The sequence below is a fragment of the Triturus cristatus genome, chromosome 8 (assembly GCF_964204655.1).
Source record: "Triturus cristatus chromosome 8, aTriCri1.1, whole genome shotgun sequence".
In the NCBI taxonomy this organism is placed as follows: domain Eukaryota; kingdom Metazoa; phylum Chordata; class Amphibia; order Caudata; family Salamandridae; genus Triturus; species Triturus cristatus.
In genome coordinates this window covers 1155771252-1155843340 of record NC_140591.1, presented here as the reverse complement: position 1 = coordinate 1155843340, position 72089 = coordinate 1155771252, and positions in this window count along the sequence as shown.

The following is a 72089-nucleotide window of genomic DNA, read 5'->3' as shown; positions in this document are numbered from 1 at the left end:
CTCTCGTCAGCAGGGAGCAGGTCAGTGTAAAGGGGTGCCGTGTGGACTGCCAAAATGTAATTAAAACAGGTCAAGTACCTCTCATGGCGCGCAGGTGCAGATCCAAGGCTCGTCAGCCCGTTGGCTCAAGGGAGCAGTAATAAATTATGCAAAAGTTGGTCGCACACTGCTCGTCACACCAGCAAGTTGCCCCAAAGGACTGTGGTAAATGTAGTGGCGACGGCGGGTACGCCTATGCCACGATGTATAAAGAACAGTATGTGTTGCGTTAGCCATCCCTGGACACGTGTTTCGAGGTAGTTGCCTCTCGTCAGCAGGGAGCAGGTCAGTGTAAAGGGGTGCCGTGTGGACTGCCAAAATGTAATTAAAACATTTTGTTTGAAAAGGCTCCCTTGAGCCACTGAGCTGACGAGCTCTTGGCGATGCACCTGTGCGCCAGAGAGAGGTACTGAGACCTGAGAGACTATGGCAGCCTTTCCAGCAACCCCAGAAGGAATTTTCGTTTATCTCTACTGAAGACGGATACTATCCAGAAACACATGTGTCTAGAGATTCACAGCACTAACCTGCACCAACTTTGGTGAACCACTACAGCTAAAATTCAAGTAAGAAATCACTGTGAACTGCATTTACCACAATGCTAAGGGGCGAACTGTGCTGGGAGGTGAGGCAGTGTGCTCCCATCCCCCATTTGTTTGAAAAGGCTCCCTTGAGCCACTGAGCTGACGAGCTCTTGGCGATGCACCTGTGCGCCAGAGAGAGGTACTGAGACCTGAGAGACTATGGCAGCCTTTCCAGCAACCCCAGAAGGAATTTTCGTTTATCTCTACTGAAGACGGATACTATCCAGAAACACATGTGTCTAGAGATTCACAGCACTAACCTGCACCAACTTTGGTGAACCACTACAGCTAAAATTCAAGTAAGAAATCACTGTGAACTGCATTTACCACAATGCTAAGGGGCGAACTGTGCTGGGAGGTGAGGCAGTGTGCTCCCATCCCCCATTTGTTTGAAAAGGCTCCCTTGAGCCACTGAGCTGACGAGCTCTTGGCGATGCACCTGTGCGCCAGAGAGAGGTACTGAGACCTGAGAGACTATGGCAGCCTTTCCAGCAACCCCAGAAGGAATTTTCGTTTATCTCTACTGAAGACGGATACTATCCAGAAACACATGTGTCTAGAGATTCACAGCACTAACCTGCACCAACTTTGGTGAACCACTACAGCTAAAATTCAAGTAAGAAATCACTGTGAACTGCATTTACCACAATGCTAAGGGGCGAACTGTGCTGGGAGGTGAGGCAGTGTGCTCCCATCCCCCATTTGTTTGAAAAGGCTCCCTTGAGCCACTGAGCTGACGAGCTCTTGGCGATGCACCTGTGCGCCAGAGAGAGGTACTGAGACCTGAGAGACTATGGCAGCCTTTCCAGCAACCCCAGAAGGAATTTTCGTTTATCTCTACTGAAGACGGATACTATCCAGAAACACATGTGTCTAGAGATTCACAGCACTAACCTGCACCAACTTTGGTGAACCACTACAGCTAAAATTCAAGTAAGAAATCACTGTGAACTGCATTTACCACAATGCTAAGGGGCGAACTGTGCTGGGAGGTGAGGCAGTGTGCTCCCATCCCCCATTTGTTTGAAAAGGCTCCCTTGAGCCACTGAGCTGACGAGCTCTTGGCGATGCACCTGTGCGCCAGAGAGAGGTACTGAGACCTGAGAGACTATGGCAGCCTTTCCAGCAACCCCAGAAGGAATTTTCGTTTATCTCTACTGAAGACGGATACTATCCAGAAACACATGTGTCTAGAGATTCACAGCACTAACCTGCACCAACTTTGGTGAACCACTACAGCTAAAATTCAAGTAAGAAATCACTGTGAACTGCATTTACCACAATGCTAAGGGGCGAACTGTGCTGGGAGGTGAGGCAGTGTGCTCCCATCCCCCATTTGTTTGAAAAGGCTCCCTTGAGCCACTGAGCTGACGAGCTCTTGGCGATGCACCTGTGCGCCAGAGAGAGGTACTGAGACCTGAGAGACTATGGCAGCCTTTCCAGCAACCCCAGAAGGAATTTTCGTTTATCTCTACTGAAGACGGATACTATCCAGAAACACATGTGTCTAGAGATTCACAGCACTAACCTGCACCAACTTTGGTGAACCACTACAGCTAAAATTCAAGTAAGAAATCACTGTGAACTGCATTTACCACAATGCTAAGGGGCGAACTGTGCTGGGAGGTGAGGCAGTGTGCTCCCATCCCCCATTTGTTTGAAAAGGCTCCCTTGAGCCACTGAGCTGACGAGCTCTTGGCGATGCACCTGTGCGCCAGAGAGAGGTACTGAGACCTGAGAGACTATGGCAGCCTTTCCAGCAACCCCAGAAGGAATTTTCGTTTATCTCTACTGAAGACGGATACTATCCAGAAACACATGTGTCTAGAGATTCACAGCACTAACCTGCACCAACTTTGGTGAACCACTACAGCTAAAATTCAAGTAAGAAATCACTGTGAACTGCATTTACCACAATGCTAAGGGGCGAACTGTGCTGGGAGGTGAGGCAGTGTGCTCCCATCCCCCATTTGTTTGAAAAGGCTCCCTTGAGCCACTGAGCTGACGAGCTCTTGGCGATGCACCTGTGCGCCAGAGAGAGGTACTGAGACCTGAGAGACTATGGCAGCCTTTCCAGCAACCCCAGAAGGAATTTTCGTTTATCTCTACTGAAGACGGATACTATCCAGAAACACATGTGTCTAGAGATTCACAGCACTAACCTGCACCAACTTTGGTGAACCACTACAGCTAAAATTCAAGTAAGAAATCACTGTGAACTGCATTTACCACAATGCTAAGGGGCGAACTGTGCTGGGAGGTGAGGCAGTGTGCTCCCATCCCCCATTTGTTTGAAAAGGCTCCCTTGAGCCACTGAGCTGACGAGCTCTTGGCGATGCACCTGTGCGCCAGAGAGAGGTACTGAGACCTGAGAGACTATGGCAGCCTTTCCAGCAACCCCAGAAGGAATTTTCGTTTATCTCTACTGAAGACGGATACTATCCAGAAACACATGTGTCTAGAGATTCACAGCACTAACCTGCACCAACTTTGGTGAACCACTACAGCTAAAATTCAAGTAAGAAATCACTGTGAACTGCATTTACCACAATGCTAAGGGGCGAACTGTGCTGGGAGGTGAGGCAGTGTGCTCCCATCCCCCATTTGTTTGAAAAGGCTCCCTTGAGCCACTGAGCTGACGAGCTCTTGGCGATGCACCTGTGCGCCAGAGAGAGGTACTGAGACCTGAGAGACTATGGCAGCCTTTCCAGCAACCCCAGAAGGAATTTTCGTTTATCTCTACTGAAGACGGATACTATCCAGAAACACATGTGTCTAGAGATTCACAGCACTAACCTGCACCAACTTTGGTGAACCACTACAGCTAAAATTCAAGTAAGAAATCACTGTGAACTGCATTTACCACAATGCTAAGGGGCGAACTGTGCTGGGAGGTGAGGCAGTGTGCTCCCATCCCCCATTTGTTTGAAAAGGCTCCCTTGAGCCACTGAGCTGACGAGCTCTTGGCGATGCACCTGTGCGCCAGAGAGAGGTACTGAGACCTGAGAGACTATGGCAGCCTTTCCAGCAACCCCAGAAGGAATTTTCGTTTATCTCTACTGAAGACGGATACTATCCAGAAACACATGTGTCTAGAGATTCACAGCACTAACCTGCACCAACTTTGGTGAACCACTACAGCTAAAATTCAAGTAAGAAATCACTGTGAACTGCATTTACCACAATGCTAAGGGGCGAACTGTGCTGGGAGGTGAGGCAGTGTGCTCCCATCCCCCATTTGTTTGAAAAGGCTCCCTTGAGCCACTGAGCTGACGAGCTCTTGGCGATGCACCTGTGCGCCAGAGAGAGGTACTGAGACCTGAGAGACTATGGCAGCCTTTCCAGCAACCCCAGAAGGAATTTTCGTTTATCTCTACTGAAGACGGATACTATCCAGAAACACATGTGTCTAGAGATTCACAGCACTAACCTGCACCAACTTTGGTGAACCACTACAGCTAAAATTCAAGTAAGAAATCACTGTGAACTGCATTTACCACAATGCTAAGGGGCGAACTGTGCTGGGAGGTGAGGCAGTGTGCTCCCATCCCCCATTTGTTTGAAAAGGCTCCCTTGAGCCACTGAGCTGACGAGCTCTTGGCGATGCACCTGTGCGCCAGAGAGAGGTACTGAGACCTGAGAGACTATGGCAGCCTTTCCAGCAACCCCAGAAGGAATTTTCGTTTATCTCTACTGAAGACGGATACTATCCAGAAACACATGTGTCTAGAGATTCACAGCACTAACCTGCACCAACTTTGGTGAACCACTACAGCTAAAATTCAAGTAAGAAATCACTGTGAACTGCATTTACCACAATGCTAAGGGGCGAACTGTGCTGGGAGGTGAGGCAGTGTGCTCCCATCCCCCATTTGTTTGAAAAGGCTCCCTTGAGCCACTGAGCTGACGAGCTCTTGGCGATGCACCTGTGCGCCAGAGAGAGGTACTGAGACCTGAGAGACTATGGCAGCCTTTCCAGCAACCCCAGAAGGAATTTTCGTTTATCTCTACTGAAGACGGATACTATCCAGAAACACATGTGTCTAGAGATTCACAGCACTAACCTGCACCAACTTTGGTGAACCACTACAGCTAAAATTCAAGTAAGAAATCACTGTGAACTGCATTTACCACAATGCTAAGGGGCGAACTGTGCTGGGAGGTGAGGCAGTGTGCTCCCATCCCCCATTTGTTTGAAAAGGCTCCCTTGAGCCACTGAGCTGACGAGCTCTTGGCGATGCACCTGTGCGCCAGAGAGAGGTACTGAGACCTGAGAGACTATGGCAGCCTTTCCAGCAACCCCAGAAGGAATTTTCGTTTATCTCTACTGAAGACGGATACTATCCAGAAACACATGTGTCTAGAGATTCACAGCACTAACCTGCACCAACTTTGGTGAACCACTACAGCTAAAATTCAAGTAAGAAATCACTGTGAACTGCATTTACCACAATGCTAAGGGGCGAACTGTGCTGGGAGGTGAGGCAGTGTGCTCCCATCCCCCATTTGTTTGAAAAGGCTCCCTTGAGCCACTGAGCTGACGAGCTCTTGGCGATGCACCTGTGCGCCAGAGAGAGGTACTGAGACCTGAGAGACTATGGCAGCCTTTCCAGCAACCCCAGAAGGAATTTTCGTTTATCTCTACTGAAGACGGATACTATCCAGAAACACATGTGTCTAGAGATTCACAGCACTAACCTGCACCAACTTTGGTGAACCACTACAGCTAAAATTCAAGTAAGAAATCACTGTGAACTGCATTTACCACAATGCTAAGGGGCGAACTGTGCTGGGAGGTGAGGCAGTGTGCTCCCATCCCCCATTTGTTTGAAAAGGCTCCCTTGAGCCACTGAGCTGACGAGCTCTTGGCGATGCACCTGTGCGCCAGAGAGAGGTACTGAGACCTGAGAGACTATGGCAGCCTTTCCAGCAACCCCAGAAGGAATTTTCGTTTATCTCTACTGAAGACGGATACTATCCAGAAACACATGTGTCTAGAGATTCACAGCACTAACCTGCACCAACTTTGGTGAACCACTACAGCTAAAATTCAAGTAAGAAATCACTGTGAACTGCATTTACCACAATGCTAAGGGGCGAACTGTGCTGGGAGGTGAGGCAGTGTGCTCCCATCCCCCATTTGTTTGAAAAGGCTCCCTTGAGCCACTGAGCTGACGAGCTCTTGGCGATGCACCTGTGCGCCAGAGAGAGGTACTGAGACCTGAGAGACTATGGCAGCCTTTCCAGCAACCCCAGAAGGAATTTTCGTTTATCTCTACTGAAGACGGATACTATCCAGAAACACATGTGTCTAGAGATTCACAGCACTAACCTGCACCAACTTTGGTGAACCACTACAGCTAAAATTCAAGTAAGAAATCACTGTGAACTGCATTTACCACAATGCTAAGGGGCGAACTGTGCTGGGAGGTGAGGCAGTGTGCTCCCATCCCCCATTTGTTTGAAAAGGCTCCCTTGAGCCACTGAGCTGACGAGCTCTTGGCGATGCACCTGTGCGCCAGAGAGAGGTACTGAGACCTGAGAGACTATGGCAGCCTTTCCAGCAACCCCAGAAGGAATTTTCGTTTATCTCTACTGAAGACGGATACTATCCAGAAACACATGTGTCTAGAGATTCACAGCACTAACCTGCACCAACTTTGGTGAACCACTACAGCTAAAATTCAAGTAAGAAATCACTGTGAACTGCATTTACCACAATGCTAAGGGGCGAACTGTGCTGGGAGGTGAGGCAGTGTGCTCCCATCCCCCATTTGTTTGAAAAGGCTCCCTTGAGCCACTGAGCTGACGAGCTCTTGGCGATGCACCTGTGCGCCAGAGAGAGGTACTGAGACCTGAGAGACTATGGCAGCCTTTCCAGCAACCCCAGAAGGAATTTTCGTTTATCTCTACTGAAGACGGATACTATCCAGAAACACATGTGTCTAGAGATTCACAGCACTAACCTGCACCAACTTTGGTGAACCACTACAGCTAAAATTCAAGTAAGAAATCACTGTGAACTGCATTTACCACAATGCTAAGGGGCGAACTGTGCTGGGAGGTGAGGCAGTGTGCTCCCATCCCCCATTTGTTTGAAAAGGCTCCCTTGAGCCACTGAGCTGACGAGCTCTTGGCGATGCACCTGTGCGCCAGAGAGAGGTACTGAGACCTGAGAGACTATGGCAGCCTTTCCAGCAACCCCAGAAGGAATTTTCGTTTATCTCTACTGAAGACGGATACTATCCAGAAACACATGTGTCTAGAGATTCACAGCACTAACCTGCACCAACTTTGGTGAACCACTACAGCTAAAATTCAAGTAAGAAATCACTGTGAACTGCATTTACCACAATGCTAAGGGGCGAACTGTGCTGGGAGGTGAGGCAGTGTGCTCCCATCCCCCATTTGTTTGAAAAGGCTCCCTTGAGCCACTGAGCTGACGAGCTCTTGGCGATGCACCTGTGCGCCAGAGAGAGGTACTGAGACCTGAGAGACTATGGCAGCCTTTCCAGCAACCCCAGAAGGAATTTTCGTTTATCTCTACTGAAGACGGATACTATCCAGAAACACATGTGTCTAGAGATTCACAGCACTAACCTGCACCAACTTTGGTGAACCACTACAGCTAAAATTCAAGTAAGAAATCACTGTGAACTGCATTTACCACAATGCTAAGGGGCGAACTGTGCTGGGAGGTGAGGCAGTGTGCTCCCATCCCCCATTTGTTTGAAAAGGCTCCCTTGAGCCACTGAGCTGACGAGCTCTTGGCGATGCACCTGTGCGCCAGAGAGAGGTACTGAGACCTGAGAGACTATGGCAGCCTTTCCAGCAACCCCAGAAGGAATTTTCGTTTATCTCTACTGAAGACGGATACTATCCAGAAACACATGTGTCTAGAGATTCACAGCACTAACCTGCACCAACTTTGGTGAACCACTACAGCTAAAATTCAAGTAAGAAATCACTGTGAACTGCATTTACCACAATGCTAAGGGGCGAACTGTGCTGGGAGGTGAGGCAGTGTGCTCCCATCCCCCATTTGTTTGAAAAGGCTCCCTTGAGCCACTGAGCTGACGAGCTCTTGGCGATGCACCTGTGCGCCAGAGAGAGGTACTGAGACCTGAGAGACTATGGCAGCCTTTCCAGCAACCCCAGAAGGAATTTTCGTTTATCTCTACTGAAGACGGATACTATCCAGAAACACATGTGTCTAGAGATTCACAGCACTAACCTGCACCAACTTTGGTGAACCACTACAGCTAAAATTCAAGTAAGAAATCACTGTGAACTGCATTTACCACAATGCTAAGGGGCGAACTGTGCTGGGAGGTGAGGCAGTGTGCTCCCATCCCCCATTTGTTTGAAAAGGCTCCCTTGAGCCACTGAGCTGACGAGCTCTTGGCGATGCACCTGTGCGCCAGAGAGAGGTACTGAGACCTGAGAGACTATGGCAGCCTTTCCAGCAACCCCAGAAGGAATTTTCGTTTATCTCTACTGAAGACGGATACTATCCAGAAACACATGTGTCTAGAGATTCACAGCACTAACCTGCACCAACTTTGGTGAACCACTACAGCTAAAATTCAAGTAAGAAATCACTGTGAACTGCATTTACCACAATGCTAAGGGGCGAACTGTGCTGGGAGGTGAGGCAGTGTGCTCCCATCCCCCATTTGTTTGAAAAGGCTCCCTTGAGCCACTGAGCTGACGAGCTCTTGGCGATGCACCTGTGCGCCAGAGAGAGGTACTGAGACCTGAGAGACTATGGCAGCCTTTCCAGCAACCCCAGAAGGAATTTTCGTTTATCTCTACTGAAGACGGATACTATCCAGAAACACATGTGTCTAGAGATTCACAGCACTAACCTGCACCAACTTTGGTGAACCACTACAGCTAAAATTCAAGTAAGAAATCACTGTGAACTGCATTTACCACAATGCTAAGGGGCGAACTGTGCTGGGAGGTGAGGCAGTGTGCTCCCATCCCCCATTTGTTTGAAAAGGCTCCCTTGAGCCACTGAGCTGACGAGCTCTTGGCGATGCACCTGTGCGCCAGAGAGAGGTACTGAGACCTGAGAGACTATGGCAGCCTTTCCAGCAACCCCAGAAGGAATTTTCGTTTATCTCTACTGAAGACGGATACTATCCAGAAACACATGTGTCTAGAGATTCACAGCACTAACCTGCACCAACTTTGGTGAACCACTACAGCTAAAATTCAAGTAAGAAATCACTGTGAACTGCATTTACCACAATGCTAAGGGGCGAACTGTGCTGGGAGGTGAGGCAGTGTGCTCCCATCCCCCATTTGTTTGAAAAGGCTCCCTTGAGCCACTGAGCTGACGAGCTCTTGGCGATGCACCTGTGCGCCAGAGAGAGGTACTGAGACCTGAGAGACTATGGCAGCCTTTCCAGCAACCCCAGAAGGAATTTTCGTTTATCTCTACTGAAGACGGATACTATCCAGAAACACATGTGTCTAGAGATTCACAGCACTAACCTGCACCAACTTTGGTGAACCACTACAGCTAAAATTCAAGTAAGAAATCACTGTGAACTGCATTTACCACAATGCTAAGGGGCGAACTGTGCTGGGAGGTGAGGCAGTGTGCTCCCATCCCCCATTTGTTTGAAAAGGCTCCCTTGAGCCACTGAGCTGACGAGCTCTTGGCGATGCACCTGTGCGCCAGAGAGAGGTACTGAGACCTGAGAGACTATGGCAGCCTTTCCAGCAACCCCAGAAGGAATTTTCGTTTATCTCTACTGAAGACGGATACTATCCAGAAACACATGTGTCTAGAGATTCACAGCACTAACCTGCACCAACTTTGGTGAACCACTACAGCTAAAATTCAAGTAAGAAATCACTGTGAACTGCATTTACCACAATGCTAAGGGGCGAACTGTGCTGGGAGGTGAGGCAGTGTGCTCCCATCCCCCATTTGTTTGAAAAGGCTCCCTTGAGCCACTGAGCTGACGAGCTCTTGGCGATGCACCTGTGCGCCAGAGAGAGGTACTGAGACCTGAGAGACTATGGCAGCCTTTCCAGCAACCCCAGAAGGAATTTTCGTTTATCTCTACTGAAGACGGATACTATCCAGAAACACATGTGTCTAGAGATTCACAGCACTAACCTGCACCAACTTTGGTGAACCACTACAGCTAAAATTCAAGTAAGAAATCACTGTGAACTGCATTTACCACAATGCTAAGGGGCGAACTGTGCTGGGAGGTGAGGCAGTGTGCTCCCATCCCCCATTTGTTTGAAAAGGCTCCCTTGAGCCACTGAGCTGACGAGCTCTTGGCGATGCACCTGTGCGCCAGAGAGAGGTACTGAGACCTGAGAGACTATGGCAGCCTTTCCAGCAACCCCAGAAGGAATTTTCGTTTATCTCTACTGAAGACGGATACTATCCAGAAACACATGTGTCTAGAGATTCACAGCACTAACCTGCACCAACTTTGGTGAACCACTACAGCTAAAATTCAAGTAAGAAATCACTGTGAACTGCATTTACCACAATGCTAAGGGGCGAACTGTGCTGGGAGGTGAGGCAGTGTGCTCCCATCCCCCATTTGTTCTAAAATAAGCAGTTTACATCAATTTACATTGCAAAAAAAATCTGGAAAAAATGTATGTTATGTTATGTTATTAAAATATTTCTAAAGCGCACTATCACCGATTGGTTGCTTGGCGCTTAAAAACACTCTGTTTATACCGATGTAGTTTTGAAATCTCTCTGTTACCGGATATTATGTGACCTCCAAAAAAACTGATTTGAGTGGTTCATAATATTTCCCATTGTACCTATTGAAGGACCGCAATCATTTCAATCATTCTTGTTTGAGCATCTTTGCAAACAAAACTCTGTGCTTACCTTCTATCATTAGGAAGCAATTTTAAAACAGAAATATATCACTTTTTGTAACATAGTTATTGCACAAGACAATCTTTCATATTTACAAAGAGAGGAAAAGGCGCTCTGTGTACTTTTTCTACTCCATGTAAATACAACCTCATCATACACACCACTTTGCGTTGACAGGTTGTTCTATAAGTGTTGTTGTGCATGATTGCACTGAATACTCATAGAACAAGACACATCTCCAGATTTATCAGAAATGATAAATCTCGATATGTGGGGGCTTGGTCTCGCGCCGCAAGAAGATGGCGGCTTATCGCTGAGCTCCGCTCGGACGCGGAGCTTTAGTTGACGTTACAGCCTGTTCTCGGACCTCGGAGACCCGGGGATGCCAGAATCCTGCAGATGAAAGGTCGGAGCGACGATTGAAGTCGTTCCGACAGCGTTTAATATATTTTTGGAGTCGGCGGCAGTACCGGTAACTTCTCCTCAGCAAGATGCGAGTGGCGGGCGCCATTTTGTACCGGCCGCCTGCATACTTTCTCCAGCTGTGAGGTAATCCGGCGTTTTTCATTACAAACGCGCGGCAACGTTTTTGTTTCCTTTTCTCCGCCTATATCTTCATGTAGTATGGCTAATTCTTTTCTGCAAGCAGGTTCACTGACCACAATATGCCCTGCAACAGCTGGTGAATTTGTACTTTACTTTTCCTCAACTCAAATTCAAGTTTCAACGTGTACTCTTTAATTTGAATGTGACTATACCTCAGAGGTGCTAATATTTGCTTGTTTTTTTTTTTTTTACACTCCTCTGATTCACTGACTTTTATTCTTAAGCATGTGCATGCTTTAATCCTCTTATCACATTCATGTCACACTTCCTAGCTTCCTGTGCACTTGACCGTCTACTTAAATTGTGCCGTTGTTTTTTTTTCATGGATATTTGTCAATTAGTGTCGGAGTGCTGATGGAGGGTGACGCATTGTCCTGTTTTTACTGCACATGTTTTCTTCTTTTTAAAAATTTTTTTTGTTTTTGGATGTCTTTTTTTTATGGAGCCTCGTTGAGTAGTGATCTGTGTTCATTAGGCCTATGGGCAGACAGAAGTCTTTATTTAAAATCACTTCTCGACCTTCACAACTTATCAAGATGGCTAATGAAGCTCCAATCTTGGTCAGAGCCTCGTCATCAGGTACCAAACCCAAGAGAGTCAAAAATGATCCTCCCTCACCCATATTATCCTCTCAAAATCCTGTTCTTGATACTATCTTGGATGAGGTGAGGAGTCTTAAGTCTTTCATGACCACGACTAATGAGAAGCTCCAACCAATTGAGGACAGATGGATTAATATGGAAGCTAAGGTGTTAGATATGGAGCAACGCATCAGTGATGTTCATGATGTTACTACAAAAATTCCGATTTTGGAACAGGAAATTCAACGTCTCAAGCTTCACACTGAGGACCTTGAAAATCGTAATAGACGTAACAACCTCCGCCTTTATGGTCTGCCGGAAAAAACAAGGGTTTCACCTGCTTACATGTATTGTCCCTTCATCATGTGTAATTTTGTCACGTGAAATGTTCGTGGTCTTGGAAACCCCGTCAAACGACAGAAGGTACTTTCTCATTTATCCAAATTAAATTCTCAAATATCTTTCATTCAAGAAACACATTGTACTGAAGCAGAGTCACTTAAGTTAAAAAGACAATGGGTGGGTCAAGTTGTATACTCTCCTGCTTCTAGTAAAAAAGGGGGTGTTGCTATATTGTTTCATAAGTCATTGTCTGTACAGATTTTATCTACGCAAAGTGATGTTGATGGACGATGGGTAATGGCCAGGGTTGTTGTACAAGGCAGGGATTTGGTCTTATTGAATATTTATTGTCCGGTCAAACCAGATCCCAAATTTTGGCATAACATTAAGATTTTATTGTCCTCTATTGACTGTCCTAATATTATTATGGCTGGTGATTTTAACCAATGGATTGACCCCTTTTCTGACAGGCAATCTAAGTGCAAGTTCCAGACAGACAAATCCCATAAAGCTTTCCATTCGGCCATTGCCTCTTGTCCATTATTTGATGCTTGGAAGACTTGTGACCATGATTCCCTCGAGTTTACTTTTTTTTTCAATGTCCACCAAACACGGTCTAGGATGGACTATATTCTAATTAGTAAACCCCTACTCCCATCTATTCAATCATCGGAGATTGGGTCAATCTTTATCTTCGATCATGCACCAGTCCTTACTGCCCAGGACCTTTCGTTAGGCACCCCAAAGTTCAGTCGCTGGAAGCTTAATAATATTTTATTGTCAGATACTACTTTCATTACAGAAGCCACTGCCTTCATTAACGAGTTTTTCATGTTTAACAATCCCATAGGGGGGGAGGAGCCTAGCGCGTGATCAAGATGGCCGCGTGAGCTCAGAGCTCCCGAGACCCTCGCTCCCTCCGGCAAATATCCTGTGAAGCATCCTGTTTTTAACACCTGGAATATTGGAGGCGAGCCGTTGCTGAGGTGATCATCGCTGTCCGGACTGAAATCGCTCACCGGAGGCCGAAGTTGTGCCACATGGAAGTTTGCGGCCTACTCCCCGGAAGATGCCCGGGGCTTGCGCTGGCATAGTGCCCGAGCACTAATTGAACAACAGCGGCCGTGTGAGGGGCGAGCCATCGGGAGGACGGTGTCATCACTTCCGCTTTCGCTTTCGCTTTCGCTTTCCTGTCTTCATCGCGCCCTGGCCTGGGAGTGAGTCGCGCCGGTCACTTGTTGCATGGTCGTCTTCTCTGGATGGGCAAGGGGACTGTTTCTGCAGCAGATCACGATGTCGGCCAAATCGGAAGCCGAAAAACAGAAGCCCAAGAATACCAGGCGGGGAGGATACACCCAAACCAACAACATGGATCGTTATGCCCAGCAGAAGGGGTCACCGGGCGGATCGGGACGGCCACTGGAAGCCTTGAAAGATGGTTTGCCCCCCGCCACGGAACCAACCCTGCAGGATATCATGGGGGCCATCGAGGGGATGCAGTCCTCTATCGGGCAGCAATTTGAGACCCTGGCACATAAAGTGGACACAATCTCGATCGACGTCAACTTGATTCGGGCAGACCTGGGGAAAACTAATGAGCGGGTTCAGTCCTTGGACCTTAAAACCTCTGGCCTCATGGGAGATGTCTCTGACCTGCAGCTGGAAGTCCGTAACTTGAGGACCGCAAACGACCTCTTTGCCCGACGGCTGGAGGACTTTGAAGGCTGGGCACGGCGCAATAACGTGCGCATTATTGGGGTCCCGGAAAACTCGGAGGAACAGTCGGTGGACCTGTTCGTGGAGGACTTGGTGGTAAACCATCTGGCGCCCAAAGGCCTCAGTAAGTTCTTTACTGTTGAACGGGCCCACAGAGTCCCTGGTGGGAGGCCCAAGGTGGGGGCCCCTCCGAGACCGATTGTCGCCAGGATCTTTAATTTCAGGGACTGCGACGCCATTCTACAAGCATCACGAGTGTCCGGCCCGATGACTTTCCAGAACACCACAGTGAGTTTTTATCCGGACTTTACCCAGGTGGTGCATAAGCAGAGGCAGAGCTTCCTGGTGGTTAAGAGAAGGCTAAGAGAGATGGGACTGAAGTACGCCATGCTCTTCCCGGCCAGGTTGCGTGTGGTGTATGAAGAGCGGACTTTCTTTTTTGAATCACCGGACATGGTCGGAGACTGGCTGGACACATTGCCCCAACGACGGACTAGCGGGGAACATGCCGGTGGAGCAGAAGGTGGCCGTGATGAACAAGAGTGAGGACTCGGGTGCTAGATCATTTTGATTTTGCCCAGGACAGTGACTCACAGTTTTCGGTTCCTCCGGGAGGGTGGTAGCCCGGGGGGCGGCGGGGGTATGAAGGGAGCTTTTTCCTCCTCTGGGGTTCTTTTTGTAGATTAGTCTTTGAATAGGGCGACAGGCACATTGCAAGTTGGGGGGGCTTTTTAAGCTTATGCAGGGGTGCAGGGTGGGGGGTGGAATGGGGTTGTTGAAGTGGTTGTTGTTGGTTTTTTGTTTTGCAAGGCGTAGTGATGCAAGCTTCTGTAGCTCGAGTGCGGTTCTACGGGGGGGGGTGGAGGTCTCCTTACATTTCGGGATGGGGGGTAGGGGCTTAAAGATACTCAGTTGGAATGTTAACGGCTTAGGGGATCGTATTAAGCGAGGGATTGTCCTGCAATTTATGAAGCGATGCTCCCCTGATATAGTTTTATTGCAAGAGACGCACTTGATAGGTAACACGTGCTACGCACTCAACAGGAAGGGCTACAAATTCGTTGCACATTCGGGGTTTTCCTCGGGCTCTAGAGGGGCTGGAATACTTGTCAGGGCCTCGCTGCCGTTTGAGGTTGACTCCACCACTGTTGATGATAGGGGTCGATTTGTGGCTGTGGCGGGGAGGTGGGAGGGCAGGACGCTGGTCCTGGTTTCGGTTTATGTCCCTCCTGCGCTGCAGCCCTCCACATTTGCGGACCTGGGGAGGGCTCTGTTGGATCTCCCAGAGGGAATGTTGGTGGTGGGTGGTGACTTTAATGCGGTTGGCTCCGGATTGCTTGATAGACACCCGCCAAGAAGCTCTGGGGGGGCGCAGAAATGGCTTTCAGACTTTGTGGATACCCTTGGTCTGGTTGACTGTTGGAGACTGCTGCATCCCACTCAGCGGCAGTACACTTTCCACTCCGGGGTGCATGGCAGTCTCTCTAGAATTGATTATGTGCTTACCTTGGCTGCACACGCCTCCTTTGTGTCCGAGGCTAGGCACATGGCTAGGGGTATTTCTGACCATTCGCCGGTGTGGATCTGTATGGATGTTGGTAGAGGAGTGGGGGGCAGGGTGGCTCCGATTAACCCCTGGTATCTCCGTGACCCTAAGACTCGTAGCGCGGTGCTGAAGGCGGTCGATCGCTACTTCCAGGAAAATCTAGGCTCGGTCACGTCTGCGGTGTCTTTGTGGGAAGCGTTTAAAACTGTGCTGAGAGGAGAGGCCCTTTCCTTGATAGCGGCAGCCAAACGTCGGAGGGATGCGGAGGTCGCTTAGATCGAGGCGGAGATAGCGGCTCTAGAGTTGGTTTTGGAGGAGGAGGTTACGGCAGCAGCGCTGCATAAATTGAGCCTTAAGCAGTCGGAGTATAAGGCCCTGGTGACGAATGCGGCCAAAGCCCTGAGTAGGGAGCAGCAGGGGCGACTGTACGATGTTGGGGACAAGGCCGGGAAATTAATAGCGTGGCTGGATAAAAAAGAGCGGGTCAATCGTGTGGTGCCAGAACTAGTAACAGAGGGTGGCGTTATTGTCACTGAGCCAGATGGCATAGTCCAGTGCTTCGCAGATTATTTCCGCACGGTCTATACCTCTGTGTCGGACAGGCCGGTGGAGTACTCGTGTGAACTTCTGCGCAATCTGGCTCTGCCTTGCCTCTCTGACATAGACAGGGAAGATCTAGACGGTGACATCACAGCTGACGAAGTCGCGGGTGCTATCCGTTCACTGCGCCCGGGCAAGTCCTCGGGCCCGAATGGCCTGCCAATTGAGTTCTATAAACTCCGGCCGGACAAGATCGCTCCACATCTGCGAGCTATGTTTGTAGAGGCGCGGGAGACGGGATGCCTTCCATTTGACCAACGCCTGGCGACAATTGTGGTCATACACAAAGATGGCAAGCCCAGGAATAAATGCAGCTCATATAGGCCGATTTCGCTACTTAATGCCGAGCCGAAAATCCTCGCTAAAGTACTTGCCAACCGTTTGATCAGGGTGATCGGGGACCTGATCCACCCGGACCAATCCGGTTTCATCCCGCACCGTAACACTGCGTTGAACCTTAGGCGCATCCACGGCATGCTCGCAAGGACGGGGACGCTGCGGGAGTCGACCATTGTGGCTGCACTTGACGCCACGATGGCTTTTGACACGGTAGAGTGGGCATATCTGTGGGCTGCACTTGCAAAATTCGGCTTTGGACCTGGCTTTGTTGGCTGGGTGAGACTACTGTATGAAGGACCCTTGGCTAAAGTCGCGGTCAATGGTAGGGCGTCCCGTCCGTTCGAGCTGGGGAGGGGCACCAGGCAGGGTTGTCCCCTGTCGCCGTTGTTGTTTGCTCTCGCTCTTGAACCGCTGGCGGCATGGATACGATGGCACCCAGACATAAGGGGGATCCGATGGTCACCAGATCATGAGGACCGCATTTCCCTTTATGCCGACGACATTTTGCTATACCTCACTTCACCCAGGAAGTCTCTCATAGTAGTCTGTGACATTTTGACTTCTTTTGGTAGGAACTCGGGTCTCACCATTAACTGGGGAAAGTCGTATCTGTATGCCCTGAGTGGAGACGTCCCTGTTCTCCCGCGGAATTGCTCGATCCAGATCGCCCGGGAGGACTTTTTGTATCTAGGGATCTATATCTCCACCGATCCAATTGTTCGAGATGAGAGAAACCTGCTCCCTCCATTGACGCGCCTGCGGCGGGATGTGGCGGGCTGGCGGCGGCTGCCGCTTTCCCTCCTTGGCCGTGCCGCGCTGTTCAAAATTATGTCTCTTCCCCGTTTTCTCTATGCCCCGCAAAATACCCTGGAGCTGGTCCCGGCCAGCTATTTTCGGGAGGTCGAGAGCCTCCAGCGCTCATTGCTGTGGGATGGCCGACCGCGTGTAGCTATTGCAAAGCTGACCCTTCCGTGGTACGATGGGGGTATCGCGCTTCCTGACATTAGAAGATACTATTGGGCCTCTCAGTTGAGTGCGATCAACCATGGAGTCTACGGTCCGGCGCTGAGCCCCGGCTTCGCTATGGACCGGTGGTTGCTGCGCGGGGGTAATTACTTTAGAGCACTCTACTCCAGGTCAACGGACGGGTCCCTCACGGGGCCAACCAAGGTGGCGGTGCACGTGTGGAAGGCGATTACGAACTCGCTGGGTTGGAAGGATAGGCTCACCCTCGCTACTCCGCTGTTTGACTCCGATATGTTGGGGAAACTGTGGCACACGAAGGGATTCGAGAAATGGGACCTGATCGGGATATCCAGGGTGGGGGACCTGCTGGTTAAGGGACGAGTTAAATCGTTTGACGCGCTGCGGACGGAGTACGATCTGGAGGGTACGGAATATTTCCGGTATGCACAGGTACGCCATGCTCTGCGGTCTGTCCTCGTTGAGGGGAAGACTGTGCCTGAGTCCTCTCCCTTGGAGGTTCGGATCCTGGATGGCCATATGCCGGAGAGTACAATCTCCTTAATTTATAAGAAGCTTGTTAATGTCCGGACTGACCTCCTCCTAGGGGTGCGTGATCAGTGGACTAGGGACGGCCTTGAACTGGATGATGAGGACTGGCAGTATGCCATCTCCTCTCCTAAGGAGGTCGCGATCCCGGCACGACTAAGGCTGGTCCAGCTTAAGATACTTCATAGAGTCTATGTCACAGGGCCCGACTGATTCATATGGGTTTCTCCGAGGATGGTTTATGTAAGAGGGGCTGTGGAATGGTGGGCACCTTCCTGCATATCATATGGGAATGTGGTGTGATCGCGGAGTTCTGGAAGCAAATTCATGTTGTGATGCAGGAGGTCACGGGTATTGCACTGCTGCCAGAGGCACGGCGCTGTCTTTTGAATGTCTGGGGTCCTACTGACTATGATGCGGCGCAGACTCAATGGGTGACCCTAGGAAATATGGTGGGGAAGCGTGATATTGCGTGACTGTGGGGTTCTCAGAGACCTCCCGCTATGGAGGCATGGATGGATAGTATGGACTGGAGCATGTTTAGGGAGAAAACGGTGTATAGTGCCCGGGGGCGGCCTAAGAAATGGCATAAGATATGGGGACGATGGAAACAGTATAGGGGTGATATATGTCTGCCCCCGGCCACTGAACCGTTAGAGGAGCAACTTTCCCCCTAGCTTCACTTCCAACTTGGGATTTTCATGATGACTATATGCTAGAATGTTAGCGCCTCTGCTTCTCCCTCATCCACCCGACCGGTGGCTTTGTTCTGATTTTGGGAATGGGGCCGCGCCCCCATCGGGAACTGGCACGAGTTTATTGTGTATACTGCCTTGCTTGTGTTATTTATTTTAGGTTGTTTTAAAAAACGGAACCTTTGTTTTTTCCTGTACCAGAGCTATGGACACTTCCATGTGTTGTACCTAATTGGCTGCCGAACCTCCGGGATGTCGGCTGAATAGCTGTGTTCCAGACTGACATAAATAAAGGTTTTAAAAAAAAAAAAAAAACCAATCCCATAGACACCTCTACTTCCAATAATTGGGATGCCTTTAAGGTTTCTTTTCGGGCATTTACTATTTCTTACGTTTCTAAGAAGAAGAAAATTGCTCGGAACAAATATTCAGCTTTACTTCAACAACTTAAATTATTGGAGCATAATTATTTTACTTCTAAATCAACCTCAGTCCTTCATGAGTTGATTAAGGCCAAATCTGAACTTAACAAACTTGCGACAATAGAAGCCTGCAATATTCTCCTTAAAATCAAATCTAAATATCATGGTGGCCAAAATAAAGATGGTAAGATGTTAGCCAACTACTTAAAAATCAAATCTGAACGTAAAAATATCGGACCCATTTTAAATGAATCCACAAAATGCTTAGGTGCCGATTCCGATCCGGTAAAAAAAATTACCGTACGACTCGTATCCGGTCTTTTTACCGTACGAATCGTACAAGTGCCGTACAAACTGGCAAGTACGATTCGCATGGTAAAAAGTCCATACGAATCGCGTTGGGAATAATTCCCCACACGTCGTCGGGTCGGAAAATGTGTCCGACACGTCCCCGGACGATTTACCGTACAAATGTGAAAAGTGAGGTCCGACTGCGCAAGTACGATCCATCCCGTGCGTCCAATGTTACAACCGTATGGAAAAAACACCGTCGGATGTTACAATCGTATGGAAAAAACACCGTCCGCACCGAACTCCCATAGCAACCATGGAGACATGTGCCCACATACGCGCCGAACACCCCCCCAGCCCCCGTATGTACGCGCCAAACCACCCCCCAGCCCTCGAATGTACGCGCCGAACCACCCCCCAGCCCTCGAATGTATGCGCCGAACCCCCACCCGCCTATGCATGGAGCGTACCCCTACCACAACAGTGTACGTACGGACCGTAACACCACCCCCGTATGTATGGAGCGTTCCCCCCAACAGTGTACGTACGGACCGTACCCCCACCCGCGTATGCATGGAGCGTACCCCCCACACCAACAGTGTATGTACGGACCATACCCCCCACCCCAACAGTGTATGTACGGACCGTAACACCACCCCCGTATGTATGGAGCGTACCCCCCACCCCAACAGTGTATGTACGGACCATACCCCCACCTGCGTATGCATGGAGCGTACCCCCACCCCAACAGTGTATGTACGGACCGTACCCTCACCCACCCCAACAGTGTATGTACGGACCCTACCCACACCCACCCCAACAGTGTACGTACGGACCGTACCCCCACCCGCGTATGCATGGAGCGTACCCCCACCCCAACAGTGTATGTACGGACCATACCCCCACCCCAACAGTGTATGTACGGACCGTACCCTCACCCCGACAGTGTATGTACGGACCGTACCCTCACCCCAACAGTGTATGTACGGACTGTACCCCCCACCCCAACAGTGTATGTACGGACCGTACCCTCACCCCAACAGTGTATGTACGGACTGTACCCTCACCCCAACAGTGTATGTACGGACCGTACCACCACCCCAACAGTGTATGTACGGACCGTACCCCCCCCCAACAGTGTATGTACGGACCGTACCCCCCACCCCAACAGCGCATGTACAGACCGTAACACCACCCCGTATGTATGGAGCGTACCCCGCACCCCAACAGTGTACATACGGACCGTACCCCCACCCGCGTATGCATGTAGCGTACCCCCCACCCCAACAGTGTACGTACGGACCGTAACACCACCCCTGTATGTATGGAGCGTACCCCCACCCCAACAGTGTATGTACAGACCGTACCCTCACCCGCCTATGTATGGAGCGTACCCCCACCCCAACAGTGTATGTACGGACCGTACCCTTACCCGCGTATGTATGGAGCGTACCCCCACCACAAAAGTCTAAGAATGGAGCGCACCCCAGGCCCCAACACCAGCACCCTCACCCAACATGGCGCATGTACGAGTCGTGAGACAAGGACAGCACTGTACAACAAAATGGCCAATGTACGCACCGTACAGACGCCAAAAACGCACGTACACAACCAGGACAAAGCAAAACAACACAAGAAGACTCCATACGAATAGCACAAAGCCACAAAACATGTCCAACAAGCACAAATACAACAGATTCACTGACCTGCAACTGCCAAACTCCCAAACAGAGGCCCAAAACACAACCACCCCTTATAACACACCCACCCAAAGTTCAAACACAACCACACCCACCAATGGACCAATAAAAAGGCACAACACACACAAACCATGATCCTTTGCAACAGACCCACTGCTGCCAGACCACACAGAGAAACAACTGCACCATACTACAACCTTCACTACACCTTACACCTGCACACCTTCACACAACCACCTTCACAAACACCCCCTCATCACATTTACACACACACCCAAACAACAACACCCACACACCCACTGTGGTAAATAAAATATTACGCTCTCAGACTTTTAAAATATAAATAAGATCATGCATAAAGCAAGAGGCTGAGTCTGTGGTATCAGATTCATAAAGGGCTTTATTCCAATAACTCGAGTCAAAGGGAGAATATTTCCATCACCAAAAAAGGATCTGGAAGGGACTGAAAAGTATTCTCAATATTCTCAAAACATTATTCACAGAGTACAGTATATATACATTTCTCAATTGTACGTAAGCAAAAGAGCAAGAGAGAATGAGATAAGAGCATGTGGGCGTGTAAGTAGGCGTGAAGGTGGGCGTCCATGTGGGCGTCCACTTGATGATAATGGGTAATTTGTCATGTGTGGGTGGATACCTGGAGATGATTTCGCAATGTCAGCAGAAATACTTGGCAGAGATGCGCGCGCAGCAGCATGACGTGTGATTGACGCGCAACTAGAGGGTGAAGGGGACTTGACATTTGGCTCTACATGTGGAGACGAAAAGTCTGGGGGGTCAAGTCAACCTAATCCCAAATCATATCTAACATCCTATGTTTAAAGAACTATGTTATCCATAAAAGAAGGACTCTCGGACAGAATCTATTCTATACTGACTGTGCGTGCGTGTACAAGCGTCTAAGTGTCTATACTAAATGCGAGGGGGTAGGAATATTCCATGGTAACAGGACTATGAATTACTTGCATAAAGACAGAGAAGTCGGGCCTTTTGCTCGGTAACTGGAAAGAATGTTTACTTAAACTACTAGGCAGGAATGCATCGGCTGAGGGGGAAGCAGATAATTCGAAGGTGAAATACAGTTCTTGGCAGAGAATAGGCTGATGTCAGGCTTCGTGAGCCGCGCAGAGAAGGAGACAAAGTTCATGGTCACAGATGCAGGCTCAGACTGGAGCTTTCAGAGGCAGAAGGCAAGAAGAGTTTGATGACAGAATCAGGGCCTACTTGCCTGGACTGTAAAATGGCATAAGTGAGCCATATAAAGGCGGTGGCCTTTCGTACTTAGGAAGGGAATATCCGGCCTATTCATGGCGGATCTGACAGAGGGCATGTTGACGGTGGACGCACATGTGTTTGCGTCTTCATAACTGGAACTGGAGGGAACATACATGTACTTGTGATTTATACATGAAACCGTTGGGGTCCAAGATAGGGGACATAACTGATCATGAAAATCCATATTTCCACATTCCCTCCTTGTCCCCTACTTGCCCATCAAGAGACATCAATCTTCATTAATCCATCGATTTGTTCATGGAGCATCATTTCTTCTTCTTTCTTCTTCCGGGATCTTGAGTGAAAACCTTGATGTGGAATACACGATGTGGCACACAGACCACAAATCGCTGGTCCACATTGCAGGCATAAGCAGCAACTGAATAGTATAAGAAGGCCAATACCTAGGAAGGATAGGACCCTCCATCCAAAGGTAGATAATACACTCCAAAACCAACCGGACCAAGTCCAGGTGCCTGGATTCTGGTGTATCTGGCTTACAATCTTATGAAGGCGAGTTATGGCTTTATATACAGATGGCGAATTTTCTGGTATGAAAAATGCAATAGCTTGATCCGATGACCCTACAAGCTCCGCCCCTATCGGCCAGGATAACGTCAAGGACAAGACTATTTTGAAGCACAACAATCCGCATAGCAGACTGCTCTTCTGTTAAATTGCCTAAGGCGGAAATAGTTTCGTTCACTACTGCTTCAAGGGTTCTGGTTAATCTACGTATCAGTTTACTATTGGTAACTGTACCTATATAGGGAAAGAAACCTTTATTGAAATCTGTGTATTTTTCCCATGCTGTTTCAGTGTAATCGACAATTGGGAGATCTCTCTGCTGTCTATTGTGTACTAAATGAGTATTTCTATGATAATCAGGAGGAGCTAGGAAAACAGGTGGTAGGAGGAATGCTATGTAACAGGTACCATCCCAATCTAGAGGTAGGCGTATATATGCGGTCTGGCCACATATAAAGTAGGAATGACGAGAAGCTCTAAATGTAGACTTGCCTTGATCACTGAATTTTATTACAGTGGTGCATTTACTATGGCCCATGTGTATGGAGCCATTCTTTCTTATACATAATTCCCCTTTTACTGGGAATACGGACATGGCGGGCAAGATTGGTGTAGCTTCAGATTCAACGTTCAGGATCATGAGGTTAAGTGTAAAATTACCTAATCCATATACTTCATGTTCTAGATCAGGTCCTGTTCTTTTGGGAAGTCCCTCCTTGTTAGGGTAGCAGACTTTAAGCAAAACTAAGTTCAGGTTTCCCCATACCCAGTTGTCTTGATAAACTGCGGAATTTGAATCTAGGGAATTAATCAAACTAAACCATGCTCCACAGGAGCCATTGTGTGTGAACGGATAGAGAAAGAGGGGCAAAACTCCCTTATAGTTCTGATAGGGGGGGGAGTCGGCCACAGACCCAGCAGTCTGTAGCATTGCTAGTCTGATGTGAATGGTGCAGCATCTGAATAAAGGTATTGTTGCGTAAGGCAAGTCGATATGATAGCTCATAGGATGGCAGATCACTAAATGTGTGCTTTATGGTATCATTAGTGGAGGAGTATAAGAGTGAGGCAATAGGAGGAAAAATAGCATGTAGTATTAAGCTGATACATATTATCGTGATGCACATCTTGCTCTTTGTTTTTAATATTATAGTCCAAGATCTTATGCAAGCCAGAATACATGTTCAACCGCTTCACCACCTAGTGGACTTAATTGATCAAACGGGTTCTGACTTTTTTTTAGATCTAAGTTTAGCTTTGTGGAAACTGCTGGGGAGTCTCCTCTAGAAAATGGTGTTCAAAATCCAAAATTCAAGTTCAAAGTCTTTTTCCTTTGTAAAAGAGTGGTGAAGGTGCACTTTGACTTTAACGGCCGTCCCCGTGGTCCAGAGCACTGACTTTGGCGCCTTCCATCCAGGAGCGATGGAGTATTCTTTGACCTGGGTGTTGTCAGGGAAGGCGGCAGCAACCTGCGAACAACAAGAGAGTAGTGCAGACATCAAGGAAGCCAGGTAATCTGTCAGCATGTTACTATTAACATCAGTAATCTTTTAGGCATTGGAGTGCCCCACATATTTGGTGGTCTACCAAAGACCACTTCATAGGGAGATAAGCCTGTTATAGAATGAGCTACAATTCGCATGTAAAAGAGGGCAACCGGCAGGGCTACCATCCAGTCTATACCTTTGTCTGCGCAAATTTTTAATGTCTGATTATGTCTTTCTACAAGGCCTGCTGCTTCAGGATGTCGCACACAATGGAATTTCCAGGTATACCCTAACAGAAGGGACACCTGCTTCATTAGTACCAGGACATATTTGTAACCTCTACATCTGTTTATTTGGATATAATCCATTTGGAGCACTTCAAAAGGGTGGTCAGGTGGATGGAATCCACCTTGTTCCATCGGAATGCCTTTACCTGGATTGAATTGGCAACAGATCATACATGTTCTGACCTTTTGTTTCGCTGCTGCACGCAGGTGCTTGTTGAACCATATATTCTGTAAGCTATCTATCATTGCTTTCTCTCCTAAGTGTGCAGGACTATGTGCGGTATTTATGATTATTTGTACCATTGAATCAGAAAGAAGCCCTGATCAGTCAGTACCCCTCCTTGTTCCGACCATTTCTTTAATTCGTCCATAGTAGCATGTGTCTGTATGTCTTGTACATCCTTGGAAGGATCCCTAACTGTCATGGCTTTGGACACTTATTGAACCTGTAACTTTGTCATGTCTAGTGGGGTCTGAGCTGTCTGTTTAGCTGTTCGGTCTGCCAGATCATTGCCTTGGGAAATGGTATCTGTGGCTCTAGTATGTGCTTTACATTTTAGGATAGCTATGGCTGTTGGTAAATGTATTGCTTCCAGTAAGGCTTGAATAAGGGGCCATGCTGTATCTTGACCCCATGAGAGGTCAAGAAACCTCTTTCTCGCCAGAGAATCGGTGTAAATGTTTACTCTCAGGTGCTTAGCTCTTATGCACGCTTGTGTCAGGGCGATGAGCTCTGCTGCTTGTGCTGACAATATGTCTATTCTTTTAGTCTCTATTATTACAGTATCAGTAGTCACTGCATATGCTGCCACTAATTCTCCCGCCCCTGTCCTCATGCATGAGCCGTCAACTTATAGTGTTAGGTCGGGGTCTGGGAGTGCAACGTCTGTCAAGTCTTGTCTTGGTTTAGTCACGGTATGTATTACTTCAACACAGTCGTGTGGTGAAACGCTTTCTGTACTGGAGGGCAAAAGGGTAGCAGGATTCAGTATGTTGCATCGTCTGATCTCTATGTGTGGTTGAAATAACGTTGGCTCATAGCCTGTCAGTCTAGCTACAGTCAGGTGTTGTGTTTGTGTCCGGTTCAAGAGAACCTCTACTGCGTGTGGTACTTGTACTGTCAGAGGGTGGCCCAGCACTATCAAGTCACTTTGTCTTATGGCTAAGGCCGTTGCTGCAACTGATTTTAGGCACGCAGGCAAAGCCTGTGCTACTGGGTCTAATGTACTAGAAAAATAAGCACAGGGCTCGTGTTTTCCTGCATGATCTTGTGTTAGGACAGATAGTGCTGTTCCATCCCGCTCTGTCACAAAAAACATAAACGATTTGTTGTAATCAGGGTTTGCTAAAACTGGTGCTTGACATAAAGCTCTCTTTAATTCTTCAAATGCCACAGTGTGTTCTTGTGTCCAAGGGAGGACTTTAGTAGAAACTGTATTAGGGGCTTGGACTAATTCCCCTGAAAGATCACAATAAAACATGAGAAAAAGGGGAAAGCACCATACCTATTTCCTCGACTTAATTTCTAAGGGGGCTAATTTCTAAGGGGCTTAATTTCTTAAGGGGCTAGCGGGAAGCGAACCTCCTCAGGGGCCAGCAGAAAGCCAATATTCTCCTCCTTCCCCCCCTTTTTGACAGGAGGAAATCTGAAACAGATTTCACTGCTGTCAAACACTATCAAACCCTGTGTCTTGTCAACACTATTAATCCCTGTGTGTAGCTACTGGGCGTAAGCAAAATTATAGGGGATACACAGCGTATTTGAAACGGCGAGAAATCCTTCAAATTAATGTACAAACCTCATTGTGTTAGCTCATAAGCTAGCCAAATGACATCTCATATGCAAATGTCCCTATTACATGAACCTACACCAACCTGAAGTCAATATTAATGCTAGTAGGCCCTAATAGGAATGCTAAATTACCTAAATATTCGGAAAACCAAGTTTAAGAACAGTTGTTAAAGTTGATAATAAATAATTCATCTGCTAAAAAAAAATCAGTAATTCTGCAATAATTTCCACCTATACAATAAACAGCCTAATTTAAAAACAAGTCAACTTTTGGGGCCACCACTTACAAGAATGAGCTTACTAAAGCAAACTTTAAAAAGGAAATCCTGTCAGATATTTTCTCATTACCCTAAATACCGAGCCTCATTTGTCACTCTGTGGTGGCAGTCCTTATTTAAAACAGGCCTTTCAAGAGTTAAGATGCGAGTGCACAGATCATAATTGTTCCTCAATGTCCAATCTGGAAACATATGACCGAGGCTGCCTGTCTATAAGAGAAAGGCAGTCATGTGAAAAATATTTTAGTCTTGCATAATTTTTCCTTTTATTTCATTCATCTCCAACACCAATTAGACATACACTGATAACGTGTTGTCTGCTATTTTGACAGCATGATAAAGGTAATATCACGTCTGTGAAATTTAGTAATTGTGAACAAGTTCCAGCCAAGCGCTGTGCAAAGATCGCCGTCGTCACGACTATCTCTGTACTTGCACAGGAGAACTTGGTATTAAACGCTAAACAGACTGGTCAATACAACACAAAAACAAAACATATATAAAATACATATGCCAAGCCATCAGTATACCAAGCACAGAAAGCATAGACAATTGCACTAACATATATAAATGAGCAGCGATGCGCAATTACAGTACCTACAGCTCAGAGGCGAACATTCTGGCCTGCTTAATTTGTCAGGCTTATAATCAATAATTCATTTACCTGCCCTATACACCCCCATCTGAAATCACCGTGTCAAGTCTGACACACAGAATCAGCAATAATAATCAAAAACGAAGAACACACGAACCTGTTTGTTTTCTTTTATAAAAACAGAATCAGCAATAATAATCAAAAACGAAGAACACACGAACCTGTTTGTTTTCTTTTATAAAAATGAGCTATGCATCTTCGTCAACACAATGTACCCTAATGTCCCAGACGAAGACGCACCTCTCATCTCTCCTCACAGACTTTTAACCACTGGATCATTTATCCAATGCAACTGGTGGCAGCTTGTGGCCACAATTCAAAAATGTCTGAATTTGAAAATCGTTTTTATATAGGCACATAGCCCTTAAAATTCCAAGCAAGAGCAACATTTTACTTTCTGGCCAGAAGCAATATAGCATTTTCTAAAAAATAAAACAAATCTTCTCCATAGACATTTCCTCGGGGCACTCGTTTTGCACAGAATAGAACAAGGGAATCTTTCTCGACTTACATTTCTCAGCTGCCCTGTCTTATCAGAGAAGTTAAAAATAGCCCCTCAGCGCGGCCTGAGCCTGGGCTGCCAGCCAACTTTTTTTTCGTTGTTCCGGCTGCAGGCATTACACAGATGCGATGTCAGAGAAGCTTTCTAAGCAGTGCCTCTGTTCTGCTCCTCTCACCGGCCCCCACCTACACTGGCTACAAGGTCAGAATCTGTCTCCGATTTCTGTATCACATACTGCTCTACACAGCCCCCACCTTCTCCTCACTCTGAAGCTGTCAAAGACAAAAAGACTACTCAATTCCATAAAAACTGCAATAATTCGCTCAATTGAAAAATTATTTTTACATACAATTTGCACTCAGGGGGTCATAATCTCACCGACTTGACCCAGCACATTGGCTCACTGGACCACCAAGAACACAAACCTGTATTCTTGAACAATTTGCAAATTCGAAATACCCACAATTCTTTTTTTTTTTTTTTTTTTTTTTTCAAGCTAAACTTTTCAAAAATTACTCTTTCATAAGAGTGTTTCGTTGTCCATCTACTTGTTCTGCTTTTACTCGGATACCTTCCTCAACTAACATATTTTCTCGAACTTTATTTGAATTCTCCTTACTCTTCTCTTCCTGTCTACGTGCTTTTTCCGTACGTCTATACGATTCTTTTCGCCATAAATCAATGGCGTCTTTCTGTTATTATCTAGCTTTCCTTTTCCATAATTCTTCCTCTACTTTCACGATGCAATCTGCATCCCAGGTCCCAGCTGCGGGCCACCTGTGACTTTCTGATAATTCTTTGGTGTAGTCCACCCATAAATCAAGAAATAGTATGGCGTCTAAGCCATGTTTGTGATACAGGAAGTGCCCTGGAGTGTCCCTAGGAGGAATAGGAACAGCTTCTTCGAGTACCCCTTTTCTAGTTGTGATCTGTCTTAATTTCGAAAAGAGCGGCATATTGACAACTGATCTGATACTTAATCTTGAACACACCTAATACAAAAAACACAATAATGAACAGTCATTCATACCACAATATGCAGGACGTTTTAACACATTAAACATTTAACATTTAAATGAACAACAATGATGATCGTCTGCAAAACTAAATCACCAAGCATAATTCTCGACAATAACTAGATACTTCGGAATACTTGATATACTGCTAAACAGTACATATACACTGCTGAAACAGTGCAGACCGGATTTGTGTACCCAAACCCGTCTTGACCGGCACAACCTATGTGCACGTCAGAAATGCCTCCCCAGCAATGGTACTCACCGGGTAGCTTCGGAAACGGAAGGCCTCAGAAACTTGACTGAACTGGACTGGACCGGACTGGACTGGACTGGACCCGACTCGTGACCTGGATACTTCAGAACTTCGGAATCTGGTGGGCCTCTGTATACCTCGGACACAGCTCTCTCGCAGGTGGGCTCTGGGTAGGACAATCTGCGTTCCTCACCGCCTCGTATGGATGCCTGGTCGCAGTCTGTCCCCTTCATTGGCCTGAGGGAGTTGGCGGGAAGACCCGCGACGTGCGCGCTTGAAGTCCATCACGGCTATGGAAGGGGGCAAAACTGGACCTTCATCTCCGGCGTGTGGGGAAAGAGATTAAACTGTTCGGGCGCCATTATGTGGTAAATAAAATATTACGCTCTCAGACTTTTAAAATATAAATAAGATCATGCATAAAGCAAGAGGCTGAGTCTGTGGTATCAGATTCATAAAGGGCTTTATTCCAATAACTCGAGTCAAAGGGAGAATATTTCCATCACCAAAAAAGGATCTGGAAGGGACTGAAAAGTATTCTCAATATTCTCAAAACATTATTCACAGAGTACAGTATATATACATTTCTCAATTGTACGTAAGCAAAAGAGCAAGAGAGAATGAGATAAGAGCATGTGGGCGTGTAAGTAGGCGTGAAGGTGGGCGTCCATGTGGGCGTCCACTTGATGATAATGGGTAATTTGTCATGTGTGGGTGGATACCTGGAGATGATTTCGCAATGTCAGCAGAAATACTTGGCAGAGATGCGCGCGCAGCAGCATGACGTGTGATTGACGCGCAACTAGAGGGTGAAGGGGACTTGACATTTGGCTCTACATGTGGAGACGAAAAGTCTGGGGGGTCAAGTCAACCTAATCCCAAATCATATCTAACATCCTATGTTTAAAGAACTATGTTATCCATAAAAGAAGGACTCTCGGACAGAATCTATTCTATACTGACTGTGCGTGCGTGTACAAGCGTCTAAGTGTCTATACTAAATGCGAGGGGGTAGGAATATTCCATGGTAACAGGACTATGAATTACTTGCATAAAGACAGAGAAGTCGGGCCTTTTGCTCGGTAACTGGAAAGAATGTTTACTTAAACTACTAGGCAGGAATGCATCGGCTGAGGGGGAAGCAGATAATTCGAAGGTGAAATACAGTTCTTGGCAGAGAATAGGCTGATGTCAGGCTTCGTGAGCCGCGCAGAGAAGGAGACAAAGTTCATGGTCACAGATGCAGGCTCAGACTGGAGCTTTCAGAGGCAGAAGGCAAGAAGAGTTTGATGAAAGAATCAGGGCCTACTTGCCTGGACTGTAAAATGGCATAAGTGAGCCATATAAAGGCGGTGGCCTTTCGTACTTAGGAAGGGAATATCCGGCCTATTCATGGCGGATCTGACAGAGGGCATGTTGACGGTGGACGCACATGTGTTTGCGTCTTCATAACTGGAACTGGAGGGAACATACATGTACTTGTGTTTTATACATGAAACCGTTGGGGTCCAAGATAGGGGACATAACTGATCATGAAAATCCATATTTCCACAACCATCCACATCCACACCCCCCACAACCATCCACACCCACACCCCTCACCATGCCCACTAACAAGAATCCAAAGTTCACTAGCCGAGAGTTGGAGGTCCTTGTCGACAAAATCATCAGAGTCGAGCCACACCTCTTTGGAACATTGGTCAGACAGACCAGCATTTCCGAAAAATCAGCCATGTGGCAGACGATTGTCGATACTGTGAATGCTGTTGGGACCACCAGAAGGACCAGGCATGAATGCCAAGCCAGGTGGTACGATCTGCGGAGGAGGGTCTGAGCCAAAATGACCGAGGAACACAACCAGGCCAACACCACTGGAGGAGGGCCGCCCCGCAGACGCGTACAATACCATCCCTGGGAGGAGAAGGTGATGGCCACGCTGCCGGTGGTGGCAGTGGAGGGAGTAGAAGGACTCCGAGAGCCTGGTGAGTACACAAACAACTCACATCACATGGGGGGAACGTCATCCACAACCAAACTCACAATCATGCACGCAACCACCCCAAAGCTATTGCATGACTCAACCACACTCAATAAACACGCACATGCCACTAGCGCCACCATGCCACATGCACCCAGCTAGACAATGCCAAGTCACAGGCCACAGAAAACACCAACACAAGACACGGTAACCCGGATGGTGGGAGTGTGGCCCTCAAAAATCACATAGTGCAACTCAGAAGCAGACAACTATGCCCTCAGCCCATAGGGCCTAGGTCACAGCCAGACAAACAGTGTGTCCCCACACAGGAAAAACTTGCCTGCAAATGGCGGACGCCTTGCATGAAGACATGGGGGTGAAGGCACTTTTTGCACATGACAGCAGCTAATGAACAGCCAACACTGTGAAAGAGTGGCAGCACACACCACCACAGCAGCGTCTCAGACACAGACACTACACCCAATGGGTGCCTGGAGATCACAAACAAAATCACATGAACAAGCCAAGGGCCATTCAAAGATCTGCAAACAGTGTGTGCCTAGGAGGCTGAGGTGACAGAGGGTGACACACAGAGGGAGGGAGAGGGGGAGAGAGAGGGAGGGAGACACAGGGAGACGGACAGAGGGAGGAGGCTGACATAGGCAAGGAAGGGAGAGGGGGACAGAGAGGGAGTGAGAAAGGGAGATACAGGGAGACCAATTCAACCTTGGGTGGTGTGGGAATGTCTGCTCGTCAGCAGGTGGACTGCGTGCATGTAGACAAGGGTGGCCAGTGCCTGAATCCCCCTCTCTTCTCCCTGGCAAAACACTGGGCCATGTGTCAACCTGTGCACAAGCACAACGCCAGCTACCTGCATTATATAAGTGTGTGGAACAACTCCATTTGCCCACGTACAGTGCAACACGGAAGGCGCCAATGCATGGCTCGCCACACCTGCTCACTCCACTGCTGACTGCAGTCACAATTGACGCAGCAAGTAAGACTGTGTCACACATAGGTAAAGTCTCAAAAGCTGTGGCCAAGGGACATACCCATGCACAAGTGCACTGTGAGTGGAATGCAAGACATATCCAAATACCCAGAGGAAATGTGCCAACTTTTAAACAAATGAAACATGGATGTTGCATGGAACAAAAATAACATTGTCTCTCTCACACACAGGTCAACGTCGTGGATCACCCCCCAACACTGGGGGTCAAGACTCACAGGACCTGGCTCTGCGGGATGACGATCCCATCGGCAGCGACGACTCTCACCACTCTGTGGACGACCCCGACCAACCTGGCCCCTCTGGTGTCCAACCACCTGTAGCACCTGCGTCAGGTACAACTGGGCCAACCACCACCCCCACTCCTGCCACATCCCAGGATACACCCAGGATCCCTGCCCCACCACCACAACGCAGCCAGGCTGACCAGGAGGGACACGGTGTACCGGGCACCCAGGAGGAGGCAGGCGACAACGCAAATGCCACCCCTCAGGGGTCCCGGAGACCCGATGTGCCCACAAGGGCAGGCCAGGCGCAAGTGGGCAGGGGTGGTGGGAGTGGAGGACAGCGGAGGCGCGAGCCTGACCAGTTGGCTGCGAAACCGGTATATTCCCATGTAAGAAACATCCTGAACACATAACGGCAGGACACCACGGGCATGAGCCAGGTTGTGTCCACCCTCAACGAGATGAAGGGGACCCTCGAGGAGATCAAGACCCAGCAGGCCCAGCAACATGCGGAGCAACATGCCTGTCAACAGCGACACCAAGGACGGATGGAGGACAGACAGGCTGAGCTCGTGACGGTGCTCACGGGATCTAACCGTTCACTCCGTCGGATAGCCGACAACATGGGCAACCCTCCCTGTGCCACCAGGCGAAGAACATCACCACCCACAGGGAGGGATCAGGAGGAGGAGGATACATCCGACGGAGCATCCCAAACATCGTCACGGCCTGCTTCAGAGGGTTCCCGCAGGAGGGCGGGTCGTCCACGGAAAAGACCGTGAGGGTCGGCGCAACAGCACCATCTCCCAGGACACCTGGCCTGGCACCTGGCCCACTGGCCCAACAGCAGCACATCAGCAAATGACATTCTCTGCCACATGGACTTGCTGGTCACTGTCTGACCAATGTTGACAAACACTGTGGCATGGACTCTGATGATTTCCAATGGCAAGGATACCAACTCCCCCAGTGAACTTTGGATTCCACACACCCGGAAAGCCCCTCTTGTCATACCCCCCCCCCCACCACGCACCCCAACACAAATAAAAAATTACACGATCAAGAGATGATGCCTACATTTTGCATTATTACATTACATGTGTCTTGTAAAGTCTAACCATGCCTGAGTTCTCATATGACTTCAACCATCCATACCCTGGGGCCTGAGTCTGGCACAGGACACACATGGGTCACAATGTATGAGGCAAGACAGACATGGAGCACCATACACACCCATGATGGGCCCAACCAGCTGAGGGGGTGGCCGCACAACCGTGCCGACAGACATATTGAGTACAGCAACAGTCATGCGCAGAGGTCAGGGATCATGTGGAGTGTCCTGGGGGGCACCCAGGTATGTGTAGACAGGTGGCAGAACCATGTCCTGCAAGCTTGAGTCAGGTGGATGCAGAAATGGTGGCCTGGCCAACGTTGGATGCATGGGGATGGCACATGTCACAATACCCACACAGTCATGGACATCATGCACAATTCAGAGTCTAATCCCAGACAAACAGCTTGCATCTTGCTACTCTACACATAGACACATGGCCACTATCACTGAGAACCATGCCAGACATGCCGTATGCACCGTGGCAACACACCAGCATTGACTGAGAAGAGGCACCTTGGAGGCATAGGGACACCTTTATTAGTCATGTATTCCGGAATGCAGAGGCAACTCGCAGTACACATACACAGGGCATGTGGAGTAACATGTGGGTCCAACACTGGCACACCCCTTATGCACCACAAATGGCTGATATCCATGGAACTGGCACACAAGTGTCAGGTAACAGCTAAACACCCCCTGCTGCTCACGGAGAGGCTGCCATACACCATTGATCCTCTGATGTGGAAGTCCAACACCATATCAAGCCAATGCAGACCGTATGTGTCCGAGGGCAGTGTTACACACATTGATGCCTTCATCACAATCCACTATCCCATTACAGATGATTGTCAACAAGTCTGACCATCTATTCAGGTGAATCCTGCTACATGTCATGTGTCCCATGGTGATGCGACATGTCTGCAGAGGAACCAAACATCGACAGGGGCAGTGTGCACACATCGTAAACAACTGCCACACCCAATAAACCCCTGATGCATCCCTTACCCTAAGGAGACTTCCAAACTTGTCCGTGCGTGTAACGCTGAGTCAGCACACGATGACGTGTCCATGAGGAATAGCAGTGCCACAACAATGCAACCAGCAGACGGCATGCGCAAGTACCTGGGGATGAGAGACACACAAGAAGTCAGCCACAAAAAGCTCATCCACTTGCATGTGCATGTACTCGACACATATAAGGATGACAACATGCTAGGTCACAATTATGACTGCGGAAATACACTCATCACTGGCACCATCACTCGAGTGACACATCCACACACACCTCTGACTCACGTGGCATACATGCAGATGGACACACACATTGCAACACATGCCACACAAGGACCAATGCGTGCACACTCAGACACTGGTATTCACCACTAAGCAAAGAAGTCGCGTATGAGCCGACTCCGGATGTCCTCTTGCGGCTCCACATCCTCCACATCACTAGCCCCATTGCCAAGCCCTTCGTCCTCCACGGGTGGATGGTCCTGATCATCTTGATCCAGGATGAGTGGCACAGCTTTCTCAACTGCCATGTTGTGCAGCATGCAGCAGACCATGATGATTTTGCAGACCTTCAACGGGGCATATGGGAGGGCGCCGCCGGTCTTGTGTAGGCACCTGAATCGGCTCTTCAGGAGGCCAAATGTCCTCTCTATTACTCGCCTTGTCCGGCCATGGGCGGTGTTGTAGCGGAGCTGGGCCGGCATGCTGGGGTTGCGGAGAGGTGTGATCAGCCATGCCATGTTGGGATAGCCAGCGTCCCCTACATGTAAAACACATGGACAAAAGTAGGACAGGAGAAGCAGTCGGGCAGGAAGTCTACGCAAAATACAGGACAGACAGAGTGTACCCACCAACAACACATGCTCGTTCGTTGCGCAGCTGCGTCATCATTTCTGGCACCCTGCTACACCTCATGATGTAGGCATCGTGTGCTGATCCTGGAAAACGAGCACAGACATGTGAAATCACCATGTTGGACAGACACACCACAAGGGCATTGATGGAGTGGTAGTGCTTGCGATTATGGAAGGCTACCTCCTGTGCCTGTGGTGGTACCAAAGCCACATGTGTCCCATCTATGGACCCAATGACATGGGGCATCCCTCCCAGGGCATAGAATCCACGCTTGACACCTGTCAACTGTTCAGGAGTTGGGAAATGGATAAACTCATCCAGGTGAAGCAACATGGCCTCTAAAAATTCATGCAGCACACGGCTGAACATGGTCTGGGACATGCCACCAACATGAGCTATGGTATGTTGAAAGGTACCCGTGGCAAAAAAATGTAGGGCTGCCATTACCTTCAGCTTGGGTGTCAGTGCCGTAGGATACCTGTGCAGCGGTTGCAGGTGTGGTGCCAGCCTTGCCGTCAACTCCTCAATCAACGGTTGGGGGAAGCGGTAGCAGCGTATACAGTCATTCTCCCGCATGTCAGCCAAGTCTGGAATTGGTCAGGGAAGAGGCGGCGCTCTGCAGTAATTTGGAAGTGACAAGGAAGAGTGAGTGCACCACAACAACAATTTATATGTACTGTGCACATGTTAATCTGTCAATACACATATGCTACATACGGAGTCAGGTAAGTGCTACATGCCCTGGACACGTATGGCTGCCAGGTGACACTCCTACCAAGACCCAGCTACACACGGGGATTGTGGACCTCCACATCCCATGGCATGGGACTAGCTGTATCCCAGTGTAAGTGAACAGCCAGACGCAATACAGGAGTGACATACATCAACATATCAGCAGATGTAGGATGTTGATTGCAGAGACAGGTAGCGGGACACTAGAGCCACAGGTCACATGACATGACAGTAGGACAGCCCACACACCTTGCCATGAAGGTGTACATGTCATGACTGATCACACATACATTGAGAGTATGCAGACAGGTCCTTGTTACGCTACTCCGTCTCCCATGCATACATACACACCTTACTTTCGAGACCACATGTGGCCTGGTGTGTGTAACAGTGTGCCATGGCCATTTACACACAGACACATGTTGGTTGCAGCAACTGCAGATGCATTTGAGGGAACACCAACAGCAAGCTAATGGGAACACACCACACATACATGACATAGTCACATCGTGCAACGTGGGTAGTCACATGTCAGGTGTGGGTACGCATACACGAGCAAACCCATAGTGATAGTGAGCGTACACGCGTGTGTACAGTCCGTATCACTATGGGTACGCATACGCGAGCAAACCCATAGTGATAGTGAGCGTACACGCATGTGTACGGTCCGTATCACTATGGGTACGCATACGCGAGCACACCCGTAGTGATAGTGAGCGTACACGCGTGTGTACGGTCCATATCACTGTGGGTACGCATACGCGAGCACACCCATAGTGCTAGTGAGCGTACACGCGTGTGTACGGTCCGTATCACTGTGGGTACGCATACGCGAGAACACCCATAGTGATAGTGAGCGTACACACGTGTGTACGGTCCGTATCACTATGGGTTTGCTCGCGTATGCGTACCCATAGTGATACGGACCGTACACACGCGTGTACGCTCACTATCACTATGGGTTTGCTCGCGTATGCGTACCCATAGTGATACGGACTGTACACACGCGTGTACGCTCACTATCACTATGGGTTTGCTCGTGTATGCGTACCCACAGTGATACGGACCGTACACACGCGTGTACGCTCACTATCACTATGGGTTTGCTCGCGTATGCGTACCCATAGTGATACGGACCATACACACGCGTGTACGGGCCGTTGCTATGCATTAGGGGTGCCCTAGGGACCCGGAACGCACCGTACCTGTGTGTGAATATCTGAATTACATAGAGGATACATGAGGGACAAGTATAAAGCCAGAGATGAATGCTGGTTGCCATGGTGACGGTGTTTAAAGTTTGAATTTTTTGAATCTGGTGTCCTGCTAAAGTCGGTTTGGAAGAATCTACATTGTTGCAAAGTGGTTGTGGACGTTACATCATGCTGACTTGTAAAAAAAAAGCTACCCCCTCACAGGGGTAGGTTTAAAGGGATTGGAGGAAACATAGGATGCAAATGTGAGTGACCAATCACTCTGTACTCCTGTGCATGCAACAGGCCGTCAAGGCTGATAAAAGGCACCCAAGTCCCATGAGAGAGCACTTGCCTGCACATCTTTGGATTCAACTACGCTGCTGCTGCTCGTGATTCCCTGGCACCATGTCAAGGTCTGTGGAGAGGGCCCAGCCTTTCACCCTGGAGGAGAATCTGGCATTGCTGGATGTGATCCTCCCACAGTACCCCCTGCTGTATGGCCGGCCAGGGTATCAGGTGAGTGCTAAGTGCACTAGCACAGACTGTGTCCCTTTTTTGTGACTGTCACTTCTGGCATTGTGTCCATGTGTGACACACATGCATTGTACTGTAGAGTGGGTCCCAGGGGGGGAATGCCTGATGTCTCCCAGCTAGAACATGCTGTGGTGCATGTCTGCTGTCCTCACTTGCATTGTGTTCACAGTGACAATCACTGCATGGTGCATGCCACATTCTGCCTCTCTAATCCTCCTGGGAATGTTGTTTCTACAGTCCTCATGTGATTCTGTGTTCACCCCAGTGTGACAAGTGACTGTACCCACAGATGTGTGTTTGTGTCGTGCAGCTGTGCTGAGAGTGTCCACATGATGTGTTCGTACCCTGGACATCGGTGTGTGTGTAAGTCCCCTGTCATGTGGGTGGGTGCATATGTGGAGGGTAGCACCCCAGCTGCATGAGGGATGGGTATACCCTGGCCATGTGCTGTGAGCAGGGAACAGTGATGTGTGTCTGCCGTGATGAGCCATCCCCACACCTGTTACCCCACCCAGTCTAGTGGCACATGTGCAGAGTGAGGTTTGTAGCTGCAGTTGCCAATGGCAGGTGAATGTCCTGTGCCTGTGTGTGTCTGTGTACTCTGCTGAGGTAGCGTCAGTGGCCTGTGGCATGTGACTGCTTTGAGGTGCTGCACATTATCCTGGTGTAGCTTGTGATGCACAGTGTGAGCCTGGATCATTGATTGTGTCGTTGCCCTCATTCCACCTGTGTACTTTCAATGGCACATACTGCTTTTGCCCTTCCCCAGAGGATAATGTCCCTATGACAAAGTTGCAATGCGTTGGCTGCATACAATGCCTTGTTGTAACCAGCAAATTTGTTCTAATATGTGTCTCTGTGACACGTGCCAGGTGTATTGATGTAGTGTCACTTGTTCATCCTCACAGGTAGGCACCTCTGCCAAGAAGCAGATCTGGATGAACGCCGTCAGTGGCGTGAGGCGGACAGAGGGTCGCAAGCGGCGCCTGGCCCAGGTGAGAAAACGCTGACAGGATATCCGGTGCTGGACGCGGAGGATCGCACGGGTCCTGCTGGGGGACTCACCTGAGACCCATAAGAACCGTGGGCACCGCCGTCTGACCCAAATCCACAAGCGTGTGCTGGCGGTGGTCTTTCCAGACTTGGACAGGCGCTTACGGGAGAAGCAGCAGCAGGAAGGGGGTAGGTACATGTGTGTTTGTTGTGTGCCACCAGCATTTGTAAGTGCGCAGTTGCATGGATACACTGCCAGGGTTTAAATGTGCTGTGCAGATCCTGTTACCCACAGTATAGCGGTGCTCTCCTGCCTCCCTTCCCCTCCTTGCAATGTGTTCCCTGGTCTGTGTGTAGTCACTCCTTCACAAGGTTATCTAGGCTGGCAGTTTATCCACGTGACCAATGCCTGTAGCATCATGTGTGGGGGTGGTGTGTAACAGGTTTTGGGACCTTGCCTGTGCCCTTTCCAGATCAGTACTTGTGGGTTCCATGTCAGTTGGCACTGATGCTGAGTCCAGACATGGGAGTTAGTCTCTCAAGTGTAATGCCTTACAGCACGCATGTCCTATGTTGTGGCCTGTGACATGATGTGCATGAGTGTGCGATACGCATAGTGCAGGGATGGTGGCGTGTGTTGCAGTCATTCCCATTCAGGACCATGGAGTTGTGTGGCCACTACTGTCCCCTGGGGCATATTTTCCTAGGTGTCATGTGTGTCATCACAAAATGTGGACACTCTCAGTGTCTACAGCATAGGTTGTGCTCTGTGCCATTGTTCCCTGGCACCATGTATATTGACGTAAAATGTAGTGTCCACTGTACAGCCTGACCTGATTTTCCTTGTTCATACTCACAGTGGCCAGTGCCTGTGTGTCTTGTTACAATCATCTGATGATGCCCATTTGTACATAATTATTTGTACAGGCGCACCTTGGGTTTTTTGTGTCCTATCTGGATTTCTTGCAGGCCATGTGTTTTTATTCCAGACTAAGAGATGTAAGTGCTTCCTGTGTCTCAACAAATTGTCTCATGTAGGGGGTGGTTGGTGCGGACAAGGCCTACATGTCAAAACCTGAAATCTCCTTGCTAGGTCTGGCCAGTGTGTGATGTTTGTCTGGACATACACTCAAGGTGCAGTGAGCCAGTCATGGTGGGCATGTTTTCAGTATTACCTATGCAGCATGTGCCTCAAGTTCATGGATATGGTCCCTGCTCATCCCTATTTTCGGCAACGCTGTGTGGTGCAGATGGAGTGCTGGATTGTCCCCAGAGCCTGGCTCCTCTGTCAAAATCCATTTCATGTCATTTGCAATTATGTCATGCTCTCCATAGTTTTTCAGTGGCATGGTGGGTCAACCAACTGTGTGTTGCAGGGCCTACATATGTACCTTGTATTGTAGATGTTACTCATCTTTCTTTTCAGGCTATGCACTGTAACCTATGTAGATTGTACTCATGTGACATATGTATGCAGGTGTATGATTAATTCCTGTCTCTTCACCTTGCCCACAGCATCGTCGGGGGACACGGATGGAAACATCAGCACAGCCCGAGCGGAGGGACCGAGCACCAGTGCCAGCAGTGACATCTTGGCTGGCACATCGAGTGGAACTGAGGTGGAGGGGAGTGAGGCGGAGGACCTGTCCAGTGCCACCACAGAATATGAAGCTGACGGGTCCGAGGCTGAGCTCTCCGAGTGGGCGGAGGCTGCACCACCAGCTGACAGCGGCACAACATCTCTCCCCGCCCCCTCCATTGCCATCAGCCGCCTCCCACTTGCTCGTGTCCCTTCCCAGCGTGCCCGGACACCACATGTCTCCTTCCTGCCAGGCACCGCACCCCCTGCCCCTGTCTCCACAGCTGCCGCCAATGCCGAGTCTGTGGACATCCAGCGGCAGTTGCAGGTTGGTCAGGCTGCGATGCTTAATGTCCTCCATGGCCACAGCCAAGTGCTAAACAACATGGAGGCATACTTGGAGGGCATTTTCTCATCGCAGGATGACCAATGCAACTTGCTGAGGTCCATTGACTCGACACTGACTGCAGCAGTGGGTCTCCTGCAGCGCTTCGTCCAACCCCCTACCCCTGCCCCATCCACACTTCCCACTCCCATGCCTGTCCCACGTACACCCAGACGTCAGCATGCACCCACCACAACAGACACAGGCACCACACCAGCAGGGAAGGTCAAACGCACACCTCCTGGCACGCACACACAGGGTGAAGTAGGCACACCCACTGGGTCGGGGGGCAAACGTAAGACACGCAGCCAGAGTGGGAGTCCGCATTCCAAAAAATCCACTCCCTCCAAATCCCCTCCCCTCAGCTCTCCTGGCCAAGAGTCGGATACAGGGTCAGTCCTGCCCAGTCTGTCCATCAGCCCCAGTGTGGCACCACCCCGCAAGCGGTGGAGGCAGGACACCGGCAGGGGAGTTGAGTCCCCCCCCTGTCCACACCCTCCCCCAGTGGCGCTGTGACCCATCCCTCCGACCCCCCCCCCTCCTTGGGGCCTGTGGTTCCTTCGGGTGCAGGGGAGATGCTGGGGGACCTTGCTAAGGTGTGCAGCGCCATCCTGACCTCCACCTTTGGCGCTGCCCCACCCCCTGTGGTGGAGTCCTCCGTCCCTGCACCCACGACGCCTACCCTTCGCCCTCATGTCCCTGTGGTGCCTGGTCCTTCCCCCCCACATGATGCCCTCCCCCCTCTGGAAGACAAAGGAGTCTGACTGTGCAGGCAAGCTAGGGGACACGCGTCCCACTGTGTCCCCCACCTGGATTTGAACTTTGGATTGCCCTATGGGCATTGTACATTTTGAACTTTCAAGGGACAAACATATTTTTGGATGCTAAATAAAGCAATTTCTTTTTCCTTAGTACACTACTGTTTATCTGGTATTGCTGTTGGTGGACCTGCTCCATTATTTTAGGTGGTGATAATGTGTTGGGGGTGTGTGAATTGTAGTCTTGTGCTGGTCATAGGGTGGACCCTGGTATCTGTGTGCCATCACAAGCTGGTGGCTACATAACTTTGTTCATGTAAGCAGTTACTGCATGGTGACATCGTCCCAAGGTGTGTTCCTTCCTCTGTGTAACCTGACATCTTCCCTGCAGGGTCATTCCAATATGTGGTGCTGAGCTGTGTCTACATTGGCTGGGTGTGTGACGGACTCGTTAGACTTTGGCCATGCATGCTGAGCGATGTCTGCACCTGCATCATTCGTGGCATCCTTGGTGGTCACTGTACTTGTGTATGTAGACTGTTGACATGACTTCATGTGGACATGTTTTCTTTTCGGCGCTATGCATGTGTATACTCCCAGCCTCGCACACATGTGGGACATGTACTGCAGGGTCTTTGTGCACCTGACGGACATTTGTGGGCATTGGATCTGTGGGTACTCCACCCTTTTCTTTCCAGGGGCACTGCTGTGAGTGTTAGGCACCCACCCCTCCTGTGTCTGGGCACTGCTGGGAGGAATCTGCACCCACCCCTCTTATGTCCGGGCACTGCTGGGAGTGTTAGGCACCCACCCCTCCTGTGTCTGGGCACTGCTGGGAGGAATCTGCACCCACCCCTCTTATGTCCGGGCACTGCTGTGAGTGTTAGGCACCCACCCCTCCTGTGTCTGGGCACTGCTGGGAGGAATCTGCACCCACCCCTCTTATGTCCGGGCACTGCTGTGAGTGTTAGGCACCCACCCCTCCTGTGTCTGGGCACTGCTGGGAGGAATCTGCACCCACCCCTCTTATGTCCGGGCACTGCTGGGAGTGTTAGGCACCCACCCCTCCTGCGTCTGGGCACTGCTGGGAGGACTCTGCACACACCCCTCTTATGTCTGGGCACTGCTGTGAGTGTTAGGCACCCACCCCTCCTGTGTCTGGGCACTGCTGGGAGGAATCTGCACCCACCCCTCTTATGTCCGGGCACTGCTGGGAGTGTTAGGCACCCACCCCTCCTGTGTCTGGGCACTGCTGGGAGGAATCCGCACCCACCCCTCCTGCGTCTGGGCACTGCTGGGAGGACTCTGCACACACCCCCTTATGTCTGGGCACTGCTGGGAGTGTTAGGCACCCACCCCTCTTATGTCTGGGCACTGCTGGCAGGACTCTGCACCCAACCCTCCTATATCAGGATATGTAGGCTTAGAACATACACGGGTGTGGGTTCGCTCCATGCATATGCGGGTGAGGGTACGGTCCGTACGTATACTGTTGGGGTGGGGGGTACGCTCCATGCATACGCGGGTGGGGGTACGGTCCGTACGTACACTGTTGGGGTGGGGGGTACGCTCCATGCATACGCGGGTCGGAGTACAGTCCGTACGTACACTGTTTGGGTGGGGGGTACGCTCCATGCATACCCGGGTGGGGGTACGGTCCGTACATACACTGTTGGGGTGGGGGGTACACTCCATGCATACGTGGGTGGGGGTACGGTCCGTACGTACACTGTTGGGGTGGGGGGTACGCTCCATGCATACGCGGGTGGGGGTACGGTCCGTACGTACACTGTTGGGGTGGGGGGTATGCTCCATGCATACGCGGGTGGGGGTACGGTCCGTACGTACACTTTTGGGGTGGGGGTACGCTCCATGCATACGCGGGTGGGGGTACGGTCCGTATGTACACTGTTGGGGTGGGGGGTATGCTCCATGCATACGCGGGTGGGGGTACGGTCCGTACGTACAAGGTTGGGGTGGGTGTGGGTAGGGTTCGTACATACACTGTTGGGGTGGGTGAGGGTACGGTCCGTACATACACTGTTGGGGTGGGGGTACGCTCCATGCATACGCGGGTGGGGGTACGGTCCGTAAATACACTGTTGGGGTGGGGGGTACGCTCCATGCATACGCGGGTGGGGGTACGGTCCGTACATATCCGTACCCACGCTGTGGAATGCTTGTGCGGGCCGTACCCAGGCCTTTGCCACGTGGGTACAAGCTGTCCCGCCATTGTTGGGGTGACGTAGGTGTGGGCGTGGTTCGGCTCGTACCCACGCTCTTAAGGCGTGGGTACGGGACGTACCTGTATTGTTGTGTTGCCGGTTTGCGTCGTCAACCACTTCCGTTGTGGCGGACGCTGGCTTTGCTGGACACGCCCCCACCCCCTCGTAGTGACCAGGGCCTGGGGGTCAGGTATGTCCAGGGCATGTGTGCCGTGCGACTTGGGTGGGGGTTTTGTGGCCTGCCCCTGCTCCTGCCCCCCTCCCTTTGTTGTTCTGACCTTCTGCGGCATCTGCGTCGTAACCTGTAGAGGAGGTCGACTGCTATGAGGACCGGGATGACACGTAGGTTCGGGTCCATGTCTGTCCGTCGCGTGCAGGTACTCCTTGTTCGCGCCGTCCTGATTTCCCGGCAGTTTTTGGCTGCCGGAAAATATTCTCCGTGCGGGATGACGTCGGTGCGAATCGTACTTCCTGGTTCGTGAAAGGCAGGCTGCGTGCGTCCCGACATCACGTCGGCGCTTTCCCGGATCACATTTGTATTTATATTTTCATCGGTCGGTGTTTTGTACGATTCGTACCGAAATAGTGTTTCCGTGCGAATCGTACTTCCATGTTTGTATATTGTTCCGACCGGGTACGCGTCGGACGGAGAATATGCTCTGTCCGACGGTTCGTACCCGTTTTTTCCAGGATCGTAATCGCACCTCTATGTCCTCAGATGAAGATATTGCTGATATTTTTCATGAATATTATAAATTCCTTTACTCTGATGACATGAATCCTACTAATCAAAATTTAGATTTTGTTTTTACGGGCCTTCCCTCTCCTCCATCTTTACCCAATGAATTTAACTCATTGGAGGGTGAGATTACTGCTCAAGAGATAACTAATGCCATCAAAACTTAAAAAAAATCAAAAGCACCTGGGCCAGATGGCTTTTCGGTTGAACTCTATTCTACCTTTGCATCAATTTTTGTTAGAAAACGTTTGACACTTTTCAACTCTTTTATTGATGCTGCTAAGGCCTCTGGATCCTTTACGGATGCTCTAATAATCCTTATCCCTAAACCTGACAAAGATCATTCCCTTTGTAAAAATTATCGCCCTATATCATTAATCAACTATGACTGTAAGATATTTGCCAAGGTCCTTGCTAACCGACTTGAAAGTCTTGTTCCATTATTGGTTAAGACTGACCAAGTTGGTTTTGTTAAAGGTAGATTAGCTGCAGATAATGCTCGAATGTTTGCAAATATTATCTCTCATGCGAAAAAATTCAAATCTCCTCTTGCAGCGCTGTCTCTTGATGCCGAAAAGGCTTTTGACCGTATTAATTGGCAATTTATGTTTAGAACACTCCAATGGTTTGGTTTTGGTCCAACATTTATTTCCTATATTAAATTATTATATTCCTGTCCACGGGCCAGTATTTTTTTAAATAATCATTTTTCTAAAAAAAATTCCCTGTATCGAGGTACACGCCAGGGTTGTCCTCTTTCCCCTTTGCTATTTGTTCTTTTCCTTGAACCCTTCCTTGAGAGCATTCGTGTTAATGCTCATATATCTGGCTTCACTCTTAACTCCTTAGTAATTAAATTATCAGCTTATGCCGATGATATCTTAGTTTATATGTCTAATCCTCTTGGTTCCCTTCCCCCTTTCTTGGATGAGGTCCGGCGATACTTTAGTATTTCTGGGTATAAGTTAAACCTCTCTAAGACAGAAGTTTTGCCTTTGAACTCTATATGTTATCAATATATGTTTAATAATACTAATTTCACTTGGTGCCCGACAAAAATTAAATACCTTGGTATTTGGTTCTCTGCTTCTTTACCTACTACAATTAGATATATGTTCAATGCATTAATCACTAAAATTCAATCCCTGCTTCTTAATTGGACCCCCTCTATCTCTCCTGGTGGGGTAGATTAGATACTATCAAAATGATGATTGTACCCCATGTCCTCTATACATTATCTATGCTACCTATGCGAATTCCCATTTCATATTTTTCTCAAATTAATTCCATTTGTATAAAATTTTTATGGAATAAGAAGCACCCACGTATTGCTCTTACAAAACTTAAGCGCCCTAAATCTGAAGGTGGAGTACGTTTTCCCGATTTTAAACCCTATCACTCAGCCTTTTTAATTAAACAATCCTTTGCCTTATCTAGATGGATTGTCTTGGAAAGCTCCTCTTTAAAAGATTTTTCTTTTCAGAATGTAATTTATATGTCTAATTGTACTTTCATTTCCACTAACCCTATTATATATTTTAAAATATTCCCAAAATGTACTATATAATATATTTACCAATGGTCTAACTCCATTTCAATGCTTTTTGTCCTCTACTATTTGGTATAATACATTTCTTAAATATAAGGGTAAATCATTCTATTATAAACATTGGAAGGAGAAGGGTATTATTTTTGTGCATCAATTAATTTTGCAGCACTCTGTTACCCCCTTCGTTGACTTGCAAACACGTTTTCATCTGCCTAACACCTCTCTTAATGAATATCTCTTAATTTCAGCTGCTTTACAATCACAGTTAGCTTCTTTTGATCTCCCTGCTACCATACCGTCACTCACTCCTCCAATACCTTTCTACAGTTTATTTCCAGTGAATAGACCTAAAGCCGCTTTTGTTTATAAACTACTGCGGTTGCATATAATTGAAAGACCTAAATCCTCTATTGAACTTGCATGGGAAATGGACTTGTCCCTTTCATTCTCTATCCCTGTTTGGGATAAATTATGGTCTTAGTTGTTTAAAATTTCTGCAGCTGCTCGGATAACTCAATCTCTATATTTTATTTACAATAGAGCTGTTATTACCTCTGTTTCTATATCCAAGTTTGCTCCTTCCTCGTCTCCACTATGCTGGTCGTGTTCTAAATATACCAGCACTTTGAGACATTTAATTTATGATAGTTCCAATGTTTTGACTTTTTGGGAATCTGTATGGTCTACTTGCATGAATATTTTTAATTGTAATCTTACATTATCATTTCATAATGTTTTCTAGGCTCCTCGTCACCTGATGTTGATGACTCCACTTCTGTTTCTTTATTGTTCGATCTTTTTATTGCATTGGCATTCAAAGTTATTTTGTCATCTTGGAAAGATAATTCGAAAATATCTTCAATGATGTGGTGGAATTTTATTTGCGATGAACATAGGATTGCCAATGTCTCTTCTTCTATCCTGTCTCAAAAAATTAAATCTGATCTTGTCTGGTTACCCTTTACATCTTATATTTCTACACATGCTCCTATGCCCTAAATTGCTTTTTCACTATTATCTTATGTGGTCTTAGGACATTTTCTGTTTTATCTATTTATTATTCATTTTACTTGTCTCTTTCCCTCTTTATTTTCTTTTCTCTTCCCTCTTTCCTTGTTCTTTTTCTTTTTCTTTCCCTTTTACTGTTTTCTCATCTATGGTATTTCTATATTAATTGACTTTTTACAATTTGCAAATATGGTTCTTATTTTGTACATGATTGTATTCTTTGTTTTTTTATTTTGTTTGTCTCTCTTGAAAACTCAATAAAATTCTTAAACAAAAAAAAACTTGATATGTGTGTGAATGCTGCACCATTCTCTAATTGGTGTACGAAAGCACAACAAGGTGAATTGTTTTCTTCTCTCCTCATTTTTAAATCTTCAATGTATGCTAAAATGTTCAGCATACATTGAAGGAGAAAAATGCGTTTACTGATTGTTTTTGTGCAGGAAGGTGTGTCCTTCTGCACAAAAACAAACAGCACATGACACAGATATCCTTCCACTATGGTGCAAGGGTGCCTGTGTCACCACATGGCTGCAATTTAAGCAGCTGTGCAGAGAGAAGCATAGATGTGCTACATATTTATGTACATATGTTGCATCCCTGTGCTTTGGAAGTACTACAGCACACTGCAGTTAAAGAGGTTACTCTGTGATGCTGCAGCACTTCCTCATAGTTCTGCACTTATACCTTCACCATACGCTATTAATGCATTCATTCAGTCAATTACGTTCTACACATACATTCATCTAAACTTTCACACACCAACAAACAAATATATAGCTCTTTTTTTAAACCAGGAAAGTTAGTTCTTAGAAGAACTTTTTTTTTTCTTCTTTTTTCTTTTATATATTTTTTTTGTTTTTATGAACAATTTTTAAATTTTTTGGGATTTTCTTGAAAATCAAAAAGAAAAAACTGAACTGGAGGAACAAAACAATGAACTTCAGGGGAAAAAACCCCCAAAAACTAGCAATGGTGACTCTCTTGCTTGTGGCAGATTAGATCAATAGACTGCTCTCCGTAACATAAAGTAGCATTGCATTTTATGCAGAGCACTTTCAAGTATTGGAACTGCGGACGGATGTCCAAATTTTGTGCAGAAGGATGCACCCTTCAAGTGATTGGCTGCGATGAATCCGAAGGAGCAGGAATGACTCTCATTCTTCGGCATTCCTCCCGAGCAAGGTTTACCGGATGAAGGGGCCTTAGATGTTTCACCATGCTCGCAGTTCCGCATGAATATTTTTTGTTTGGATCCCCACGGGACAGCACTCTCTGGCAGATCCTGCAGGTCACCAAGGTGGCATTGGTCTTTGTTTGCCCCTCAGGATATGTGAAAAATTTCCACACCACAGATGAAAAACGTGGCGTGCGTGGTGGCTCTTCCAAAAAATCATCCTCAGATGAATGAGGAAATCCAGGAGATACCTGCTGCCCTGAAGCCATTGTTTCTTAAGAAAAAAGTTTGAGCTAAGTGAAAACCAAGTCAAAAAAGCTTCTTCTCTGCAAAGAGATGCTCCTCCAAAGAAGGTCAAAGAAGAATGATTGAAATCGATGGAGTCTTTCAATAGTTAGAACAGGAAGTGTAATGAACCAATCAAATCTCTTTTTTTCAGGTCACATGGGATCCGCGCACTGTGCGCTTATGCACTACGCACCCAGCGCGCATCCGTGAAATTGAATTTAAAAAGAGTATAGGTGTAAAAATATATTACTTTTATGAGTAGTTTACAGTTTGTCTTCAATTAATATTCACATAAAATACATATATATATTTTTTTTAATGTTAAATATTTCGCGGGGTTCGCGCACCCACCGCATCTTGCACGCACATGACGCATCGCGGAAGCACACAGGCGTCGCGTAACGAGCATCGTACGTGTTGCGTATAGACTTGGAGTCGCGTACCGGTCGCATTGCAATCGCGCACCAAACACGTACCCAACGCTTACCGTACGCGGATGCTTATGTGTAGGGGTCGAGAACGGTGCGCATAGGGTGCGCGGATCCGCAAAAATAAAATTTAAGTTTTAAAAATATAGTTTAAAAAATATTTTTAAAAAATATAAAAATATATTTTAAAACATTAACAATTTTTTTTTTTTAAAACCCAATAAAAACAAATAACATTTGTTTATTTTTAAAATAATTAATTGAAAAAATAAGTTAAAAAAAGGTGATAAAAAAGTATTTTAAAAAAACAATTAATTGAAATTGAAAAAATTAAAAATTCAATGAAAATCATTAAACAACATAGCTTTAGAGATAAATTATAGATAGGAATTAGCATTTAAAAAACCTTTGAAATTCACTGAAAAAACATAGGTTTCATGCACGTTATAGTTAGGAATTGGCATTTAAAAAACCTTAGAAATTCACTGAAAAAACCATAGGTTTCAGGGGTGTTATAGTTAGCTGGACATTTCCCTCGTACAAAATCCTAGAAATTCCCCCGTTATAGTTAGTTCAGCTAACTATAACTTGCGCGCCTCCGCAATGCACTGCTGATGATGTCACATATTACATCACTCATGACATGGTCAGTGACATCACTGATGACATCACTGATGACATCTCAAATGACATCACTGATGACATCACTGATGACGTCATCCATGTAATAAATTAGTGCATCTTCTCACACCCTAATATAACCTTTGATACACCGACTCAAAATTTCAGACGGCCATTCTCAAAACCATAGATACTCCAATACCAATAACTACATACCCACTCATTGACTCTTAGGTCTACACACACCTCCACTAACTCACCTGTAGAGTCACTCTTACTTACAGTCACTCAGTACAGGACTATCATATGCATTTATACACCTATATAGACACTCAGACACCACCATTCATCCATAGACATACTCACACACCTAGTCAATCATGCAAATAATTAATTACACTCCAATTTACTCACCTATACAGTTATACACACAAAAGTTCACTTACTCATAAAAATACTACCACATTCTTACGCTCTTATATAATTATTGATACAAGCACACACTCATCCATACAGCCACTCTCACAATCACACACTCTCACATATACCCAGTTATATACTCTTACACACATATACCCTGCCTTTCACATATGTAGTTACTCACACATGTACCACTGAGATATACATTCAATCACTAACACACCCATACATACACTCACCCAACCATACAGTCCATCACAGATGCACTCTTAAAACCATGCACCCATAGAATCACCCACTCACCCACACACACACCCTACCCACACAAACACTCAGGCACCCACACAGATACTCAGACAACCAATCAATAACCCATATAGACACTCATATAGCTATTCACAAAACCATGCAGCCACTTATACACCAACAGACAGACAGATACAGACATTCACACAGTTGAGTTACTAGTCTGCAGTAAGATAGATTTAATGACTCACTTATAGAGTTAGTCACACACCTAAAAAATCCTCCATTCACACACTTATACACCCACTCATTCTTCCATAGGTCTTTCCCTATATATATTAAACATATTAAAACTTTAAGAAACACACATTCACTGGATGATGTCATCAGTGATGTCATCAGTGATGTCATTTGAGATGTCATCAGTGATGTCATCAGTGATGTCACTGACCATGTCATGAGTGATGTAATATGTGACGTCATCAGCAGTGCATTGCGGGGGCGCGTAAGTTTTAGTTAGCTGAACTAACTATAACGGGGGAATTTCTAGGGTTTTGTACGGGGGAAATGTCCAGCTAACTATAAAACCCCTGAAACCTATGGTTTTTTCAGTGAATATATATATATGTGATCAAGGCCATCTGGTGGCCGAAACGCGTAATGGCGTGCTGTGTGGGTGCTGATTATCATTAAAAAACCTGTGAAGCACGAGTTGGTGTCCGTGTGCTTCTTCCTCGCCGTCAGGAAGTGGGAGATAGCCTTTTGGAACTATATATATATATATATATATATATATATATATATATATATATATATATATATATATATATATATATATAGTCACTTAAAAACCTCAAAAGGTTACAGGAACATTAAAGTTGGGAAAAGGAATAAAGAACGTTAGGAACTCTTTGAAAAAAACAAAGGTTACAGAGATGTTATAGTTAGCCTAAGGTTTCCCACCTACAAAACCAAAGAAATTCAGCAGTTAGCTAACTATAACTCGCGCCCCACAAAGCACTGCTCATTACCTCACATAGGGCCTCATGTAGGTAGCATACCAGTTACCACTTCTAAAATACCGAACGATACCGAATCGGTATTTTAGAAGTGGTAACTCGTATGTAGGTAATGAGTCGGTATTTTTTACCGATTCGTTACAAGTCGGTAATTACCGAATCGGTATTTACCGATTCGGTAATGAGGCATACCTTCCCATTGATGGGAAGGTATGCCTCATTACCGAATCGGTAAATACCGATTCGGTAATGGGGGGAACACATGAAAGGGTGGCAGGGTGTCACATTGACACCCTGTTGCACCCCTGATTCGGCCATGTGTGCACATGTGGCAAAAATACATGCCCTAAGGGCATGTATGTATGCCACATTGCACACTGCTACGCGCGTAAAAATGCTTAAACACATACATTAATTATTTACCACCAACTATAAGTTGGTGGTAAATACCGACTCTAAAACACACCCACACACTCCCCCTACATCTCGATTTTGGCTTCGGAATTTACCGAATCGGTAAAATTACCGATTCGGAAAAGTTACCGATTCGGTAACATTACCGATTCGGTATTATTACCGATTCGGTAATTTTACCGATTCGGTAAATTCCGAAACCAAAATTTGTCCCCCTACATACCAATAGCCAAAATACCGGTCGGTAACGGTATAATTACCGAAAATCGGCCGTTACCGACCGGTATTTGGCTACCTACATGAGGCCCATAGTATCTCACTCATGAGTGACATCACTGATGACATCACTGCTATGGCGGAGAAGCATCGCCCCACTACTTTGAAGTAGTGCAATGTAAAGGAAACATAAAATAATAATAACTTTGAGTTATTATCATTTTATGTTTCTGTGCTACTTTGCAGGTGGGTGTGTCAGCTCTGTTCCCAGAGTATGGCAGGGAAAGAGTGTTTGCCTACTATTAAGTGCACATGGTGTTTGGCCGGTCTTCTCTGGCCACCCAAACAGTCTTGCACACTTTTCCTGTTCTCCATGCAGGCTGCATTACAGTCTGCATGGAGAACATGCTCAGGAACACATTCCCTGGCTCAGCGTCCAACTAGGACTCTCAGACCAACTACAACACTGCATTGCAGCATTGCAATTGGTCAAGGGAGCCTGGCTATGCTTCCAAGGTGAGTGTTTTTTTTACATTGCACATAATCCCCACATACCCTTCCCTCCACCCATGCCTGCCTCACCACCCACAAGCGATGCTGGCCGCCACTGTGCAAATGCACCTCCCGGTGCACTACTCGTTGGGGGAAGAAGTCCACGTTAGTCCTCAGGCCCTCAGGAGGCAAATGGGCATCATCCTATCTAACCCTACAGCGACCCTTCTGTGCCAGGCTACCTGTGTGCAGTTACCAGGTTGCAGATGATGATTGTCTTACATGTACAGCCCTCGTACGTGTGCACACGTGTTCATGTGTAGCCAGCTAAGTTCCCCTTACCCTGTCTGCGATGCAGCTGCTTTATCTTAATAGGAGACACTGGCAATAAACACTTGCAGGCCTTTAACTGTGTGATTACTATGGGTGAGACAGTTGTTGTGAGGCTCACCTACAGTAAAAAGTCGAAGTCCAGGTGATTCAAAAACACAAAATCCGGGTGGACTAAATGGTCAGAACCCATTTCGCTACAGATGTAATAAGGGAGATAATTACCAGTGCATTGTGAGGGTGTAACCTATGAACACGCACAATGTCTTTACTATTACAAAATGTGCCTTATTACCCCGCATAATTCGTTTTTTCTTGCTGCATAATTTAGTCAACCCTGTTGCATAATTTGGCCCTTCCCTTCGCATAATTCCATTGGCCCTAGACTGTATGCTTCTTGAAGTTAAGCACTCTAAAACTATATTTACATAAAATGAGATGGGAAATGAGTTTGGTGGTTCATGCTATTCAGGAAAGAAATTGTACCAACCACAATATGATAGCCTTTCAGGAATTGAATGTTACCTACCACAATATGACAGCTGTTCGTTCTTTGCGGTTGCACAGTCAACTCCACTTGTCGGGACCTCCATGATATTTCCATAGCAACCCCATTTTGTGGTGTCACCTAGAGGGGGTGAATAAAATAGATATTGCTTTACCCTCTTTACCAAACTCTGAATGTGTGCATTCTCATGAGCTGGCATATCTAGCTCCTTGTGGCACATTTAAATTCTACTGTTCCTGTTTAGTGCTATCACTATCAAATCTTCTGTGACTCTAGCACCAGTTGGGGTGGGTAACTGGAAATGTTGCCTTAGTGGCTTACAAATCTGTGTGACCAAATCATGCAGTGTGTTCCCCTGTTCTCTTCCACCTGCTCTCTACCTGTCCCAAGACAATGTTCTCGTTCTTTCCATTTTCATTAGCTTGGTTAAATGTATTCTGTTTTGTTCAAACTATACCCGGGTGTTAGAAATGGGATTTCTGGTTGGCTAGGGCAAGCGCCTAAGCCAGGCAGAAACCACCACTCTAGTCAGGGCAAATGAGTTACATGCTGATGACAACCCCTGCTCACCCCCTTGGTAGCTTGGCACGAGCAGTCAGTTTTATCCCAGAGGCAATGTGTAAAGCATTTGTGCAACACACTCAAACAGCAGCAACACACTAGGCACACCACAAAAGAAACTCCACACAAGGTTATATAAAAAATAGCTTTTGTATTACTCATAAACACATTGGATCATAATCACAAATATACACTGTGCCAACTGGTACTAGGCAATATTTTACAGGGGACTTATATACATGACAGGGCCAATCGGGCCACTGTCAGAACCATTAGAAACACAAGAAGTAAATATAAAACAACCAGCAACTACTGGTAAAATACTGTACTCAGCATCTTAACATTATGCATAAACACATTATGCATCACATTAGGCATAAACACATTACGCATCAGATTAGGGCCTTGCGCCCTACCAGCACCTCAGGTGCTCACAGGCCATCTGGCCTTCCTCAGGGGCCCATCTGGGACTTCCCCGCAATGCCCTTCATCCATCAAAAGTCAGGGCTCTTAGCTGCCATGGCAGCAGGGTGCAGGCCTAACAGGCCGGTACCAAAAATAGGGGTGCAAGGGTGTAACTTACCCTGGTCTCTCTTGAGACCCAAAATAATGCCCGTCAAAGTTACAGCTACGCGCAGTCTGGCGGTGCAGCTGTGAAACAAGTAGGCACCCACAGAGTGCCTTGGGAGCCCCTCACCGGGGCTCGGCTCGTAGGGAAAATCGGTACCACAGTGCCTTCTCAGCCCTCTTGCTGGGGCTTCTTCTTAGGGGACAAAAAGGAATGCCCCCACCATTGCAGCTGCCCGCACTCCAGTGGTGCAGCTGTAAATAATCAGCATTAGCACCTCAGTGCCTTGGGAGCCCCTCTCACCAGGACTCCCCTTGTAGCAACTTCTGCCTCCAAGAGGCACCCGCAGTGGCCAGCACCAACAGTGCCCAAATTTAGGCACCACTTACCGGGGCTTCTCTTGTTTCTGAATCAGGCCCTAACAGGGTGCCGGGCATGCCTCGCCCATGGGGCCTCTCCTCACGTCGCCCGGTCTCCCGGGGACCCGCCTCTCTCTCTACGAGGCGGGGGAGGCGGAAATGGAGCCCACAAGGCTCGGACTCCTCTGGCGGCCGCACTACCTCGGTACCACGCGGGCTCTCCTTCGGCACAGAAGTGACATCTAATACCAGGCGCCCTCAGCCTGACTTCTCCTGAGGCCCTGAACGCCCGCAAGCCTCCATCTCCGTTCCTGGTTGCCCCTCCCACAGTCAGGCACAAAGTTTGCCTGACTTCTGGCTTCCCCACTGCAGCTGCTTTCTCCGGGCACCAAAATTCAGGGTAGGCTCCCACCCTCCTTCTTGGAAAAGCGGACAATGTCCCAGTCTTCAGTGGGGTCTAGGCCGACCTCATCTTCTCTGGAAACATGTGGGGCACTCCCTGGCACATGGGAGCCCTGCTCGGGATGTCGCAAATCATGGAGCGATATCTCTGCTGTGTTTTAGGCAGTTTCCTCACCACGTCAGGTAATGACGGCTGCTCTCGCTTAGCTGGAAATTCGCTGAGCCAGGTACTGGAGAGAATCCAGCAGGCACCTCAAGCTGGCTCAGAGGCTCCACAGGCAGAGCTGGGCACAGGCAGGTCACCAGGTAGGGACCCCAAGAGCCATCAATGGGGTACCACGGCAGTTCCTCCTGATGCCCGGCAATCCTTTCAGCTCCAAAAAAGGTACAAGAAGCACCAGCAGCCTGCCGGCCGCAGGCTGCAAGTAAGCACAATTTCATGGGGTCACAGCCCCAGTGTTATACCCCATATGTCTTTGTTCTCTCCCCCTGGCACAGGCCTAGACCCGGTCCAAACCAGTTCTGGGGGGCACTCCAACCTTCCTTTACAGGGCATGAACACCTTCATTGTTAGAGTAGGTCCTGTCCCCGGACACACCACAGGGGGGTGGAGCCAGCCTTGCACAAGGCAGGCACAGACCTATTCAGGGTCAGGGACTAATCCTCCCACTCTACTCCTCCCATTACTCCAAAAGCAGATCTGCGCATTCAGCCTAGCGCTGACTCACCCAGCCCCTCTGGAGCCACACACCTCACCAGCCCCTGTCACTCAAGAGCCAGCCATGTAAAACACATCAGGCAGGCACAAAGACACATAGCACACAGAAATGCCAACTTCTAAAAGTGGCATTTCTAAAATAGTGATAATAAATTTGTGCACACCATCACGCAGCATCCATTATTACTATTCCAAACATACCAAACTTGAACACGCTGATCCTCTCATATCAGGAATTACCACTGACACACATATCAGTGAATCCCCAGTGCATTCCTATGAGAGGACAGCCTCACAGCAATCAGAAACCAAAATGGCTGTTTGTAACTACGAGGACATGTCACACAATTAGGGCTAGCCAGGGCCTACCTTAGGGGTGACTGACATGCAGTAAAAGGGGAGTCACAGATGTGGCACCCACTTCATGTGCCATGTCACAGCAGCAGTAAACTGCACGCACAAGCCATTCAATGGCAGAGGCCTGCGAAAGGTTAGAAAAACTACTTTGGTGGGTGGCGCAATCAGCGCTGCAAGCTCACCAGTAGCATTTAATTTACTGTCCCTGGGTATCTGAGATACCACTTTACAAGGGACTGACAGGTAAATTAAATAAGCCAATCAGGTGTAGATCAATCTTACCATGTTTACCCCAGAGAGCACACGCACTGTACACTGGATAGCAGTGCTAAAGTGCCCAGAGTCCTAAAACCACCAACACCAGGTCAGACAAAAGACTAGGAGAAAGGCAAAAAGTTCAGGGATGACCCTGCAAAAAGGGCCAAGTCCAACATGGGCAAAGGTGTTGTGATTAGGACTTCATTTTCAACTTTTACATCTTGAAAGCATAACTTTGAAGGAACGCAGGTGCGTGGGAGTAATACACTCACTGTTTGACCATTGTGAGGTCTTCCTTGGTGATTAGGCATTTACTTTCTGTCTGCCATTGAACGTCAAAAACAATGTATTCAATCTGGCATAAAATGTTAATTATAGCTTAGTACTTAGTGCATTATACATTTATCGGTTACACTTTTCAGGGCAGTTTATGGTTATAATAATGGCAGGGACTACTTCACAAAAGTTTATTTGCTGGAAAAAATGAAATTCTAAAGTTGCTCACTAAGGTCCTCATTCTTTTCAGTCTCTTTATACTGATTTGGGAAGAAATAGGAGATTCTTTCGGCATTTCAAGTAATGCAGTAATTCCATGTGACATTACAGCAGGATTTGATCAATCAGACCCAGTGGAATTAATCCCTGGAAATTCACCCAGAAATTAAGAATAACATGCCAAGATTGGTGTGGTAGCAGTGAGTTCTAATGTTATTCCTCATTTCATAAGCAATCTATAGGGCATTACTCATAAAAAGAAGATCAAATTGCATATTAAAATTAATGATACTCATGGTGTTAATAATTTTGGGTGTGAAATGACTACATGACTACATTGGAATTACTAGTTGTGATGGGACCCTGAGAGTTACCCCTCCTCTGAATCAAATGTCTCTCTTATCAGGAATTCACAAAGAATTCTGTACTATGTCTGGGAGCCTGAGATTGTTGTAGATGCCCAGGACTTGAGGACTCATATACATATATATTTCTGCAACCGAAAGCATTAGCTGTGATGCAAAGTCCTACTAAGCCTGAAAACGTGTTTTAAACATTTCACTATGGAGAAACTTATGCAGTCCATCTATCTCGTTCAATTTTCAGGCTGCTTTCTTCTCGTTGCTATTAAAAAAATGCATTTACTCCCACCTTTGACTCAGAAACGTTTTAAGGTATCGGCAAAGTGTGCTCTGGCCCAGGGCCCCAGCCTTTCAGGGTGATAATAGATCTGGATCTGTTCTCTACACAGTCCTGCCCTGGTGAACTTGAATGATTCTTAACATTAGATTGTTTTAAATACTATTTTCCTTTAATATATATTGTATTTTGAGTGATGTGTGGGAGTTTATTACAGATATTTCAACACCATGCAACATCCATAAAAATGTTCCTTTTAGATCAAAAGAGGACCTTGGTTGCAGAGATAATTTGCAATAATACTAGTAAGCTGCTGCTATATTACAATATTGAAATCACACATCACTATCCCTGAATATTGGATAGAAACACATTTAGACTTTGGACCAGTGTGTTTGTGCAGTGTCGGTCACTTGGACAAAGAGGGCATGAAAAAAGCTGAAATTTGATCATAAATGTAAAGCTTTTCCTAACAGGGACCTCAAAAATGTGTTTGACCCAGGGCCCCCAAAATCGATAAGCTGTCCCTGCCTTGACTAAATTAAATTTGTAGGTTTTTACAGAGTGGGAAAATACCTGCAATCCAAATATTTTGGAATTTGTGAAATTTTAACAGCTTATGGACCTAAGAAGGAATGCCAGTGACCAGTGATTTAACAAACTTAGCTTGCACAGAAATTCCATCATACAAGCAAAATTTCTGTCTCATCACATGGCATTTCAAATGGAATTTGCAGAGGCATATAGAAGGCTGGAATTCCAACATTCCTGATTCTGTTAATCAAGAATGGTATTTCACTTTCATCAATGGCATTTTTTTTGCAGATCTTAGTTGTAGCTAGGTGTGCAAAAAATGGGAATTTAGCCCTCCATAATTAAATTGAAGAACCCCATGTTTTTTGTATTTTCATAGTTGCAATGCCTAGGTTGGCCCTTGCTAGCCCTGGCACTGCCTTTGTGACTCCTGGCCTCAGAGGTGGGGAAATCAGTGCCCTGAACACAGGGGTGTCTTGCATTATCAGAATCAAGCCCTAACCTCGTTTTCTGTTCATTTTAATTACATTCATAGAGAATAATAGTTTATTATTCACTATTAGTATAAAAAAAAGTGGAGCAGTAAGATCTGGATCATCACTGGCATCTTAGATAACAATAAAACAATTCTTTAATTTTTTTGTGTGCATGCATGTGGGTGAGAGTGAGTTTTGTTGAAAGAGCATGTATGTTTGTATATGGGATCATGGATGCCTGTCTGTATGCATCAAAATGAGTGAGTAAGTATGAGTGAGTCAGAGAATGAGCAAGTCAGTGAGCGTGAATGAGTGATTGAGGGTGAGAGTGAGTACACAAGAGTCAGTGAAAATAAATTAGTGCAAATCAGTGCTAATGATAGAATGAGTGTGAATAAGTGGATGTAAGTGAGCATGTGTTATTATGCTCGCAGGTCCACTGTTGGACCTGGCATGCTTCTTAGCTTATAGAAGCACCATTGATGAAATGATGATAATGGAATACTGGAGGCAATACTTGCATTTGAGATACTCTTGGAAAAATCCTACTGCTGGCACTCTGTAAGTAAATTTTAACAAAGAGCATTCATAAGAAAATTCCAGCACTGGCCTCCTGGAGGAAATTCTTGGCATAGTTGGCACCTGTTAAGCAAATTGATTTTGATGGCACATTGTAGGAAATTCTTGGTATATGAGAAGACAACTGTGGCAAGGTCATGGGCCTATTATGACAAAATGTGGTTGTTAGACCTGTCAGCCCTTTTGGCTGTTCCCTCCTCTTTTATTATTTTATTCCCTTTACCCTCTCATTTTTCTGTCCACTAACTTCTTTTTGGGTGTGGACGTAGAGGCTCTGGGCGCCCCATTCTCACTAATTGAGGGAGAGGCGCAAGGTGTCTCACTAAAATGGAGGAAGGGAGTGAGTGTTGTCACAAAATGGTGGACTAAACTGTCACCTTAGAACCTGGGCCATAGACTGTCATGAGGGGTTCTGGAACCTTCTGGACCACTCTGGCCCGTCAGGGCCCAGGTTATAAATAGAGGTGAGGTAGGTCGGCCATTTTGGGAGGATAGGTGTGCTGTGAGGTAGTCAGGAGTAAGGCATCTGAGTGGGGAGGTGGATGCGCTAGAGAGGGAAATTGATAGTACTGAGGTTCTGCGATACTTCCCTCCTCAGCCGATACCACCCTCGACCTCTTGACCTGTCCCTGTCCACGGCCACTGACTCTGGGGTCACCTTTACCCAGGGCGCTCCTACTTAACCAAGACCTCTGAAGGAAGTCAGGGAAGAGAGACATCCTCCTTGGCTATATCTTCTACATCCCTGTGGTGGCCTGGGAAACTGGACTCCAGAACTATCGATCGTCCATATTCTTGACAGAGAGGAAGGTGACCGGGTTGTAGACCCCAGGAGTTGGCTAAACAATTTGACTGCCTGGGTGTGCAGATCGCCTGCTTAATTTTAGCCACCCCCCCATCTGGTAACCCTAACTGGGAACACTCACCGCCGCAGCCTAGAGATTAGTGGAGCGTCCCTGAAGTCTCTTGGGGCATTGTGAGGAGATCCGGGGCTCCAGTGTGCCGGTTGGCGAGCAAGCGGCGCAGCCAGAGGCGTGAGGAGGCTGCGTTGAGGAGACGAGGGCTGTGTCGAGCCTTGAAGCGTCCTTCCTCATGTCACGTGACGGGGGTGGACTTTGAAGCGCCGCCCCCGCTGTTCCTGGGTGAGTGAGGAGGCCGCACCCCCGAGAGCCGCGCTGCTCCTGGCGGCTTCGGGCACGCCTCCAGCCGACGCGGAGACTGGAAGTACTGGTGTCGGGGGTGAGAGGTCAAAGAGGAGCTGAGGATGACCGCCCCCCCCGGCGTTGAACTCCTCAAGAGACCGTTAAAGAGGTGAGGCCGACGGACTGCGGAAACTCTGTGGAGCGGGGCCTCAGCCCACTTTGAAGCCTACAAGTAGTAAAGCTCCTGGGGAGGCGGGCAGAAGGAAAAGGTCCCTGGTTTCGCCCCTCCCCGAGGAGATATTCCCTCGAATATATCAAGTCTTGGTAGCGCTTAGCAAGGATCTCGGCCCCTGTCTCCTTGAGGCTCCCCGTGAGGAGGACGCGGGGCAAAGAGTAAGCTGGGCATTTTGGGGATAAACTTTTAACAAGAGTAACCAGGGTTGTAAGCCTACCCAAGACTATCCCTGATACATCAAAGTATAGTGCTTAGCGTATTCATCTAATTCCGAGCGCATTGTGGAATTTGAGTATAGCGCTTGTTTTCCATTATCGTGTATACTCTGGAAGAAACTTGCTAGTGTAACAGTCCGATCCCAAAGACCTCGTAGGATCTAAAATTAGCCTGTAATGTAATCATCTGTCTTGAAGAAGTATTGTATAGACTATATAACCATTTGATTGCCAGTGTGATGTACCTGTTATGCAAAGCGCTGTAATTGGGGCTGGAATTTAAGACGCTGGGTTGAATTACCCTGTGATGCTGATTTATCTGCCAATCTGATGTTGAATAATATTACTATTTTGAACAGAATGAAATGTTGTGAATCTGAAATGTAACGGATAAAAACTAACTGATTCATTTGATAAGGGAAGATAAACTTTTCTACCTTTTCTAAAAGAACGGTGTAGTGTCATTTTTCTCTTTTAAGTGGCTAAGTGCTAGAGTGTGAAGTGAATGCGAAGCAAGCACAACGTAAAATTCTGGAATAAAGCCTTTTTCTACTTGAGTCAAGCTACCCAAGGACGCTAGGTCCAACAGTGGTCCTTAACATATTAGACATAACCTTTGACATAAGGGACCTCCATAGTGCAAGAGAAGCCGTATTAGAAAAATAAAATTCTGACCCTGGCACATTGTATGTATGTTTGGGCAAAATGTTGGTCCTAGCAATAGAGGTAATTTTTGACATAAGGGGGTACCCATAGGACATTTAAGAAACCTAATTGGGTGAACTCTTTAGGAGTCAGATTTCAGTAGCTTGGCACACCATGAAAGGATTCAAATATTTAGTGAGTGTTTTTAGAGCCCTTTGAGTTTTTAAAACATGTGGAAATGGTGCATTAAAATGCACTAATAAAGCCAATTTTTTTCAAAACTTTCTCAGGGAAGAGAAACCCCCACCTTTCGCTCTCCTCTACAAGAATATATATTATTAATTATGCAATTATGTACCTTCAGCAATGTTTATCATTGTGATGTCATCAAGATTATGGATATATGACATCACTTTTTGGGAGGATGCAGGGTCAAAGGTCATATGATGTAACTTTGTGTGACACCATTAAGGTTAAAGGGTATATGATGTTACTTCCACTGCCCTTTGCATTTTAGTGAATTGACTTCCATGACTGCAGTTTGTACACAATAGCTTAGCACACATTCACAGCACCAACCGGATTAATTTCAGCTTATGCTAGCACTTGCCTAGTGTAAGGTAAAGAACAGTCACAAAATTTAATTGTTTCTCTAAGGCATGAAGTCAGCTGTAGTCATAGACAATAATGTATAAAGTTAATTTCATTCTTCTTTACTTGGAAATGTATGAGTATTAGACCCAAATAAGAACCATGAATATAACATTCCTGCTGAGATTTATCATTTGTCATTTAGTCACTGTTCTGTTTTGAAGAGGAGAGACCAGTTGAACATAAGTGTGACCTGGAAGAGGAAATAACAGTGTTAAATGATTGCTCACTAACTGCTCATTCACTCCTAATGGGCTTCTTGAATATGTAAATGATATTACTAATTAGGAAGCTTTTCTTGCTAGGTGTGGTTGAGCGTTGTACTGTTTACAAACATTAGAATGAATAGAAGGTCAGGACCAATTAATGCAGTTCTGATCAGGCTTGTAAGAAGACCAAAACAACAACAATCCAATTTGTAGAACCAGAGTTATTGATTTAATTTTTTTGAGAAAATTGAACCAAAAGTTGTAAATCGCCAACTGTGTTTATCTGGTTGTGCTGTACTGGTACAAAGACACAAGTTCAGGTTGACCGCGATGGAGCGTGGGTCAGCTACAGGGACCCAGTTAGGCCCGTTGGACAGAGTAACTTGAATCCTGGTTTGCAGGGCATTGCGTGCATCCGTGTTGAAGATGTGTTGCACAGCCAAAGTGACTTCCAAGGGGCCAGGACTGGAGCGGTACCCCTTGGCAAGGTAGAATCACGGTTGCAGAGTCCAGGAACAGATGCAAGGTTGTTGGCAGCCTATGTCCATGAGGCTTCAGATTAGAAGGCCAGCCAACTATCCCTTGGAGCAAAGCAGGAGTCCAGCAGAGTGCAGTGCAGCAAAGTGGCAGCTCTTCAGCTGAAGATTTGGTATCTGAGGTCCATCTTTTATACATAGTTCTGCCTTTAAAGGGGGGAGGAAGCTTCTAGAGGCATGTCTTTAAAGTGCACAGATGCCCTGCCTGTACTGGCTCCAGGTTGACTGCAGAGGAGTATACAGCCCTTTGTGTGGAGACAAGACACAAACTATTTAAGTCTATATGGGGCTGTGCCCAACTACTCCCTCCTATCCTGCCCATCCAGTAACTCCGATGCTCCCATTGTGTGTGGATGTCTAGGAGAAATACACAAAGCCCAACTGCCAACCACACCCAGGCATGTGACCAGAGACAGAATCCAAGGCATCAAATGGCTGAGTCAAGAAATTGTCAACTTTCTAAAAGTGCCATTTTCATAATTGCAATTTAAAAATATGACTTCCCATAAGTTAAAATGTCAAACTAGGATGCCAGAGATACCAAACATGAACTGGTTATCTCTTCCCATTTGGAAATTACACTTAGAAAATGTAATACGGCAACTTAAATATCATCTTATAGGAGAGATATGGGGCCTTATTTATAAGGCCTTGCGTCACTTTCATGCCGCCAGTGTGTCACTTTTTGTGACGCACCAGCGGTGTAAAATATGCGGCATGTTGCGTCATATTTACAAAGGAACGCATCTAGCTGGATGCATCACTTTGTAAACCCCTGCACCACATTATACCTGCGCCAGGTATAATGTATGGGGGGGCGTTCCGAGGCAAGAAAGAGTCGGAGAAGTGACGCAGTGAAATCTATGAGGGTTCACTGCACCACTTCTAGGACGCAAATGCGTCAATATCTTATGCCTGCCTCATGGCAGGTGTAAGACTGACGCAGGCACATTTAAACATGGGACTTGCCCATGTGTGATGACTCATTGCTGAAGTTGCATCACTTTTATGACACACTCCAGCAATGCGTCATTTTTGCGCCTGCAGATACATCAGAAATGCTGACGTATCTGTAACTCCTTGCAACACGATACGCCATACTGTAAATATGAAGCATCATTGGTGTCGCAAGGAGAGAGCAATGAAAAGTGACACATTGTTGTTTTCTCGCAGCGATGCGTCACTTTTCATGAATGAGGCCCATGCTGTGCAGTAGTATAAAACAAATGTAAGAGTTTTTCACTACCAGGACATGTAAAACCTAAACGTACAAATCCTACTTTTTAATACATTGCACCCTGCCCTCTGGGCAGACCAGGGCCTACACTAGGGATGACTTATATTTATTAAAAAAAAGGTTTGGGCCTGGCAAAATGTTTATTTTGCCAGATCGAAATGGCAGCTTAAACTGCACACATAGGCTTTGCAATGGCAGGCCTGAGACGTGTTTACATTTTTACTAAAGTGGATGGCAAAACTAGTGCCGCAGGCCCACTATTAGCATTTAATTTACAGGCCCTGGGCACATGTAGTGCCACTTTACTAGGGACTTACAATTAATTCAAATATGCTAATTGGCTATTTGCCAATGTTGCTATGTTTAGAGAGAGAGCACATGCACTTTAGCACTGGTTTAGCAGTGGTAAAGTGTGCAGAGTCCTAAAGACAACAAAAACAAATTCAGCAAAAACAGAGGAGGAAGGCAAAAAAGACTGTGGATGACCCTGCAGAGAGGGCCAAGCCCAACGAGGCTCAATTATTGCTCATATCCATTGAGCTTCGCCAGAAGTTGATCAATTGAATTTGCATGTGAAAATCTGTATAAGTGTCCATCACTTTTCTTATAGATGAGGCATCGTTAAGTGCTTCAGGTAGAGCAATCTTTCATTTTTAGATCTCGCCTGATCAGAGTGTATGTGCTGTTGATTGCGAGACATTTTGTTTACGTATAGGGGGCTTAGAGCCCATCCATTGCTTACCACTGTATTGCTTCATCTTTGAACTCATATCCTTGCTTCTGTTTGGTCAAGGCATGCTGGCTTCACTTCTTCTTACTGTGCTTGTCTTCCTTCCTTCCTTCCTTCCTTCCTTCCTTCCCCTGCAGAATTTCCCAAATACTGTTTCCTTGCCCAGTGGGGGTCATTCCACTGTTCGTCGGAATTTGGAGGTACTTTTTTTTTCTTTTAGTAGTAGCGGTGCTTGTGTTTGCCTCGTTATTTGTTTCTTGCCCTGTTGTTAATTGTTTGCCCTGTCTTTTTTTTGCTTGCTGTAGCTTTTGTTGCTTCCCCTTTCGGTGCTGCTTGCCCTGTCAATTGTTTCTTGTACTGCTCCCTGATGTTTGCCCCGTCCACTTTACCCCTCCTATGTTGTTGCTTACCCCCTCCTACCCCTCCCCCACCAGAAAAAAAGCATTGGCAAAGTCAGTAGGTCTAGTCCACTCAAGAGCTATTGCGGTTGTCACTGTTTTTTTAGCCACATTGAGCCACAGCGTGTCTGCTGTGCAGCATGGCTGAACGTTAAAAAAAGTGCCATGACGTTGCCAGTGCTAGCTAACTGCTTCATAGTGCTTTTGTAAACTTTTAGCCATGCTTGTTTGGTTAGGGGATAGAATGTCAAAGTGTAGCCATTGAATTCATACCTACGTCTCTAATGCTTTGAGAATTCAGAGGGGGTAGAAGAGAGATCATAGTCCAGACTCACCCCATGAGTACTGCACAACATCTTCACGTCAAACACTTTTGTGAATCCTTATTCATTGGAGTAAAGGAGTTTGTATAATTAAGAATATTAGGATGTCCCTTGCCTAGCACCAGAATCTTGAGAACCTGAGTGAAACAGCATAGCAGTAAGAAGGGCAAAAGTAAAAGATTAACACAATCATGGTAACTCATGGTAACTCTTGAATTTCTTAGGTCCTCATTTCAAAGGGAGCACTATTCGTGCAGCAAATTGCAGACCTGGTAAATATCGATTTCACGGGGTATGGTAATTATTGAGTCCACAATTTGTGCATTGTTTAAGCTTTTGACGCAAACCTGCACAAAATGGTTTTCTTTGTTATTTCATTTACAACACAAAACTTGTTTTGCAATGGAAAGTTGCCTTAAAGTAATGTAAAAAAGCACAAAGCGCTGCTTTGCATTATTTAGTATCAAGATACCGTTCCATGGATGGTACATGGTTGTTCCCATGCAACCACCCCTGTTTTGATGCAAACCCCTATCTACTAACATTAGTAGACAGGATTTTGCACCCACAAATAATGTCTCTTTGAAGCAGGTGTTAAAAAGGAGAAAAGCTTTTATGTCTCCTAATGCTTCTCACTTTGCACATGTGCTGCACTGTACAGAACACATCTGAGGAGTAAACTGTTTTACATCTTGTCCAGTCATAGCATTTTGTATTGGAAGGCTACTCTTCCAATACAAAACCTAAGCTAGAATCACACACCCACCCTTGCACTATGGTGCAAGGGTGCGTAGTGCTCGACAGCCTGATTGTGCGCCGGTATGAGGGAGCGGGGAGGAGAGTGCCATATCTCTGAAGGTATGGAGCTGTCCTTCTCTCTCCCTCTCACACAAAGCAGCTCAGCATTTTTGGGTACTGCGCTGCATTGTGTGTACGTATTGTAAATCTGGGCCTTCGAATCTCCATGAGGGCTCTATGGAAGTTTTATATTCATGTGGAACTGTCACTATGCAATCATGGAACTTTGGGTGTAAGAACTATGGAAATAAGAGTCCAGAGCTGGGACAGAGGAGAAGCAAGAGTGATTAAATGGAGGCTGGAGAGTCAGTGGTCCGTTTTCCTAGAACTGGAATATTAAAAAAAACTTTAACCAACTTACCTGTGGTATGACAGATGAATATAACAATGGTGACGAGTGTTCTTCAACCACCGGTTTTGTGATCTCACTATGCTGCAGTGAGCCTCAAGTGCGATCTTCAACCTCCTCACTGTGATTCCTGCTGAATATTCTGCTGCTGGTTGTAAAGGAAGCACAAGGGCTGTAAGAATATTTGGCTGTGCCAGTGTCAATGGTGCAGATGGGTGTGACTGTGCTGAGAGCTATTTGGTAAGAGAAATTGTTTTTGGATCTTTAAATGGTTGCTAGAGGCAGTTGGTTGGCGTCTTAAATAAGGGCATTGCCTAAACCAAGTATCACAATGTAAAAAGTGCACGTCAGTCCTAATGGAACTACGTGGTTGCGTTAGTGGCCATTTTTAATTGGTCAGGAACATTATATCCAGCGTCAGTCCTAATGGAAGTACGAAGTTGCATTAACTGCCATTTCAATTGGACAGGAACATTTCTATCTAGAAAATGTCCATTCTAGTTTACATCACTGTGTTGCAGGATTTTACATTTTATGTGGTGTTCATCAAGGAGTACATGTTGACAGGAGGATTTTTGAACTCCATTATGGCATAGTCTGGAAGGACTTGCACTTGAATGCATTATTGCAATAAACATTGTTCTCAATTTTCTGGCCCAGTATTGCATCTTTGCTTTTAAATGCTTGTCCTTTGGTCCTGAAGGATTCAATAAACCCTGGCTTAACTATGGCTACATCTGGTATGTCACAACCAACACAGTTTCTATCTGAGAAAGATGATCCAATTCTACTGTGGAAGCATTGGAAAACATTGTTTGATTCATATCCCCTGAATATTTTAGGTGAAAAATGTTCTGTGGTCAGCAAACAGGCAGTTCTACTTCATAGCCACCTGCAAGGCCAACTCAGCACACAGGCGACGACGCAATTGCAGGAACAAGCTTGTTACTTCCTGACACACTCCCTCAGTTAGAGTCGGTAACAGCTTCATGGTGGCCGGATCCCAGGCATCAGTCTGGCTCTAGGGATAAGCAAGGATACAGCGATCGGCCCCAAGCAGGATCAGTTGCAATCAGCCAAGTAAGTACGAGCATAGGAACAACCGTGGCAGAGCCTGCCCTGGGAAGAGGAAAAGCAGCCCAACCATCGGGCGCAGCAACAGTGGTCTACGAGGTAGTCCTCACCCCGAGATTTCACAGCACAGGACATCATGATATCCTGAACAGGAATAACATTCTACGCCTTTTTAAACATCTGGCCAATCTGGAAAAGAACCAATCAGGGGAGGTAGAATGGGTGGAATTTCGGAGTATGAAGGGGAATACACATGGCGATTCAACAGTGGTAGGCCTGAAGTATAAAGAAGCTCAACAAGCCATCTTGAATAACACCACACAACTCGCCGAGTGGGGAATAGACTTCCAGCTGGCGCCGCACCCAAAATATCCATACGTCTTAGCATCAATCAACTGTGGCAAGACACCCTGGTCTGTCCTGCACGGAACAAACAGTGCAGGCTCCCGGGGCGGCAGTCAGTTGGGCCCCAGGGACTTATTGGGCATTAGGATCTTATGCAGAAACAACCATTGTGATATTCGTGTAGCCTCCCCCACCCCTGGTCACACTGGATTACCAGGAAGGTTGGTGCCACATTCCTAACACCCGAGAACGCCTGCCCAGCAGGTGAGAGGACGGGAGAGGAGTCTCCAGCAAAGAGCAACTCACCAACATTTCTTGGAATTTAGCAGGAATTAGCAAAATCAACGGTAACGAATACCTGAAGCAGTTCCTGGAAACCGGGGACATACTCTACTTCCAAGAGACATGGGCGCTGTCCAGTACCCCTCTGGCTGGGTTCCATGAGCACTTTGTGCCAGCTATAAAAAGGAACCTCTTTGGCAGACCGGTGGGTAGATTATCAGTTTTTATCAAACATGAATGCGCCGTCAAAGTCACAGACATCAACCTGAACCTACCAGGGCTGCAAGCCCTACAGATCGTGGGCCTTGTCCAGAACTCACAACCAATGCGCCTGTCGATAGTAAATGCTTACATTAACCCCACGCAGACCACCTCAAAAAATCAGCTGGGGACACTAAAATCGAAAATAGACGACCTATTATTCAAGCATCCATCACACCAGGTCATTCTAGCCGGGGACTTCAATCTGAAGGACTTCGACAAAGCTGACTTCTCCCTTCAGGGACAAGAAAGGGCAGCACTCCTCCAAGACCTTCTCAACAATCACAAACTGACTTCAACCCACACATGGAAAAAAGCTCATTCAAATATATGGGAGCCCTTACCCACTTTCCGGGACTCCTCAAGGATCGACTACATCATGGCCAGCGAAGGGATGGCAGCTAGATTAAAAGATTTTGTAGTTGAAGATCGGACGGACAGTGATCATAGGCCACTAAGAGCGGTTTTCCAGCTGGAAGTCCCATCAGCCAACAGCTTCCAATTTATTGGTGAATCACTAGGGGATGAAAGACAAATCTTCCTGAGTAGGATAAAATGGTCTGACAGGATAGAGAACTCTCTCCAAATATGGCTGAAACAAAAAAATGAAGGACGTCTGTCCCCTACATGTCCCCCCATAAAAGGCTGGGAGAACATTGCTGAGGAATTACTAGCAACGTTCGGGAACCCCCAGTTCCAATGTATCAGGGCCAAAGGGCAAAAAAGATCTGGAAGCATCTGGTCAAACAAAGGCATACAAGACAGCAAATGGCTCCTGTGTAAGGCGCTCGCATCCAAGAAAAGAGGGGGTGAACAATCAGAGGGCCCAACTGTGGCGTCATTAAGGGCAGCCCTAAGGAAAAAAATATGGGAACATAAAAAAGCCAACATAGAAAGGGAATGGCTCAGAGTTTTCTCCTTGCTTAAGCAAAAGAATCTTGCAGGTCTATGGAGACACATTAACCAGTTGAGTAGTCGAGGGGCCCCGAGAAAAAATAGCATAGCCGAAAAAGACTGGATGATCTATGTTAAGCAGCTATATGTAATCACACCCACTAACATGGCCAGTAGAGAGGGACCAGCCACGGAGAACGATGAGCCGGGCTGGCTAGTGCAAAGCAAGGCGACACTATTCTCAGCACTGGCAATTCACCAACGGAAGTCAGATCCCAGGCGGCAGCTCACTGTCCGCGAGCTGCATGGACAAACCCGCAAATGGTCATTAAGACTATTCAAAACATGAAGAACGACGGGGATCAAGGGTTCAATAGGATCCCGGCTCCGGTCTTCAAATTGGCATCCGATTTCTGGGCAGCAACCATAACCCCGCTCTACAATCACACCTTCTTGACAGCTACAACCCCCGATTCTTGGACAGGGCTCAATATTGGTACCGATCTTCAAAAAAGGAGATTGACTCAAGCCATCAAACTACAGGCTTATAGCCCTGCTTGACCTGGAAGCTAAAGCATACCCTCATCTACTATTGAAGGATTTGGAGAAGTGAGCCGAAGAGAAAAGCATAATACCCTTCTACTAGACCAGCTTTAGGTCACAATCATCAACTTTGAACAACGTACTGGCACTGACTTATTTATCATCCCAGGCAACCCTGAAGAATCATCCACCACTTTTTTGCTGCTTCGTTGATTATAGCATGGCCTTCGACAAAGTGGTCCACAAACGACTATGGTGGAAGTTAGAAAACTGGGGCGTTCCACCTAATCTGTTGAAGGCTATCAGATCACTCTATGAAGATACCTGGGTACGGGTCAAAACCAGCCTCCACACTGTGTCCCCTAAAATATACACGGAGAATGGGTTGAACAAGGATGCATGCTGGTCCCCATCCTGTTCAATCGATACACAGCAGACCTGGGGGAGGCCCTAAAAGGAGCTAGTCTGGTGGTTCCCAGACTCAGAAGAGTGAGGTTGCCGGTGCTACAATAGGCCGACGACACAGCTATATTGGATCATACAAGGGTGGGCCTACAAAGAGCCCTAAATGCACTAAACCGCTTCAACAACACCAACAACTTGACAATCAATCAAGGAAAGACCAAGGTGGTCAATTTTTGGACATACCATCGGAAGAAGAACTCACAATGGCTAATGGGCAATCTACAAATCAACACAGTGGATGCATACAATTATCTAGGAGTTTGGCTGATGGAGCAGGCCAAGGAGAAGCTCACCTGAAACAACTGAGCTCCAAGGCCACCAAGGTTATACACCTATTGAAACAACTAAGCCATCATCTGATCGGTCCTGAAATCCAAACTATTACCAGCCATTAGCTACGGACACCTGACCTTCCCCGGGCTACTGGATGCCGCCCTTAACTCAGCCCAAGTAAACGCATATAAAGCTGTGCTCCATATTCCAAGGTCAGCCAGGAACGCAAGGCTAAGACTGGAGCTAGGCTTAGCAAGGCCAGACCTGATATGCCAGGGGGAGATCGTAAAATCATATTTAAGGACACTGAGGGCCCCGGTCCACTCCCTGAAACACCACCTGACAATAGTCTTTGAGGGGTCAGGCTCAGTCCGGCACACTAGCCTAGGAAAAGCACTTAAAACAGTGAAGATCAAGGAAGACAGCATACCACGGCTGGACATCCCTCTGAATGCTTGGAAAAGATCTATAAACCAGCAAGTGCATAAAACCTCCTTTGATCTGGACATCAAAACTCTCCACTCAAGTGCCCACCTAGATCCTCTGAATAACTCCTACAAAGTAGGAAAAACACAACCTTACCTAAGCAAGGCTCTCACTCCATCGGCCCGAAACAAAATAGTCTACATGAGACTAAGCACACTAGGTATTGCCAACTTCAACCAGCATGGGCCCACAAGGGGGAATATACAAACTGCAGACTATGCCCCTATACAAGGGAATCCTAGCTGCATCTCCTTTGCTGCTGCCCGTACCTTAACAACGACCGCTGGCGACTCCTGCGTCCAATCCGCATAATGAACGGAATAGAGACCTGCAGTGAAGCGTCAGCTTTGTACGTATACACCACCGACACAACAACACTAGCAAGGCTGGCAAAATTCATCCATCAAATCAGGATTTCCATAAAAGCTGCTAACGAAAGCAACAAAACTCTGGTGTAGGGCACCACGAATCTAGTGGAAGCAAGCTCAGCGGCCCTAAACATCCCTAACCCGCTAGTTTAATGACAACGCTAACATCAGCGAGGGCCAAAAGGAATGAAAGAGGTGATGGCCATCATCCCATATTGCTGTACACCCAGCGAGGCTCAAAGGGGACTTCATGAAAGCGCCTAAGGCCACACGGCACAGACCCCAACTATCGGGGAGGGACGATCATGTTGGCACAGGGGCGTGGTGCACAATTTTACGTAAGATAAACAGTTGTTTTTAGATCATGGTTTTAACTTTATATGCTGATTGTTTTTACTGTAATGATTTTAATTAATTGAACAGTTAATAAAAAAATAAAAAAAATACTTCATAATCTTGGAGTAGAGCACAGAAATGTTTATGAGTGTTTAGATGATATTCAGATAGGTAATGCTGAAGGTGATCAAGAATATGTCTATGAAATGTTGGGTTTGATGCTGGAACTACATTTTGGTTCACAGATCAATGTGTTTCCAGGACAGCACAAGTTCTTCAGAAGAGTTCAAGGGAAGACTGAGAAAATAGAGAAATATGTGGCGTCTTTAAAAACTTTGGCCCGTACTTGTGATTTT